This window comes from Centruroides vittatus, unplaced genomic scaffold (assembly GCF_030686945.1).
Source record: "Centruroides vittatus isolate TY-2023 unplaced genomic scaffold, ASM3068694v2 contig_545, whole genome shotgun sequence".
Classification (NCBI taxonomy): Eukaryota; Metazoa; Arthropoda; class Arachnida; order Scorpiones; family Buthidae; genus Centruroides; species Centruroides vittatus.
Genome location: NW_027122321.1, coordinates 854,484 through 926,572, shown reverse-complemented (window position 1 = coordinate 926,572; position 72,089 = coordinate 854,484). Strand labels below are relative to the sequence as shown.

Genomic DNA, 72,089 nt, shown 5'->3' with positions numbered 1-72,089 from the left:
CCGCTGCCTGAATGGAATGGAGGAAACTTCGTCCCTCCACCAAATTGGCGAGAGTGGAGAGCGAATCCTAACACTTCAGAATGGTGGATTCCAGTTACAAACAATCCATTTTTATCACGATATCGGGAACAAATGCCCTTCTATCAAGCGCAGTTCAGGTAAATGGAGCCGAGAGATAGTCACTACAAATTTATCTTTTCACCTATCAATGCTGGTTCGAAAACAGCCCTAATACCGAGCGAACATTAGACATTGCGACTGTTGCTCGATATTTGGCGTTGCCCATCCTTGAGGAATGTCCCACGCAAGCTAATAATTTACCGCAAAAGTTAAATAAAAATAGTGTAAGATTCAATCGTGATAAAAATAGAATAAGTTTGGTGAAAATAATATTGTGATTTAGAACAAATAATACACTATCCACGCAAACTACTTGCTTATCAGATTCGAAAAGTCTAAATTGATAAGTAGTGATTTACTCCCTTTCTCTTTTGTCTGCGAACTCGAGAATAAGAGGGCAAACCTAACGATGGACACAGGTGAGCAGTTTCCCTAATATCAAAACGTCTTCTTCCGAACTTATACAAAATGAACGAAGCTGAAACGAGAGATGTAGAATTAGATAGTGTTACTGAACACACAATAGAAATGATTGGAAAATTCAATTTAGCATTTAATTCAAGCGATTAAATTTTAGACACAATTGCTGTATTGTATATTCCCAAATAACAGAACCTAACGACAGAATCCTAAGTAGAGGTATAATCGAGAAATACGATCTTACGGTTTTGATTAAAAATGCAAAGCTAATTTTTCCTTCAGGCGACGATGTTACATTCTGGGGATTAGCAAACCTCCATAGTAATGTTAATAACCCAAACAAGCAAATGAAAACGATAATGAATCAATTATGGACAGGAGACAAATAGATTTAAAGAATAATTTTGTGCGATTGTGATTGACTCGAACTAGCGATAATATTGGTAATAATAAAACTAAGGATAAGAATTAAAAAAAAGAGTCTCACACGAGCAAATAAACAAAAAGAGAATAAGGAAAATATAGATCAACAGTTAAGAAATAGGAAAGATCAAGAGGGTGATAGTCAAAAGGAGGTGATGATGAAAGATGACTCCACCATTTCTCCTCGATCAGAGTTCATTGTAGAGGGAAGAGTATGTGGCAACCTGTCATTAATCAAGTCAGACTGGTTGAACCGTTTACCCTTGGAAAGGAAACGAAGACCTGACAGTCGCTAACGTCTTAGTAAAAGAGCAAAAACACGGGATTATCCCCATCAGGATTGTGAATATGGGAACACAGCCACTAAAACTAAAGAAGGGTAGTAAAGTAGGCACATACTTTCTAGCAGAAGAGGAACCGGAAGATAATGCAAAATTAAATAAGATATCCTGAGTTGTGGAAAATCAAGTGATTAGAGTCCAATTTACTAATTTATTCGATCTGAGAAAAGTGGGAAAAGACAAATTAAGTCTTTTGATAGGTTTATTGTTTAAATACAAACATGTATTTGCAAAGAACGATTTCGATCTGGGGTATTGTGATTTCATTCAACACAAGATAAAAATGAGGGGGAACAGTTTTCCGATCTATCATGCGAAGAGAGAATTAACAGAAAAGAAAAAAGGATGAACAGTCACCGGCGAAATCGGAAGAGGGAAATCCGCGATGTCGAACAAAGTTATGTCTGAGCAATGGGAACGGGTAAATCTTCGATATTGGAAAAGCCAAATCCGTTTTGTTTTTAAAATTCGGGATTTTAAAGATTTTGTCTTCGAATTCCATTCTTTGGTTCGTTCCGATCACTTCGTGATTGGCTCCCTCCTTTGTTTCCAGATGGAAATAAGATGAGATCTAGTCACAAGAAAGGTCGATCTTCGGTATTCAACTCGACATCGTAACTTGACTCTACCGGGAAATGTTGATAAAAATACGAAAGCTGCGTTCGTATTTTAGATTATTATGATTCCCGTTCAGAAATTTTAACTGCAACACATGACGTTATGTTTTTCTTTAAACTGTTCAGTTTCTCATTCAATTAAATTCTGCCATTTTTTTTATACGAGTGACAGAATTAAAGTTTGAACTCTCTGGTCTGACTTAGACTGATTTAGATACCAAGCGTGTTCGAGTAGTAAATTACTCGGGACTTACATTGTTTACGTTTTCGTCCATTTGTGCCGCGTTTATTTTATACAATTTCATTCCTGTTTAAAAGTATATTTTTAGCGCGATTAACAACAGGTTTGGGACCTCACACTATCCAACACAACAAGAAAAAAATGTTTGAAAGAAAATAAATTTTAAAACATTCTTAATAATCTGACGGGTATTTTATACTCCTGCATGCTTTTATCTTAATTGTTTAAAAATGCAGTGTTGAATTATAAACTATTATAGTAAATTAAACGCGTATCTGTTTACAATAAAAGTATCTCAGGAGCTATTCGAAGTCTAAATATGAAATCATTTGGAAATAGAATTTCCACTGTTCTTGTTGATGCCATTTTTCAAAGTAATATCATACTAACTTCCACTAGTTCTTCACTTGGTGCTCTATGGAGCGACACTACAACACACTGAAGTAGCAACGTAAGTGATGCAGTGCTATTATTTTTCCTGAATCTAAACGATTTCAGCTTCATGTATACTAGTATATCAATGTGAACATGCATTATGACATCAGATTTTAATTATTAATGAACATTACTGTCTATGTAGTTCAAAATTCATATTTTAAATTTACTAAGTGATATATATTTATGCATAAGTTCTTAATGCAATAAATATTACAGTGTTTTTTGTACAGTGCTTTTGTACAGTGAAAGCATTAAAAACAGTTAATTAATAAACCGGAAAATAAATTTATTAGAGAGAGTCTCTTCATGTTTCATGTATCCACTAATCTGAAAAAAATTGATAAATTTGGTTTTTGGGCTACAGTTTTCAAATTACAGACTTGTACAATTATCTCAGTCCTCCAGCTAACTGTTGGTCTGTCCATTCTACGTTAATCTGGAGAACGGAATTAGATGAAATTCAAGACTGAATATGGAAGGCTTATTTTTAAATTCAAATATGAATAAAATTGCAGCCTGGCATTATGATGATGTCATAGTAAGAAACTGCTCATTAAGTTTTACTATTTGCAAAAGCCCATCACAGATGGAAACCATTGAAGATATTGCACAAAATATCATATTCATATATTTATTTCTAAAAAATATTAGGAAACAGCTAATGATACAATGTTATTATAATGATATTTATCGATAAATAATTATTATAATAGGCAAAAATTGCCTAAAACAATCATAAATTCACATTACATTCATTATGATAAAAATTTCTTGTAATCTATATCTATATCTTATATATATATATAAATGGACGTGTGTGTGCCTATATCTCACTCTGCAGCCAAAACTACGCATCGCACATGAATGGTGTTTGTGTGGGTAGTAGCCCCAAGTCTCTCATCTTGCACTATGGTGGTTGCGTCTCGATAGCTATAAGGGTGTGAGAGATATGGGGATTGAAAGTGGTTGACTACAAAAATGTATGACGCTTCAATGAGAATGTTCCAGTTTTTTCTAGAAATTTCCAGAAGTGAAATTTGGTACACAGTTAGGGTACGTCATGAAAATGCACACTAAGAAGGGATTTTTCGAAATTCCCCCCGCAGGGGAGAGGGAGAGCATAGTCTTAACCTGAAGAACGGCTTTCTACTGTACTATTTTAGATGCGATTTGTTGTTTTTAATTACGTTTAGTCTTCATTGAGTACTTAGGGGTATTAAATTGATAACATTTCAGACATTGTTATAAATATTTTTTATATATTTCGATTTTTTTACCAAATGTTCGAACCGTTTTAAATTCGAATTTGTTATTGCATATTGGTTCGATTATAGAACGATTGTAAACGTTCCAGAAAATTTATCAAATTAAAAACAGTTGGTTTGATTCTCAGCAATTCTCAGCGGTAGGTGTTATATAACAACTACTATGGTTGTTGAAATATTGAACGTAAATAGGGTTTGCTTGCAAAATCCGCGCAAGCGAAGCCGCGGGTAACAGCTAGTATAATAATAATATCAAATTATTTTTTCAGATACTATCACATATAATTTTGCTTGATTACTATTACTTTAGTCTAAAGCATCTGCATCATTAATTGCTTTGATGAAGTGAATTAAACTATGAATGTATACAGATTCAAGTTTGATGACTTCATATTTTTTATTATTTAAATGCTACAATAAATTATTATCGGTACATAATTTTTTCGAACATTATTAAATTTATATTTTGTTCATTGAGAATCAGTTGCACTATCCATATATAAGTTATCATTTGCTGTTAGAAGTCATTTACTACATCCATAAAAGTTTTCCATTCAGTTTTATTAATGTGAAGTAATGTTGAAACGAATAGTATATTCGGCCAGGATCGTGGGCGAATAGCCGAATATTCGGCCAAACTATTCGGCTTGATTAACGCACGTACGAAAATTGGCGCGCAAACCGCACTATGGCAAGGACCCTGCTCTCTATTGGCCCGCTGTCACCACGCTTCGCCAATCGCGTTAATTCTTGACAGTTGAGACATTATGGCAGTATGTGATAAGTGATGATATCAAATGTGGATAACAATGAAATGACCTACACGTGTAAACAACGGAAAAAGAACAGAGAAGGACCGCGAAGTGAAAATGTGAAAATAAATATGAAGTTGAGTTGATAACATAATCGAACAAGTCGAAGCAGCTTATTGGCGCGAAATTCGCGGCCGTCAATGCCAAATAATTGTTCTCATAGACTTCGGAAAGCTAAATGCTTGTAATGAAAGTCACTTAGCGTGCACGGGCAAGACAGCTTGGTAGCCTGGGGCCGTTCAGGCTACCAAGCTGTCTCGAATCTGTGAAATCATAACTGTGACTTATACCGACGTCCTATCTGTCTCTTTTCTCCGTTATCACCAGGCTATGAGTCACGTAATTGTAAAATGGGAAATCTACGACGGAAAGGTGACGAATCGAAAGTATCGTGCGCGCACATTATGATGTATGCATAAACATACGTGGACTAGAGCGATAGAGGAAAGAGAAAGGGAAGAGCAAAGACGAGCGCTTAAAAAGAAGGATAGGCAGGGTCAAACCATCAGATGTGCGACGATTCTCGAACGAATAGGTGTGTACGTGTGTTGATCTTTGTAATTATAAATTGTGTACTAATATTAGTTTGTTTTTTATTTTGTGCAGGTTATAAAGTTATAAATAAATATAAACAAACAACACTAACCAAGTAACATTAAATCTAAATACCAAAATGATTAATTTACTGTGTGTTTTTGTTATTTCTTACTCCTGTTTTTAGGTATTCGGCCGAATAGCGAAAAATAGGCCGAATAGGCCGAATACCGAATAGTAACCGAATATTCGTTGCATCACTAATGTGAAGTTAGTAATTAATTGGTTTAATAGAATAAAAATTACTGGAATCAATTGCAAGTCGATCTAATTTCAGATATCTGTTTAAAGTCTCATTGTAACTAATTTGAGAACCCTCGATAATTACGCGAATTCCTATTAAAGCGAGGAAGTATTAAAGAGAGCATTAGCCATCTGAAAGAAAAAAAAAAGACATTTTCAAAATATTATAGAGTGCAAATACTAACATTACACTTTATCCTTTTATTTCAGCCATACAAAAACTGGATGCGGATCTTCTCGTCTAATTCTTGCTGCTGACACTGTTTTATAATGGCATACAACTATTCATCTAGGCCGGCTGGTCTATCACAGTTGCATTAGCAAGTGTTTGCAACCTGACCACAAACTTCTCGACCCTCTACACCTTCTTTTAAGTGCATGCATAAAATTTTTATACGTAAATCGAATATGGTTCGATCATTAACTGTTTAAAGTTAACATATTCGTTCACGCATTTCATATCTAGTCGTACGATGAAAAATTTTGTGCTATTCTTATAAGTTTGCATTTAGTGATATTTAGACACTGGAGCTGAGTTCTTCCAGCTAAGTTTGCAACCTGACACCAGTGTGAGGTCACCGACTCGCGCTTAAAGTCAGAACGGAAGAGAAATGCTGATTCGTATGCGGGTATGATAGATATCGAATCAGATGCAACAGTCACAAAAAATATTGTCCCAAATTATTTAAACATAAATATAAAGCTTGTAGCCATAATATTCTTGGATCTGCAGAGGAAGGCTAAATCTTTTCTAAACAGAGACCCAAGAGAAGAATACTTCAGAGTCCCCTTTAGAGTTGACTGTCCCGAGGCGTTGATGTGAGAAAATCTGTTTGGAAGGTGATGATCAGTTCAGTTTGAGTTGAGGATGAAGTGGAGAATTCAACCAAGGAAAATGCTGCATAGTGAAAAGTCGATGAGAAGCTATCTGTACCTTTGAACTCAAAGATATCATCAGTTTTGTCCCAGATCAACAACTTTGATTGGTTATCTTTCCTCATTCCCACTTTATAATCCGGTCGTTATTCGTTACTATATGTAACGAAATATGAACTCAGATTGCAGCAAGAGTGAAATCGACATCTAATTCGATTCCAACTAGAGATAGTTGATCTTGGGACTTACATTGTCTAATTTCTATGGAAAGATTTTATTTAGTATTAAATTTAATATTTTCTTTTTTTTTGGACATAAAAATTTATATATTAATATCAACAAATTTAGATTTTTTAAATTTTAGTGTGGGTGTGGGACATTTCCAAAGGTTCACATCAGGATCTACTCGAAATGCAAGTTATATCATTCGGAAGCAAAATATCCACTACGTTGATTGATGTCATTTTTTAAACTAATATCACCTATTGTTAATTGTCTACTTGGACTTTACTTATTAATAGGACTTTATACTGATGTTTAAAGATTTGCACAGTAATAAAAGTTAGTTCAGTTTTGTTTTGTTATTGTTACTTTTTTAGTGTTTGGTAGTAATACTGCTAATGAGGGGCATGCTAGCCCGAAACACGTATAATATGTGTACAGAAATTATTACTACAGGTGATATAATAAAGAAATTTTGTTTTTTCCTGAACTAACTTTCATTACTGTGCCAATCTTTTAAACACAAGTATAAAGTCCTATTAATAAGTAAAGTCCAAGTAGACAATTAACAATAATATTAGAATTAAGGACAGTAAGGCTTTTACAATTAATATCACACTAGTTTTTCGCTACATATTCTATGGGATAACACTATATTAAACACATTAAAGTAGAACATTAATAACGCACTTTCTAAAATTTTATCAACCTAAACGATTCGGTACATACATAGTGTCCAACCGCAGCACTAGTTATGTCATCGGATTTAAATAATAAATGAATATTACTACCCATTTAGTTTAAAATTTTTTCCTTAAGTTTATTAAGTGATATTTACATGTACTGTACATTTCTTATATGAGAAAAGTTACATTATTATTTATACAAATTGAAAAACATTAAAAATCTTTAATTAATATACCAGTAGATAAATTTATTACAGAAAGTCTGACTAAAGTGAAAAAATTGATAAATTTGCTTTTTAACTTTAGAACACTATTTGCTAAGCCTATCAGAACATGAAACCATTGAAGATATTAAAACACAAAATATCATATTAATAAATTTATAACGAATAATATTACGAGTGTATATCAAATCACAAAATATTCTTCATATTTCGTTACTCTGTTGTCATTGTTGAATCAAAAGTTTTCGTTTGAAATTAGAAGTATTGTAATTTACTGAATTGAAGTTTTCATACAATTTATTGACTTAAAGAACGATAAAAGTAATCAGTATACAACAAAATCACTAGGAATCAATTCCAAGTCGATCTAATTTTAGATATTTATTTAAAGTCTCATTGCAACTTATTTGAGAACCCTGGGTAATTTCTCGAATTCCTGTTAAAGCGTTGAAAGTATTGTAGAGAGCATTAGTCATCTGAAAGAAAAAATAAATTTACAGAATAATTTTTAATAATTTTATAGAATAGTGCAGAGAGTACAAATAATAATGAAATGTTTACTTAACAAAAAAGTTATAGATTAGAACAAAGGCCTACCTTACGTCGTAAAAGACGTAAGTTAGGCCTATGTTCTAATCTCATTCTACATCCCATAGCTCTTCATATGTAATTTCAGTTGAAGCGTTATTTTCAGCTCTGAGCACTAATGACCGATTTCATTATTAATCAGGTTTATCCGTAATAGTAAAAATCAAAGTGTACGATACGGTTGCTGGTCTTGCAAAAATAGTCATAATTAAATCTATGGGTACGTTCGTAAAGTCAAACGAGTTAAACGCGTTAGTAACGAATCGTTCGAAAAGTAGTAGTCTCGCTCAGTGCGCATGCTCTGCGGTGATGACGTTTCGCTCTAACTCTAACGAAGCTCACGAAGGAAAGAGTTAGTTTACTTCGTTAAGAAAATGGCGCCCGACGATATCGATGTTTCTAAATCTACTCGAGTGTTTAAATTGTGAATTAAAAGGTGAAACGATTGAAATAACTGTCCACCCGAAGCAATCTAAGAAAAATATTTCGGATAAGGCTGCACTAGCAACATTCGTATCTTCGATTTTAGAAACAGCCATTTAGTTATAAACGAATCGTTCGAAAAGTCTAACGAAATAAGAATAACGATGACGTCATTCTCGTTTAACTCGTTCGACTTTATGAACGTACCCTATGACATAGCAAACAGAGAACAACAGATACGAGTATATCTAGAGTAGAAGAAGGCAGATAATTTTTATTTATTATGTGTCATTTTAGGTAAAGTAAACAATACACGCTTTGTATTAGTATCGCTCAAATCACTGGTATACACAATGACTGATATGAAATGAACTAGCATTTCGAATATTATCAAGTATATGTGTAGCAAATAATATATCTGTAACAGTTCATTAAGGAAACAATAATTTTTATATGTTTTGAAATATATACACAAAGTGATTAATATTCATAAACGAAATTATTGACATTTATTTAGAAAAAAATGTAACATGAATAAAAGTAATAATACTGATCTCGTTATCTATGATTTAAGTGTGTGCAATTTCAAATCTATATAATTTTTCTGTTGCCCTGTGTCCCTCAGTTTCGTTCAATTCGTGAATTACATATTCGTATATATTGTTATGCAAAACACTGAAAACTGTCAGAACACTCTTATAGTAAAATTGATTTTTCTTTACTTTGTTTTTGGTTAGAACGCCTTTTTTAAAATCCATTAAACATGTTTTCCGTGTTTTGTGTAATACTTCATGTTTAACAGAAAAATAATTTCTTCTAAAAATCTCAATCATTATGTGCGACTGCTTGTATTATTCACTTGATTATCAATCGTGATATTTATAAATTCTTTTCTTTTATTTTTGTACGTTGGAAGTGACTGACCTTATAAATCATTATCAGTAGTTTTGTATTTTTCGTATATAATTCAGAATGTTTCTGCAATGCAAACACAAAAGGTTGGTTTTCAAATCACCGGAAATACACAAGAAAAACAAAACCTAAACGGAAAAGTTGATGACAAACTCCTGTCCAGAAGATTACCTTCACTTTAATGTGGTCAGATGTCTAAAATAGAAAATACTTCAACTTTTTTCCGTTGAGTTTTTGTTGTGGTTTGATTAATAGAAGACTATAGTGGTTATGAAGAATAGTAGCGACGTGTTCATATATGGAAAGATAATGACAGATATTGTAAAAAGAACGAAACGAAGCGAAAAATTAGAATTATTTTTAGAAAAAGCAAGGAAATAATATAAATATATCATTCTTAGAGATTACATTCTTTAATTAACTTATTCTGGTCGTGATATTTCTGGTATCTTTAAAATAGAAATAAGCCGAAAATATAGCGGGACTGGAATCTATTTACTTTGAAATTTGCGCTTTATTTTTCGTTTTTTGATAGTGTAGAAGCCAGCCTTCAGCCTGTAGCCTAATTTCCATATTTATGATGAATTAAACGACGTTCTCAACAAAAGCTGCAGGTGGGGAAGGACCAGACACATTCGGGATAATACCATGCATCGTTTTGATTCTATCCCATGTCTTTCGGGTCATCCCATCAACGATAATACAGGCTTTAAAATTATTTCGCCAATACCAATACCTATAAGCAGAATCTATATTTTTTTTAAAATTTTTTTTATTTTTTTTTCTATAGTCAAACAGCATCGTTTGAACAAAAGGCAATCTCAAATATTTGCAAATATTGGAATAGTTTAGTAAAATTAACAATACGAAAAAACGATAGCTTTTCTTTCTCGTTTTCACGGAACTGTTCTTTAATTTCTATTAAAATGTTTGATAATTGCATTGCAATTCACCTAGACGAACAGCAGACTTGTAAAAATCTTATTTTATTTAAACATGCTTTTATTAAACTTCTTTAAACCATACTGTTTCTCTTCGTGCATAAAGGATGTTTAACGAAAATTAGTTTATTATGTCTAGTGTTTATTTCATGAAATGCACTTCAGTACATTAGAAAAACAATGTAATGTCCTTTAACCGTTTTACTTCAAATTGATTAAATTTAATAAATTAAGATGCACGCTTATGGTACTGTATATCTTTAAAGTCGTAATGCGCAATAAAATTTAAATAAACAAACAACAAAAAGCCTTAGTTTATTGTTAATGTTTTGTTAACTTGTATGTTCTTAATAGAATAAGCATTAATATACTGTAATGTGCTTAATTAATATTTATTTCTCACGTGTAATTAGAAAAACTTTGTGTTTATGTAAAATAATTGGATATGGGGACGCCACACTTGGGCAATCTTTCAAATGAAATGCTTCTCGGAAGGATTTTTATACAAAACCATCCAATATTTAGATGTTAGACACGCGAAGAAAACACAGGAAAACCTTAACAGGCCGGCACGTTGGCCAAATCCCAACTTACCATCGTATTTGCAGAATCCAGAACCAATATTTAGCGGTTATATGCACTAGACTACTGGTAGGCGTTATAACAAAAACAATGTAGCACTATTATAATAGTTTTCTATGATATTCTTAATAACAATACAATTGCACTGCTAGATAAATAATTGTTACCTGAATAGGAAATTCTCTGGATAGGATAAAGAAATCTCCACAGTTGAATCCTATAGCATTCTCACGAAAGAACTTCATGAAGCATATTAGCTAAACGAAAAACAAAATTATAAGTATTTTCTGATAAATGAATTTAATTATTAATTTCAACGATAAAAGTACAAACCTTGAGTTTGTATACGGTACTTAATGAATTTGAATTGAACTTTCGCACCTCTTGGAAATTTCCATATATCTTCAAATGTTATAGAAAAAAAGTTACGTATTTAAATAAATTTTATTTACATTATATATATAAATAATGTGAGTGATTACATAAAACTTATTTGAGAGAGACAACAGATGTAAAAAAGTCAGCATATTCTAAAAAGCAATTCAAACAGTTTACATTTCACTTGTAAATCGAAGTATATTTTTTATTTTTTCTCTTTGTTCTACGAACAACCATAGAAATAATATCCGCTTAACGAGACAACGTTTATTTTATTATATTTATTATACTGTAATATGAATTTAAAATTTATAATAAACATTCTTAGTTAATTTAGAAGAAATTTGAAAAATATTAATCCGACTGAAATCATTAGATTCGAATAGGCTATAATATATTTATTAACAATTTATAGGAAAAAAACGGCATTATGAATATAATTTAGATAAAATTATCGAACAAAGAATTGAACAGTTAGTATTTTAGAGAACTATTATAATATATGGTAATAATATTCAATTATTCTAGACTAATTATTCGGAACGTATTTACCGTGTTATCCGTGGAATATCTGTATTTTATTACAAAAAACATCTTTCTAAAACCAAAAATTATCCAAAGTCACAACAGCAAGTGGTTATAGAATAAACTTAGACCATTCTGTAATCTCAACCATACTATTTGTGTTTATATTAATTATTACAAAAACCACCCCTCTTTGTTTCACAATAATAATTGTTATTGGTGACTATTACTTATCAGAAGAAATATATTTCTGTTTTACTTCTAATTATTTTGCATAAAATTATCATGTAAGATTATTCGTAACACATATAATATTCATGTTTCTTCTCATTCATTTGCTAACAGGTAAAAGATTTTCAGAAATCATAAAATGTTTTTAAAAGAACTAAATTCATCTCAACTCAAGCTCGAACTTTTATTTAAATTATCTTCAGAACGTTTCAAAAATCTTCTATTTAGAGTTAATATATATTATTTAAGGATAGGAGCAACTCAGACATCATCTCGTTCGCTTAAAATTTCCAAATGTTTAAATTACTTTTTAAATAAATATACGACACGGTCTATATTAACTGTTTTAATATAGAATTTTATTAATAATTTGCACATCATAAATTAAGTCATAAGATAAACAATTCCTTCATGATGTAAAGGAAAAGTTTGGTTTGTTATTTACGGTTCTGCTATTTCCGTATTATTTAAAAGCTTTAATATACACTTTATATTTTAACATGTGTTATATTCAGGGGCGGATCTTGGTTTTCGGGGCCTATGGCTTTTTGAAATCCAATGGGGCTCCATTTTTTGATAGATTAAGAATTTAAAAATTGGAGTTTAAATTTATGTTTAATAACATCAAAATCAGAGTTGAAATATATTTATTTATGAAATGGTGTTGAATGATAATCTTTATATCTTATATAATAAACATAAGAAATAAAGATATATTTGCATTGATTACAATAAAACAAATAATACTATAAATTATCATTAGCATTATATTATTAAAATTAACTATTTTTACTATACAACATGTGCTTATTCTTAATGCAAAACTATTAAAAGTTATGATGGTAATTGAATTTTCCTAAGCTTTTGACACAAGGTTTAAGCCGTATTAGTCCCTAAATAGATCCGCCCCTGGTTATATTTTAAAAAAATGACTTACCGAATTAGCAAAATTTGAAACAACCATAGTAAGAAAAATTGTCCAGAGTATCAAATTAATCGTTCCTATATTAAACATCCATTGTATATTTGGCATTAAAGTGCTGAAAACAGTATTATATATGAAGATACAAACTGTAAGAGTAAAACCACCATATACTACAGCGATTATTTCTTTCCAAGCATTATTCATTTTTGTTAAAAATAGACAGATTTTAATATGATCGGAGATAAGATTATTAATCGTGAATTCGTTACAATTAATTTTTGCCACATACAGTTGTTCGGAGAGAGTATCTAATCTCACCTTCGTTGCGAAAAAGCCTATAATTCCTATTATCATAATTGATAACAGGAGACTTAACTCATATACAGTACAAATATTATAAATAACCGCGCATCCAATACCTCTCAAAACGGTGGAATCGGCTTCAATTTCATTTGCTAAAAATATTGATATAAAGCACATTGCGATAATTACTAACATGAGAAAGAATAGCCCCAGAACGGCAAGCGTGAAGTCTTGAAAGCGTAACAATCTTCTTATTTCATCGCCATCACTTGATAATGCAAGATCAAAAGTAATTCTTCGCCTTTTGACTACAAAATATGTTACCATCGCACCAGATGAAAATAAAATGTATAATGATATAAACAAACGGATGATTATTACCTTTAGCTAGGGTTTTCTTGGGAAAACAACGGAAAATATTCTTATCTTTTTCGATTAATAAGTTACCAATTAGAATACAGAAATGAATAATATATATAAACTGAATAATTACCGAATATATTTTCATCATTATTATTTTCGATTTACTTATAGGATGGCATTTACAAGGAAGGAAAATAATTTCCTCCCATCATATCTAAGATTGCAAAAGTCGATTTGAAAAGACAATAAGCACAAATATACGCCATATTAAAAATAAAATGATTAAATTAATATCAATTTCCAGGAGATAGATTAAAACCTCTGCCAAAACACTTCAAGGAACGAATGAGATTCTGCTTCAATGTCAAACTGAAAGCAAACTTGATTATTGTATTACGAAAGAAAAGAAAACATATTTTCGTTATTTATTATCGCATTTCAAAATACCTAACATTTGTAGCGTACATTCTTTCAAATCATTTCAATTCAATTATTTCAAATTTTCCCTTTGAAAGCATTTAATACATGATTGGTATGACTATATTGCTAACGGAAAAGTATTATGTACAAGAGCAAGACAGTACAGTACTCTTTCGAGATGGAAAGCATATATTTTAAATTGAATAAATTAAAAATATGATTAAAAATTGCAGTCCAGCATTGTAACGATGTCACAATAAGTCATTTATATTTATGTTGTGTTGTGTCTACTATTTCTATACTACTTATGAATTAGCAGCCATGTAAGATGAAAATTTTATTGAATTCCGCATTAAAAATGTTTTTATCTGTTCTAATCGTCTCTCCTCAAGGGTAAATCCTGAGTGCGCCGACGGGTACACATGTGACGAAGTTGGCGTTTGTTTAATATGCGAAGTCGAAACGTGCAGTTTGAAAGTTTAACGATCTTCTAATTTCATCGCCATTACTTGATAATGCAAGATCAAAAGTAATCATTCCCTTTTGATTATAAAATATGTTTACAATTGAACCAGATGAAAATAAAATGTATATGATAAAAACAAATGGATGATTATTACATCAAGCGTTTTTTCAATGCCAGAGCTTCAGAGTTTATTCTATCCAGAATTTTCTTGAAAACACAATGAAAAAGATTCTTATCTTTTTCTATTAATAAATTACCAATTAGAATACAGAAATGAATAATAAATATTAGCACAATAATTATGGAATATATTTTCGTGATTATTGTTTTCATGGAATGGCATTTACAAAGAACGAAAACAATTCCTACCATCATATCTAAGATTGCAAAAGTCGATTTGAAAAGACAATAAGCACAGTTATTCGTCATTTTAAAAATAAAGTACTTAAATTAATATCAATTTCAAGGAGATAGATTTAAACCTCTGCCAAAATACTTCAGGGTAAGAACGACATTCTACTTCAATATCAAACTGAAAGCTAACGTGATTGTTGTATTGCGAAAGAAAAGGGAAGTAAGTTAATTATATTTATTATAGCATTTAAATATATTTCAAAATAACTAACATTTATATTGTACATTCTTTAAAAGCAAATAGTCTAAATATTAAATAAATTCGAACAAGAATTTCAATAATTTAATTATAGAGTAAGTAGTATTAGTGTTATAGAATGCGAATTGCGTTAAATTATGATGTAAGTTATAATATTCAGTGAAAATCAATACATAAATTTATCTGAAAATTGTAAATGTTTATTTAAAAATTGGAGAATATCGCATTTCTCAAATTCGAATATTAACCAGAAATATAATACTCGAATACCTCCAATATTTATTGAAGTTAATTTATTTCATATAGCTTGTTTAATTAATAATTTATTTATTGTTTATTATTTAATTATGATGGCAAATATGATTTATGGCCCATTCTAAATGCAGTCATCGTGCCCATGCTAATAAAAATTAATTCATATAATTAATGTTTGAGTTTGTCTCCTCTTTGATTAATTCTGGATTCACTACTGTGAGTTTTCGGATAAAATTCTATATTACTTCCTAGATAGAGTGTTAACGAGTGTTTGACGGGACAGTTAAACAACCTATCTTTTAAATGAAAAAGATCTGAAGTTAAACTACGACATAACTATGTGGTTTTTTACATTAAATAATATCTTGTGGAGACGATTATAAATCCCTGAAGTGAGAAAGGTAAACACAAGAGGCTTGAATTATGAGTAAAGGTTTTAAGGTTCGAAAATACTATCCGATCGTCATCAGGAAATTGCATCGGGTTGAACATCAATGTCGCCTCGCCCAAGGCCCGAAAAGACTGAAATTGCCACATAGAGACGAGGATGGTCCAATCGGAAAGTGAAGAAGGATATCGTCAATCAATCGGAATGTGGAATCAGGAAGAGTATCCTTTAAAAACTTGTGTTTGAAGTCTTTCTAGAGAATTTTAAATCTTACTTGTCAAAAGTTCTCATTTCGGTATCCGTCCTCTTTAGCTGATCTGTTTTCTGTTAACAGTTACGCTCTAGTCATATTAAAATTTTAAGTTTTCTGTTCTATGCATTTCTAGTGGCCCACTATTGGACGAACACCTCAGCCGATTTCAAGTTTCCATCTGAACCGATATTCAAGAGGACGAAGAGAACTCGCGGCCATCGATTCATTACCCAACAATCGTCGACTGGGACTAGCGACATTTTAACACTCTCCGGACTGTTTGGACTAATATTACGAACTGAATCTTTCATAGGAGGGAAATAAGCTGAATTTTGTAAACTTCTTTACTCAAGTAAACAGGAATTTTAAATAAGTATTACCAGTGGCGTAGCGTAGTGGGGGCTGCAGGAGCGGCCCGCCCCGGGCGGCACTTTTAGGGAACGGCATTTTTTCACAATAAATATTAATAATATCTTGTAAAAATTTGAACCATTTTATTTCATATTTTTGTCGCACCTACGATTCGGACCGATTCAAATGAGTACGGAATTTTTCATTACTTCTTCTGTGACGAACTGGGGAATCCCCTTTCATCAAATGAATGTATAATAATGACATCTTGCTCGTTGTAGCGACTGACAACACCGTCTGTACTGACTTGTAGGAATTCCCCGTATTTTATTTAAGGGGGTCGAAATTTTAAGGGCGCGACGAAATTTTTCTCCGCCCCTGGCGGCTGACACCCACGCTACACCACTGATCATTACCACTTACAAAAGAATCTTTTACTTGAGCTATTTTGGCTATTTTCGGGCTAAATCGACGACCTCACAACTCTGGCTTATACAGGTATACATCGAGTTACGTCGTTCTCGATTATACGTCGTTTGTCAAAAAATTATATGGAAAAATAAAAATCAAGTTTAAGCCATTTTATTCGATTTTACATTTGTCCGCCACAAATATTGAAGTCGTAATATCACTAGAAAAGCGTTAAAAGCACATAAAATCATATTAAAATATGTACATTTACAGTAAATGTTAATATAATCATCATAAATCCTAGAGAACGAAACACGAAAACATCTGTGTTTCTGTGTTGTCGTCTTATTAAGCGTTCTTTAAGTGCTCATTATTGGCGTTTTCCACCGTAGTTTCGACTTACGTCGTTTTTCGATATTCGAGGTATTCCTAATATTCGAAATTCTCGGAAAATTTTCGTTTACTGCTTTTAAAAGTACTTCTTATTCACCAATTGCTGACTGTATAAAATCAATGAACACTGGTTGTTAATCATGGGTTCGCGCCTCGCCAACAGACTGGACATGAGGAGTTTTTCGGGTTTTCTTCACGCTTGTAACATCTAATTAGGAAAAAGATTCCATAGAAAGTCCTTCCGGGATGCGTTTGTAACACCTAAATAGGGGTTAGTTTCATATAGAAAAATTTTCCCAAGGCATTCCCCTCCGCAGAATCGTTCGCGTGTAGCGTTGCACTATACAAATAAACCGAACCAAAAGTACTTTAAAATGAAGTAAAAATAACTGATTCATTGTCCATTGTATAATGGTCAATAAATTCATATTTAATAAAATTTAATTTGCATGCAGAATATAATGTTTCTCATTTATAAGGCATGCACTTTTCTAAACCAATATGTGGCGCTAGTATTGGGCTTATGGATTTGTAGCTTGCTGTTTCGTAAGCGATGCTGTGTTTACGTTGTTTAAAATTGCTTTTTTACTTATTTGGACATTATTGAAATGTCTGTTAATTGTTATGTGCCTCAGTGTAATGCCAATAAAAAGAAATGTTGGGTTTGAAATTTCACAAATTTCCGAATGACTCAATAAGAAAATAAGAACGGGAAGTAAAAACGATAGAAAATCAGTCAGTTCATTCGTATCTGTATCAGACATTTCGATGAAAATGATTATGGGCAAGTTTATAGGACGCTTTCTAATTTATGTTTTATGAAGTGTTACTTCGTGTAAGTATAATGACTTTTATTTGATAAAAACTCTATGATTTACTGTACACTTAGTAAATACATAGTATAATTAGTGTGAAAAGCACTAAGTGTGTAGTCAAATCTATGTGTAAAGATGTATATACGAGTATACTTTTTCCATAATTATGTGTAAGGCGATACGAGTACAGAGTAATAGTGTGGACTCAGTACTGGAAGTCTACGCTGTCCCTGGACATCCATCTCGCCGAAGGAAGAAAATCCCATAGATATCCGAACTTAGACATTTTTTGAAACAAAACAATAGATCCCACAAACTCGACTTAATGTTGACTGAGAAGCTGACGAGTTACCGAAAATGATGAGTTTTACGGCATAGCGATGATTCTAGTCTGAATAGCGGACTTTTCCTAAAGGTATTATAGGTATGTGCAGATTCATACAGTGTTAAATATGTAGCAATAGTGAATATTTCTATTTATCGTTAAATTTTAATTTTAAAAATATTGGCTATTTAGTGGCTACTTTCCAGTTAGTGACATTCTCGTCGTGGCATTTTATAAAAGGATTTTATTCTTCGTTAACATGTGGAATTGGCATATTTCTAAAATCCACTCGCTTGTTTCCCGACGAACTGTTAAGCTCCTCCCTGTGGAAGGAGCTTAACAGTTCGTCGGAGTATCGATAGATGGCATTTTTTTTTAAAACTCTTTCTGTCCTATAGGCACTAAGCGGGCCTCTTTTAGCAAGCCTATTGTGGGTTCGGCCAGGCCTACAGTGGAGCGACCGGGTGGAGAGAGCCAGGGCCCGACATATGAGGAAGGACCACCCCCGAAATATTCTTAAAAATTCGAATAATGCGGCAAAAATTTCGAGAAGGCTAGATTGGACACCAAGTAGAAACAACTCGGTATGCAATGTAAGTATTATACAATAAATTTTATGATTTTGTATTGATAGTAATATAGGTTTAAGTATTGATAACATGTCGTGCATATGAGATAAAATATTATTTTTATAATTATATTTGTCAGAATAAATTAAGTATTCTAGGTCTATTGAATTTATCGATCACATATGAGCAATAAAAGTTTTTGAAATATTGCAAATTCACGATAATAATAAATTAATATTTATATATTTACTTTAATTTATTTATTTAAACAATTTTGCTATTAATATTTGAGAAATTCGGTAACTTAGTTTTCACTTAAGTGCAGCAGAAGTAATAATTTCAATGTTGACATTTAAATTTTTCGAGCAATTACATAATTGATTTCGCCGCTAAAATTAATCAAGTTCGTAAAATAAAATTTTTCCTTAGACTTTTCATTTGTAAATGTAACTTATAAATATGTTTGTTATGTGCACAATGACAGAATTTTGACAGTTTGGAAAAATCTTAATTGTAAACCATATTATTAAAACCTAATAAAACTGGAACATTTTTCTATAATTGGGTTCTTGTAATTGTTAAGTTCTTTTACAAATTTGCATTTTAATTTGATAAATAATACAGGTTAAAATAAGTTATTAATGATTATAAAATGAGATCAATAAGAAGTATTTCAAAATAATTTTGTGAACATCATAACAGGTTCACTTGGAGGACAATTTGAACACATCAAACCGATTACATTAAAAAAAAAGCCAAATGCTATTCTAACATCTTTTGATGTACCTAATCTCCGAGAGCAAGGATGGCGAACCTATGGCACTCGTGCCCAAAGTGGCACATAAGATAAATCATCTGGCACGTAATGTATCATATGATTTCTGTCTTTTTCAATCATTCTTTCTGTTTATCACCCGATCATCTTTTTTTCAATCAGATTTTTTACATTTATTCGAATTAAAGCGTATTCATTTAATTTCTTTAAATATCTTTATTCGAAGTCTAAGACATTGGCAGGCATTAACATCTTTAAAGTTAAGTATGCTTATAATATGGCACGCTGACTCAAAAAGGTTCGCCATCCCTGTCCTAGAGTTGTGGAATGTAGAAGGGGAAATGTTTTATGAAAGAATAACTTCAACAACACAGAAATAGTAAAAGAGTAAGTAATTTTTTTATTTATACCTTAAAATATTGCTTCCATTTAATATTGTTATTCATCAACGCCAATCTACTGTACAGTACATTGTAGGCTAAATCGTACCTGTATGGTATTTCCTTTCAGTTAGTCCCTAACTATTTTTTGAATTTACAATTAAATTACATTCACTATATAAATATTTTAATTTTATATAAATAATTTAATCTATATAAATATTTTAATTTTTTATGTATTTAATTTTATTATATTTATTAACTTCATGATCTGTTACATAGAATATAATTAGAATACAACCACTATAATATGACCTAACTGAAGAAAATTCTTTTACCTTCAAAAGATATTTCTACGTAAAAAAAAGAAATAATTAATCTTAAAAAAGAAAATGAATTACTGGAGAAAAAAATTATAAAATTGAAAATGTCTGAATTTTTATTCGAAGAAAAAATTATTTATATTTGCACAAAAAAATTTTTTAAAGTGAACTTGAGAAGGAATTATGAAAGGACTGAAATAACGGTTTGTATCAGAAAGAAAGGCATATAATTTTTGTTCTACGAATTTTCCCATTTCATCATATCGCACACTTAATAACCATCTTCGTGGATTTAAAGTGAAGTTCGGAATACTCCAAGATGTTTTTGTAGTTTTGAAAACAAAAATTGAATTTATGACTGCTTTTGAAAAGATTGTGCATTGAGTATATATGAAAAGGAAATATCGGGAAATCAAGATTATGACACAACAAGAAAACTTCTTATTAGTGTCGCAATTATAGGAAATGCCTATGTAGGAAATCATTTGAGAGTTGTTGTTCTTTTACGTGGAATTAATACAAACTGAAACAGATTGTAGCTGTTCATATTACTTGTTCTAGTACAAATAGTTGTGAATTAAAAAAAAATTGATAATGAAAATTTTAGACGAAGTTAGTGAAGTTCGATTCTGTGTACATGCGAGGTTTTTCTTTTTATAAATTTTTATAAGTTAAATGAAAAGGACTTCGAAGTCTTTTGGAAATAGAAAAACTAAACGACAGAAAATATTTCATAGTCATGTCACATTATTTATAAATGATGTGTAAAAAATTTCATTAAAAAGTAACTTTAAAGTAAAAATTCTAAATCGTGGTTGTTATATAAATAAAGTTCTTTACACGAAATTGCGAATTTTTTATAATTTCATTCAGTGTAATTTCTAAATAAATAAGTAAACAAGTAAAAATTTACTGCATATTTAAAGATTAAAAATATATTATTTTAAAAATAAACAGTTTAAAAATAAATTTAAAGAAAATTGTTAATATTTTATGCAAACAAATAATCGCCAACAAGGATTATATAATGCTACTATTACATCCACTGTCATGTATTGTCACAGAGAAACAAGCGAATAGGTTTTAGAAATATTCGTGGAATTGATACTTTCGTGGTTATTGGATAAACTGGTTTGGAAGCAGAGCAGAATTTTCTGCTTAGAGCCTCTTTTTCTCACTAGGAGCGCTGCGGTTAGGATTCAGACAAAAGTTTTAAATAGTTTTTGTACCTGTATATACAAAAAGTATTTAAAACTGATAGATAACTCGACTTCTAAATATAAATGAAGACCTTTCCGAATATATGTAAATTCAGAAAAAGGAACTGTTGAGCCTTTTTCCAACGCTCCCTAATAAATGTCAAAAAATTATGTTTTAATACATCTAACATTCCAAGATTAATTTTTATTTTTTTAAAATAAAACTTAAAAGCATTAAAATTGTTTATGTTTGAAAGTGTTCATCACTTTAAAAATGCACGCATTTTATTCTTCCCCAAGAATAATCGCTTTTTTCATTAAAAAACATTCGTTAATGATTTTCTAAACACAAATTCAGAAGCTTTTGCAAAATGTATTCTCTTAATAAATTCATTTAAAATATCTTAAATTCTTCCAAAATAATGTCGATTCATTAATAATTAATACAAATAATTTATAAGAATAAATTTTCATATAAAATAGTTTATGAAAGCTTTGAGTTTGTTGTAAACTAATTATAGAGTATATTAAAAATTTACGTATTTTTTAATTTCAATTTTTATAGACATTTTAATATTCAATATGATGTAAGTTGAATGTATACAACAATAAAAACATCCAACACAACTACAAGTATCCTCGTATATATTATTTAGGCACTGCATTAAAAACATTATAAAACGTTTAACACACCACAGGCTTACTCAAAAACACTAAAATTCCTTCAAAGACTCATAGTTTCCATTGTTGAAATCTATATTGATGGCATAGAAATCGAAAGGGAGAAAAGTCCTTAAAGAGAAAAATGATATCTTTAATCGATAAAAATAGAAAATAAAGCGAGTTAGAAATAATCTTCTTAAATAAAATTGTTTGTTTTAGAACAGTAAAAGTCAAATTAATAAATATATAGCAAATATTTCAATATCCAGTTTATTAGCAATATTTACATAATATCATCTAAAATTTTATTACGATTACGAATTTAATGTAAGCGGAAGAACATTCTTGCCGATTCCTCCACCTTTCTTGCCAAATATCTTGTTTCTCCATCTTGCTGTTGTACATTTTTACATCACTTTCAGTCTGCAAATGATGTAAAAATGCATATTTGCTGTTATAGCAACCTGTGCCTGATATTTTCACATTTCACTTGTTACAAATCCATCGGTTCTAAATTCACGTGCCTCTTCGTAAAAACCGACTATTTCAGCTTCGTCTTTTTAAAAACATACGATCTGAAGCCGGATCGACAATTGTGTGTTAAATAACTCAAAAAATAAAATTGAAATAACTAAAAAGATATAAAAACTTCTTTAAAAATACACACATCCTAACGTGACTCTCTGGAATTTAGTCTACCGGACGACCGAAACACCGCCCTATCGGGAGCAGTTTTTCCTAGAACGAAAACGAAGGGTGAGAACACTAGGAGCATCATTGTTACCACATAAACTGATGTGGTAACAATGATGCTATTATCAAGTGTCGGCATTGAAGAATTATAAGTTATTTGATCCTAGTGTTAAGTTACAGAGGTAAAAATTAAATCACACAGATATAGCTCCTTTTCAATGTTTATAATAAACGGAGACTGGTTTCAGTGCCCACATTTCTACATACTTCTCACACCGCTCGTCCCTCCTGACTGGGAATAATTCTCTCCTCCGTCGGCATCCCACAGTATGAAGCTGAACGGCAATAAGGCAGAAAATCTGTTGTTTGCTAAGGCATTTGTTATGTTATATTGCGGGATTTTATTGTTATGTTACATCAGTTTAAGTAGATTTACTATTTTATTATTATTATACGAGGAAGAGGAAGATCAGGAGAATACAATTTTACAGTATTAGAATTACTTTCTAGAAACAGGACTAAGAAATGAAATTCCCTGTAGAAACTATTGGTCATGCAGCAGAAATTATTACAACAATGAATGATTTCTTTTTGGCTATCAAAAATGTAAAATTTAATTTAATTAGAAAGCAGTATCTAAAAAGGAAATGATTTAAGATGTTTATTATACTGTACATCAAACAGTGAAAGATAAAACGTTTAAAAGAAAATAAATTTTAAAAGATTTTTAAATAACCGATTGATATTGTATACTCATGCAAGTTTATATTTAATTTTTAAAAAATGCGGTGTTGAATCACACGCCTTTAATTTATTACAATAATTTATCTGTTGTTAGCAATAAATGTATGTCAGGATCTACTGAAAGTTATATCATTCGAAAGCAGAATATCCACTGTGTTGATTGATGTCATTTTTCAAACTAATATCACACTAGTTTTTCACTTGATTTTCTCTGGGGTAAGACTATAGTGAACGTACTAAAGTAGAAACACAAATAAGGCACTTTTAAAATTTTCTCAACCTAAACGGTTCGGTGCATACGTGGTGTCACAACCGCAGCACAAGTTATGTCATCGGATTGAAATAATAAATGAATACCACTACCCATTTTTGTTTAAAATTCTTTCCTTAAACTTGTTAAATGATATTTATGCATACATTTCTTATGCAAGAAAGGTTACATTATAGCTCGGCAATTTGAAAACAGGCAAGACCTAATATGGAAACCTTAGAGGTAGGAGGCCCCCATTACTATATACCAGGGGTGGCCAACAAGTCGATCGTGATCGACCGGTCAATCGCGATGCCAATTTTGGTCGATCGCTCGCGATGTCTTTGACTTAATGTGTTACACTTGTAACTGAACGCAACGTGTGAACGTAACGCGCAAAAGCAACAATATGCATGCAGTTATGACTGGACTCGTAGAAAACAGCCGTTTAGCTTGAATATTTGATACTGTCATGCGGTAGCTTCTTTTCTTTAGTATTAACAATATTATTATTATTAACCAATATTATTTATCCACGGTGACAACATTGAGTTTCAATTTTTCATTTGTTTAAAATGTAAGTACCTGTTCTTTATGTTTTAAATTAAATTATGGCTTTTCTTACCTATCTATTTACTTGATAAGTGAGCGTTTTTGGCAACAGACCTCTATATTTTTGGATTTTTGGAAATACGTCAACCGAGAAAAATATCCCAGTATCACCAAATGTAGCAAATATATTTATTCCTGTTTCGGAACTACATACCTGTGTGAATCGGCATTTTCATACTTAAAGTTAACGAAGACTAAACAACGTTCCGTCCTGACTGTTTCCCATACTGAAGACTCATTATTATTATCTTTGTCAGGATATACACCTAATTATGTTTCCTTGGTAAGAGACGTGCAAACTCAGTCCTCCCATTAATGTAACGTAATAAAATAAATTCTAAATCTGTTTTCATCAGTAGCTAATTTGAATTAATAAATATTGTTAATAATTACTCGTGTTGTTTTAATTCCCCTGGACGTGAGTTTTTTGGCCCGTTAAATAATTACGTTGTTTTTTACGTAGGTAGATATACAGGGTGTTTCAGTACAAAGAGCACTCCCGCGAGCTTTTGATAGATTAGCAAAAAATAAGTCTAAAAATCTTATATCATTCTTCCATGATAAATTTTCCTCGCCCAAAAAAAGTCGCGAAAGTAAAATCCTATAATCAAATTATCAGCGGTACTGTGCAGTTTTATAACAACTTTTTCAAGTTTACGAACTATAGTACCACAATTTATACATTGTAATTGATAAAAAAAATTAAATTATATTTTAAGTTAATAAAAATCTATCTTGAAAGTGTCGAAAAATCGATTTTTTTAGGTGCCGCCTGTACGGAATGAACTCGTAACTGCAAATATCAAAAGTTGGGTCTGGAAATTTATTTTCTTTATGAGCCTATATCTTGAAAATTTAATAAGTGACTTAAAAAATAAAAAATAGTTTTGAACATATATTTTCCTTATCTACCCATAGCTTGCGGGAGTGCACTTCGTACTGGAGCACAGTGTATAAACATAGTATGTATTTCACACCCCTCTTGCCACTTAGACTATGCCTACGACAACAAGTCGATCGCGACAAATTTTTAAGATAAAAAGTAGATCTTATGTACACAAAAGTTGGCCACCCCTGCTATATACGAATATCTAATGCCAGACGGAAGTCACGTTATTTGAATTCAAAAAGTTCTCCTAAAGATGTTAGACAGATGATCAGCATGACTCTATTGTTAAAGGAAAAGTTTGACGTACAGGACACGCCATTAATAATTTGAGGTAGACAGTAGGTCTATATATTTTACACTAAATAAATCAAAAAATATTATTAAAACTTGCAGGCCGGCATTGTATTAATTTCGCAATAAATAATTGTTCGTTTTTCATACAAATTGGAAATCGTTAAAAAAAAGATTTATTAATGTACTGGAAGATAAATTTATTAGAGAAAGTCTCTCTTGATGTCACCACCCAACCACTAAACTGAAAAAATTGATAAATTTGCTTTTTAGCTTTAAAACACCGTTTACAAAGCTTATCATACCCGGAAACCATTCAATATATTGCACAAAATATCATATTAATAAATTTATTTCTACAAAAAAGTACGAACAATCTAATGATACAATATTAGTATAATGATATGGTTCAGAAATATTATGTAACAAGCAAAAGGTTACTTTAAACACTCCTAAATTCACATTATATTTATTTTTAAAAAAATTTCTTTTAATATAATATATTATTTTCAACCACACGTAATGACCAAAATATATAATTGTGCTCAATTATTATTACTTGCATCTGAATCATTTATTGATTTTATAACGTGAATAAACAATTAATTTACTCAGATAAATTTTTCATACCTTGAAGTCTTTTACTATTTTAATATTAACATTATGACTAGGGATCAATTCCAAGTCGATCTATTTTTAGGTATCTATTTAAAGTCTCATTGCAACTTATTTGAGAACCGTGGGTAATTTCTCGAATTCCTGTTAAAGCGTTGAAAGTACTGTAGAGAGCATTAATCATCTGAAAGAAAAAATAAATTTACAGAATAATTTTTAATAATTTTATAGAATAGTGTAGAGAGTACAAATAATAATGAAATGTTTACTTAACAAAAAAGTGATAGATTAGAACATAGGCCTATCTTACTCGTAAAAGACGTAAGATAGACCTATGTTCTAATCTAACACAGTTCTAATCTAATTCTATACCCCATAGCTCTTCATATGTAATTCGAGCTGAAGCGTTATTTTCAGCTCTGAGCAATAATGACCGATTTCATTATTAATCAGGTTTATGCGTAATAGTCAAAATCAAAGTATACCACACAGCATTCTGCGCTCTATCTCATAAACTCAAGTTATAAGGCTGCTTGAGATGAGGCGAGATTGGAGTTTATGTCCGAAGAGCCGCAAACGTCTACGCAAAGAGCCGCATGCGGCTCGTGAGACGCACTTTCCGATACCTGCACTAGGCTACTGATAGGCGTTATAACAAAAACAATGTAGCACTATTATAATAGTTTTCTATGATGTTCTTAATAACAATACAATTGTACTGCTAGATAAATAATTGTTACCTGAATAGGAAATTCTCTGGATACGATAAAGAAATCTCCACAGTTGAATCCTATAGCATTCTCACGAAAGAACTTCATGAAGCATATTAGCTAAATGAAAAACAAAATTATAAGTAATTTCTGATAAGTAAATTTAAATATTAATTTCAACGATAAAAGTACGAACCTTGAGTTTGTATACGGTACGTAATGAATTTGAATTGAACTTTCGCACCTCTTGGAAATTTCCATATATCTTCAAATGTTATATAAAAAAAAATACACATTTATATAAATTTTATTTACGTTATATATATATATAAATAATGTGAGTAATTATGTAAAACTTATTTGAGAAAGGTGTATAAAAGTCAGTCTACTCTAAAAGAGCAATTGAAGCAGTTTATATTCCACGCGTAAACCGAAATGTATTTTTTATTTTTTCCTTTTATACTTAGAATGGTCAAAAAAATAATGTGTAGTTAAGAAGACGAAATTGATTTCATTATATTATACTATAATTTGAATTTATAATAAATTTTATAATATTCATAGTTAACTTTGTACTATTTGAGAAAATTTATATATTTTGAAAAATATAACTAAAATCCGAAATGTAAGTCATTCTATAATTTTTTTTAAAATGTTTATGTAAAAAACTAAATTAATAATTTAATTTTAATGTAGCCTAGTAAATTAAAGAACTGAAAACATTATTCATGAAAAAATGAAGAAAATAACAGAAATGTTTTATATATTTAATTATAGGTAATTATTTTAAAAAATTTATAAAAATATCCCCTAGAATAATTTATAAATTGTAACTTATGTACTTTATTCTTATGGTATAACTGAAAATGTCCAAATTAGTAATTTGGCCGAAATGCATATTGTAAAAGAAGTACAGGTATCGTTCTTACATCACGGTTTCGCTCTAACACGGTTTTGGAAATCCTCCTTACAAAATTTAACAACTTTTAAGTGTAAACTTCGTTGTTTGTTTTTTTTTTTTTTATTTATTCTGGTAAGTATGCGTGTTATCTGTAATTTACCCACGGACAATGAAATATTGGAATTTTCAATTTGTTTTGTGCCTTTCTTCAGGTTTAGTTTAATGAAAACGGACAATTCAAGTTTTTTCTTTCTTGTTCTAGCTTTCCTATCAAAGCAATCTGATTGATAGGAATTGCTGGGTACTTAACTGAATAAACGCGACTCGCTAGAGCATTCTTGATTAATTAATAACATATTTTTATTTTGTCATCTATAGAAAAATATGATAATAATTTAAAAAATGAAGCCATTGCTAATATTTTTCATCAAGGTATAAAAAGTTCAGATGATGACAATACTTTGTAAAAAAACGCTTTCGTTTAACTAAAATTCATATTAACAGTACTTTTTATTGTGCTTTTTAGTTGATAATTGAATGGAAATAAAGTATTTATTGCTTCAATAATCTTATTTCTCTTAGTAACGAAAAAGAATAATGTACTTTTGTTAACTTTTAGAACCTAACCCCATGTTTTTCATTAGTCCTTTGTTTTTCGTAAAGCACGGCTTCCATTAATACGACATTTTTTCGGAACGTATCTTTCGTGTTATACGAGGAATGCCTGTATGTTGTTAAATGAAACATCTTTCTACAAGCAATAATAAGCCACAAAGTCTCAATAGTGAGTGGTGATAGAACAAATTTAGTTCATTTCGTAATCTCAACCACACAATTTGTGTTTACATTACTTATTACAAAAACTACCTCTGTTTCACAATAATAATTGTTATTGATAAGTATCACTTATCAAAATAAATATATTTCTGTTTTACTTCTAATTATTTTGCATAAAATTATCGTGTAAGGTTATCCGTAATCTATATAATAATCATGTTTCTTCTCTTACATATTCGAACAGGTAAACGATTTTCAGAAATCAGAAAATGTTTTTAAAGAACTAAATTCATTTCAATTCAAACTCGAACTTTTATTTAAATTATCTTCACAACGTTTCAAAAGCCTTCCATTTAGGGTTAATTTAAATTATTTTAAAATAGGAGAAACTCAGATATCATCTTCTTCGCTTAAAATTTCCAAACGTTTAAATTAATTTTTTAAATAAATATACGACACGGTCTATATTAACTCTTTTGTTATACAATGTTATAAATATTTTACACATTATAAATTAAATCATGAAATAAATAATTTTTTCATAAGAAAAAAAAAAGTATGTTTCGGTATTTATGTGCGATTTTTATTTGTGCGATTTTTTTAATGCGAATTTTTAATTTGTGCGGTATAGTTGGCGACTAGTCTCGTGCGATTCGTCATGTCTCACGTTGACTTATTATAGCTAAATAAACTTATTATAGCATAAATGCACTTATTATAGTAATATTATTGCACGAATATGCGAAAAATGAAATAATTTACTTTTTAAGTCAACAAAACACCACCTGGACAAAAATATGTAAAACAGACGATAGACCAGACGATGCAGTCAAGTGCTGACATCTGTTGTCAATAAATTCTATTTCGTACGGTTTTGAGTTATTTTCTATGTGAGACTTTTTTTATGCGGTCCCTGTTGACCGCATAAAAAAATTATTTTTTAATTGTGTTGCGAAAACTATTATTTACAGCCATTCGTGAAGTTTCGTGAGATTTTTTTTAATGCGTTTTTTTTAATGCGGTCCCTATCCCCCGCATAAAAACAGGTTTGACTGTAAATAATTTTTTCATAAAGGAAAAAAAAAAGTATGTTTCGGTATTTATGGTTCTATTTCTATTTCTATTTCTGTATTCTTTAAAAGCTTTATTATAATTTTTATATTTTGAGAAGAATTATATTTTAGAAAATGACTTACCGAATTTACAAAATCTGAAACAAGCATAGTAACATAAATTGTCAAAGAAATCCAAATAATCGTTACTAAATTAAACATCCATTGTATATTTGGCATTAAAGTACTGAAGACAGTATTATATACGAAGATACAAACTGTAAGAGTAAAACCACCATATACTACAGCGAATATTTCTTTCCAAGCATTATTCATTTTTGCTAAAAATAAACAAATTCTGATATGTTCGGAGATAAGATTATTGATCAGGAATTCGTTGCAATTAATTTTTGCCACATACAATTGTACGGAAAGAGTATCTAATCTCGACTTCATTGCGAAAAAGCCTATAATTACTATTAGCATAATTGATAACAGGAGACTTATCTCATATACAATACAAATATTATAAATAACCGCACATCCAATAGCTCTCAAAACAGTAGAATCGGCTTCAATTTCATTTGCTAAAAATATCGATATAAAGCACATTGCGATAATTACTAACACGAGAAAGCATAGCCCCAGAATAGCAAGCGTGCAGTTTTGAAAGCGTAGCAATCTTCTTATTTCAGCGCCATCACTTGATAATGCAAGATCTAAAGTAATTCTTCGTCTTTTGACTACAAAATATGTTACAATCGCACCAGATGAAAATAAAATGTATATGATATAAACAAACGGATGATTAGTACCTTCAGTAAAGGTTTTCTTAGGAAAACAACGAAAAATATTCTTATCTTTTTCGATTAATAAGTTACCAATTAGAATACAGAAATGAATAATATATATAAACTGAATAATTACCGAATATATTTTCATCATTATTATTTTCGATTTACTTATAGGATGGCATTTACAAGGAAGGAAAATAATTCCTCCCATCATATCTAAGATTGCAAAAGTTGATTTGAAAAGACAATAAGCACAAATATACGCCATATTAAAATAAAATGATTAAATTAATTTCAATTTCAAGGAGATAGATTTAAACCTCTGCCAAAATACTTCAAGGTAAGAACGACATTCTACTTCAATATCAAACTGAAAGCTAACGTGATTGTTGTATTGCGAAAGATAAGGGAAGTAAGTTAGTTATATTTATTATAGCATTTAAATATATTTCAAAATAACTAACATTTATATTGTACATTCTTTAAAAGCAAATAGTCTAAATATTAAATAAATTCGAACAAGAATTTCAATAATTTAATTATAGAGTAAGTAGTATTAGTGTTATAGAATGCGAATTGCGTTAAATTATGATGTAAGTTATAATATTCAGTGAAAATCAATACATAAATTTATCTGAAAATTGTAAATGTTTATTTAAAAATTGGAGAATATCGCATTTCTCAAATTCGAATATTATTCAGATCTGGAATGTTTCAATACGCGGTATACTTTGCGAACTTATTAACTAAATAAGTAGTATAAGGTAATTAAGTTATTGAATATTTATTATTTAATTTGTTTTCTTTGTTTCAAAGTATTAATAAATTAATAAAATAAAATAAAAAGTGACAAGAAAAACAATTTACTAAATTTAAAAAAATGGAACTAAACATTCAATTTCCAGTTTACAGAAACTTTATTTAAGTACTATTATATCAATTACAGAGTATTCAAGATCGTTAATAGAGAATACTTTCTTGTATTCGAGTAAGAGAATATTCACGGATACCGTTCGATTATTTTGACAGCTGTTGGTCAAGTGGTTAAGGGGACGGCATACTGCTCTGGGACACGGGATAATTAGGACGGATCGAAATATCCCGGAATTTTTCTGGGTGGTCCGTCTGAATATGTTGGACCCTGACCTTCATCACTCGGCCACAGCCCCAGATACACTGCTGAATGCATAGTGGATTTGATAAAAAAAAAGTCCTCAATGGACAATAAATTCATATTTTAGAAAATTTAATTTTTATATTTTTGTATGCATACAGTATGCAGCGGTTCTCAACTATTTCTCGATAATGGCACAGTGATGCATCAAACATATTCTTACTTGCATAAACGAAAATGATTGAATTGTATTGATAGAGTAAGAGTTCTACGATCGGCCAAAGAGGAGTCATCTCTCAGGAAGGCTTTCTATGGAAAACGGACCCTTAATTAGGTGTTAGATACATGAGGAAAATCCGGAAATGCCACATGGTAAGCTAGTGTTCAATGTTTTAGGCCTAATACAGACGTGGGCAAATGCGACTCTTTCTGAGTTACATGCGGCTCTTGCTGAAAGTGTTAATTTCTGTTTTTTATTATTATTTTTACAATTTTATTTTTATAATTTTGTGAAAATATGTTTATTAAAAAATCAATATTTGTTTTATATTATATTTATATTATATAATAAAATCGCGCGCCTTACCATACTATCCGCCACGACAGTGCAGAACTGCGGCTCCCATGCATTTCGCAAAACCTACATTTCGGCTCCGACTGAACTCTTGCTTGCCCACCCCTAGCCTAATACACTCGGGCAGTGGTAAGCATAAACGAAAAATAATAATATATATCTGTATTTGTTAATATAAACAATATATAAATAATATTAAAAATTGAAGAAACAATCACCATATTTAAATTACATTTTGATACTTTGTCTCATCTTTACGAGAAGTTCTGGACACACTCGTTTCACGCAGCACGTTGAGAATCTTCATTGTGTTTAGAGCCCTTTATAAACAGAGTATGGTCAACTGGGGGGATCAAAATATGATTGGCTACTGCCGATCACGTGGTTTGTGGACGCCATTATGAGGCCAGCTTCCGACTCGCTTATGACAAGTGAATGTCAATCAGCTATTTATTACGATAAATAACAGGATTCGAAACTTTATATACCAGGTAGTTCCAATCTAAAATAGATTCTAAACATCAAGTTAGTTCTTTCTTTGCTATACTGACGTTAGAAATTATTATTTTAGCTTTTAGATCTATCGATACATCTATATCGCTCTTAAAGCTACCACATAAAAATAGATCATGCCGGGTTGATCAGCCATTAATTGCTCAAAATAGAGCTCCTAAATTCAAACTGCATCGATTTCCCAGTGATAAAGCTAGGAAAAAAAACATTGGCGATTAAAGTAAACAGGCTGGATGAAAATAAGAAATTATGGATTCCTGGAAAAGATGCATTACTTTGTCAGAATTTTTATGAAAAAGAATCAGAATTTTATAAGGTAAGAATCAGAATTTTTATGAGAAAAAACTTCTGCTTTGCCTACCTATTTAATTGTACATTGCACATTAATAAACTAAAGCTAAAGAGTATTAAGTCTGTTAATACATTTTAACCTTTATAAGTATATTGGCTTAGTGATGTAAATATTTACAACTAACTCTCATAGATTCATTTTGAGAAAGATCAGTGTGAAAATCACAGGAAGGATGGAAGAAGATTGCTGAAGCTTGATGCCGTCCTACACTTTTTTTCTCACAGACCTGCATCTAAGTGAAGATGCTCTGAATCAAAAACAGGGCATAGAAACAATTGTGAGCGTATAGATCCGACCTTGGACCACAGTTATGCTACAAATTATCTCCTATGACATCTATGCAGCCCAGTACAGGTATATTTATAATATAAATTTAAAGTATTCTTATTAAATATTCTATTTTTTTTATTGCATACTTTGATTCTTTTTGAAGAAAATGCTGAAGAATGTAAAAGCACGAACGAAGATGAAGACAATGAGACATCTGGTCCAGTATTTCAAGACTCCGGTAATCTTGTTAGCCAGCCACTGTCACCAAAATCAAAACAAATTAATGAATTGTAATCTTAATTGCATAATGCATTACATAGAATTAAAAGAGTGCAGAAAAGAATAAGGATCTCTATGAAGAGATAAGAAAATTAAAGTCTAGAGTCAACACACAGAGTACAAACATAAAATTAATTTTCAATCCTGATCAAATAACAGCCCTTGGAAACGTGTCAACACGGAAAATAAAATGGCAAAATAATACAATAAGAAAGGCTCTGCAGTTAAAATTTGCTTGTGGAAGATCAGGCTATGAAATGTTAATTGAACAAGGCTTGCCTCTTCCCTCTTTACGGACATTGTAAAGACGACTACAGAACACCCCTGTAACAGGGAAATTACCCTGTTTATTCATAAATGATTGATATTTAGTAATTATCTGCATTACTTGCAAAAAATGCAGAGAATCACTATTTGTTACTATGTTACACTATGTTACTTCAGTTTTTCTTGTTGAAAAATAAACTTTATTGATTTTTTTATAATTTTTGTCTTTAGTTATTATATTTTTAAATTTAAATACATATTTTTCAGATTATTTATATTGAAATAGTGCTGTAAATAAATGTGATCCACTAAATATAATTTTTTAATATTTTCACTTTTTTGTTTCAGGCCCTGTTATTGTTATATATTTTGTCCATCACTTATAAACTACAATTATTCCGAACATAATTAAAAAATTATTTCTAAAAATGTTTAACTTAATATGACTTCTTTCTGAATCTAATTTCTGTTTTTAACTAACATTGCTCATTTAAATGCTAAGCAGTACTATGACATTGCGACTTTGGCCTCAAAATGGCGTCCATACGTTAGAGTGGCCATACTCTGTTTATATAGGGCTCTATCGTGCGTTTACATATTACTGCCATCTAGTGATAATAATTTTAGTTTTAAGATAATTTCGAAATTTCGAGTCAGATTGATTAATTTCATTTTATTAATCTGTACCTAATATATTCTAATATATAATATAATTTAATATTCTAGGAAATTAATAAAACTTTCTATAAGTCAGAAAATGTTAAATATCTAATTAATTATAAAATTAATTAATTACTTTTTAAGATATTAATTAGTCTAGGGTCAATCTTTATTTACTCATTCATTAATTCAATTTAATTGTTAAACAACCAATATCAATTAAATTTAACTAAATTGGAAGTCGTGTAAGTATACAATATTGATTTGATAATATATTTTCTGTGGAATATTTTGAAAATTATTTTGCACTGTGCTGACGGTAGTATACGTTCTACCCTTTGAGTAACGTTGTTTTACTTATTTAAATTTGTTTTTATTTAGCAATATTATCTAATATTGTTAGTGTTTATTATGAATTTATTAAAGTATATCCACGTTTTTCATCGTTATTAAAAAGTACTAGTTCCTAATATGTTTGATCGTTTTAACATTTGTAGATCCTTTGACTTCTCAACCACTTAATTATAAAATTTATAAATAATATCTAATTTTGCAGAATAAATGTTCAACATTAGAATAAACAAGAAGTAATTATTACGCCTTTGTGTCCTGTATCGTAATTTAAAATTTATCTTGTATACTAGTACTTTTTTTTATCAATTAACATTTCTTTAATCAATTTTTATCAATTTATTTTATCAATTGATAAAAAAGTACTAGTATACAAGATAAATTTTAAATAAGAAGTAAATTTAAATCTCCAAATTCATATAATTTATTTCTAAAATTTACTTTTGGTTGCAAATTGTTTAAATAAAGTATTGATAATAACGAAAATCTACGAATATTATAGCATATGAAAGCAAATATTGCAAAATTTCCATAATTATGACCTGCAATTACTATTTTACAAGTTGTTTTTCTAACCATAAGTTTAATAAAATATAAAATCTTTTATTTGTTGAATTATCAAGAATTAGCATCAGTTGGAAATTAAATTAGCATTATATAAGTATGAATACTTTAGTAGTAAATAGAGAAGTATTTTAAAATCTTATGTACTTATTGAGCTATTAAATATCTTTTAATGATTTAAGGCAAATATATGTTTTATATATAATATGTTGTTAATAAAAATCCTTTTTGCCGTATAATTTTTATTTCTGACTAATTAATAGATTACATACAAACAACAATAAAGCCGTTGTAACTTATTTACTATTATTATAAGAATGTTCATAATCACAAATTCATTAATTAAATTAGAATAACATGACAATATAAATCAATACAGTACATACAAATATGTATATACAGTAAAGCATTGATTATCCGACTCAATTGGGGACTGGGGTTGGTCGGATAACTGAAAAAACGGATAACCGAAAAGTATGAAAAAATACATTATTAGTATAGTGTATTAGTATATTAGTATATCGCTATTAACCTACTTCGCGTTGAATTTTCATCGATGTTAAGCCTAACAATTTTTTTAAAAATAATAATCATCGTTAAATTATTTCTTTATTTTGCACGAAATAAATACAAAAATAAAGTCAAAAATAGAAAATCAAGCCTGGTTTAAATACTGGCCTCCCTTTCATGGTCGAGCCAGTGTTTCCTGCTAAAACACGCAAAAATTTAACAAAAATAATATTAAAGTAGCCAAGACAGCCAAATATTGTAGCGCCACATCACTAGCCGACATTTGAATTTGCCGACTAGAACGTGGTCGGTTAACCGATGTAACGGTTGATTGGGGACTTAGGGATCGGATAATTGATGCTCTACTGCATTGCAGAATACTAACAAATAATAATGAAATTTAAATAATTGGTAATATGGATGCATAATACATTCGTCAGTTATGTCACTCAAATGGATTTGTGTGCATTAAAATTCATTTTTTATAGAAAAATATTTAATTTTTTAACATAAAAATAAATAAATAAATTTTAATACTTTTTGTAAGGACTACAAAAAAAAAACCAGAATAAGATATATTGAAAATCGTTTAAAACTGAGGTATAGATAACAAGTTGCTGCTGTTTATTATTTACACTGTTTTAAATTTAAAATCAGTACAGAATGACGACCAGGAAGATACTCAGATTTTTAAAGCGACTGATATATTATATCGATTTTAATGTTTTTCTTTAAAAAACTTTAATTGCAATCAGCTTTTTATTCTTTAAAATTTAATGATGATATTAAATTAAAATTCAAAAGGATATAGGCCCTATATCTTCACTTTAATATTCTTAATTCAATAATAACAATTTTAATACGAATTCATTTAATGCTAATCATTCAAATAAACAAATATAATAACTAAGTAAATTCATTTTCAATTTATTATTAAATTCTGTAACAATACTCCAATACGAATGTATTCAATATTAACCACTCAAATTTAATTACATAAACATGTTATTTTCTTCTTGAAATACTCAATATATTCTCATTAAGAATAGCTTACATTTTATACAATATTGTGAGTTATTTGAGAAATTTTTGTATTTAAGAAACAAATTACCCGGAAATAACAAATTCAAGAGAAAATCCATTAGCATCCGAAAATGAGCAAATCCAGAAGGATTTAAATTGAAAATTCGTTAACGATATTTATAATTATTTAACCAAATGTTTCTATGGTTAGCCGTTAATGAATTTTCTTAATATGGTTTATCAAGGGTCGCATTTAAACACTGCACTAAGCTTTAACATATAAGATGCGCTTCCTCTCCATAAATGGAGATGAAGTTAAAAGCGTGAGGCACTTTACTGTAGATTCGTATTTTTAGTCTCCAAGATATAACTTGTCTAGATATAGTGATTATAGATTTCTCGTATTTTTTAATTGAATTACTTGATATATGTTTAAATGCTTTCGATGATGCGCTTGAACCACCTACGTAAACGATGCGCCGTTATAAGCGATTTAGGCCCATTACGCACTGCTGATCAGTCGACAAGAGAGACTAAGAACCGAGAGACCAAACAGATCAAATGACACAACTCGAAAGCTGCTATTGCATGGATGTCAAGAAGAATGACCTCAAAGTAACTGTCATAGTAATAAAGTGCTTTAAAAAATGAAAAAAAGAAGACGTATTGGGTGCATTCGTTATTGCAAAAACGCTGTAAGAAAGGAATATTTACTGTGTTTTCAAAAAAGCGAGAAAACACGAAGACACATTTCAGCTTTGTAAGAATGTCTGAAAGCATTCTGTGACCTGTTGGATGCTTTCAGATCATCAATAATTGGTACAAATATGAGATCTTCATTTCTCCAAAACACGTTTCTTGCTTATGTCTGGTCTCCATCAAAGTTGCTCTCAGCGTGCATTTGATTCGAGGCACTTCATTGGTTCTTTCGACCAGCCGGTTCTACGAGCGTTGCTCGTGTTTTCATAGTTGTCGGCGGCTCACTGATTGAAGCGGCCAAGTGTGTAAGAGCTTATATATTTCGTTGAGCAATGTGGTTTCCGACAACTTGGCCGACAGTACGTAACACTCGAGCTGGATATATATTTTTATCGCGCGAATCAGACGCAGCTAATCGGCAATGATCATCATTTTCTACAAAATGTTTAAGTAGATGAATGCAGCACTGACAAATTAATAGCATTAGTTCTAAATTTTCTTGAAATTATTCATAAAAAAGATGGAAAGTATAGAGATGAAAAATGATAATTACTATCACCATTAATTTTGCAAACTTTTGCTGTATTTAACCGAATTAAATTAAAAAGTTTCAGTTCTTTAGCTTATAGTTAAAGAACTGAAACTTTTTAATTTAATTCGGTTAAATACAGCAATATATATATGCATAAATAAAATTGCAAATACATGTTAATTTAATATTTCACTGTATTAAATTCCGTATAACACACTCTCTATAACGCGAGGAAAAAATTGCGACAAGTACTCATACAAAATTAGAATTTTGTCGTCGAGAGGTATATTTTTCCTTCAACTTCTAGGCCTAGGTTTGAACTTGTATAAAATCGGCTGATAACACAGGTCTTGATAACGCGATTTTTTGTAACGGGATTTTTTATCCCTCGCGTTGTACGGGATTCTGCATATCTCCAGGAATCCGGGCTCGAATCTTGACTAAAAGAAAAAAAAAACAGAGAAATTTTCCGGAGATGGTCCTTCGAGATGTGTTTATTCCAGTTTATCACCATTGGGCATACTCATTATGGGCCTGGAGAATAAGTAACGGGCTTGCTAAAAGACCCTCTGACTGACTACTGAGATGAAAGAGTTAAACTTCATGGGATTTTTTTCATATCTCAACGTTTTCACACTTAAGTAGCCCAAAAATGTAAAAAAATCTTTACAAAATTCTTTTTGTGTGGGTGTAGGAGTACGTTTGTATATGTCAGTGTCTGTTTCGCGTTCTATCTCAGGCCTAGAACCAAAAATCTTGATCCTTGGCAGGGTTGTTTCTATATATGAAGCATAGATGTTATTAAATTTTGGTGGTAAGATCAAGGGAGGGAGAGAGAGGAATCGTGTCATATCTCGAGTGGGGTCAGACTTACTGAAAATTTTACTCGTTATAGGCGTTTATAACTTTTTTAGAAACTTCTCTAGGCTCAAAATTAAACGTTTTTCCTTTTTATAATAAACAAACAACATGTATTAGTATTATAGCCGTCTTCTAGCCCGATGTCATACGGCATTGGTTGGCTTGTACTTTTCATAATAATAATAATAATATAAAAGTTATTTTTAAAATAAAATCTCATAACAGATGGCGCCACATACAATTTCGTTCCGATATATCATTGTCTTTTTTTAAATTAAAAAATTTTTTTCGATAGGGAAATTTTTCATAATTTATCAAAAATTGTTATTAAAAGTTTTTGTTATTATTTAAATTTTATATCATGGTTTAATTTAAAATGATCGGACTTTCTTCCTGATTCCCTTAACCTCTTGTTCCAGCGCCCAGAAAGTATTAAATCAAGAGCCCTTGTCAGCTGTTTTAGTAATGAAATTGTAATTTATTGTTGTCATCAAAATTGATTTATTTGAGACCCTTTACAAAAGAAAAATACTTTTTAAAAAAGAGATTGCATTTTATAAGCCTTTAAGTATATTCAATCAGGAAATCAGGACTAGAAAATTGCATCCTGCACATCTAGCCTTTTACATAAAGAGCTCTACTAGTGTGGAAATCACTTGATTATATGCTGGTTAGGGCGATGAAAAGGCTTATGTGGATGCCAGCTTTAAGCCTATGTAATTAAAGAACATCTTATCTAAACATCGTTGTAGTTTTGTCTAATTAATTTAACTAAACTTTTAAAAAAGTTATGTTTCTTTGGGTTAAATTTAAATAGCTAAAGCTACGTTCTCTTAAAATTTATATTAATTTATATTAAAAATAAGCCTTATATAATATATATATTTGTTTTCATGTTACTCGTTGTTTTGTACACCCTGTAATATCTCTGATATTGAATTTCTTATTTCATTGGATAAAATTCGATAACGTCACTTATGAAATAAAAGTTTATTGACAGTAAAAGATATATCTTTTTTCTTTTTCAAAAACAAGACTAAAAGTAATAACAATAAAAATTTCTTCGATTAGATTTTTAAAAGTAATTTATAACGTGTAACTTTTTCTCCACATTTTATCAAAAAACAAAAAATCGAATATCGAATTTTCATTAACTAGTGTAACAATTTAATTTATTTTTAAAGTTGTATCTAAGTTTTTGTTTGTGTGTAAACTAAAAAACTTTTAGATTTTTTTCCTTTTTTTCCTAGTAATTTTCCGGAACAAATCCAACTTTCTACCATTATTGATAACGTAACGAGTAAGTTACTAATGAATTTTTTTTTTTTGATCACAATCTAATCGAGTAAGCTTATTTTCCAATAAGACAGACTTAACACAGTCGAAACTTTTTAATTGAAGCATTAGGAGAAAAAGAGAATAGTTCTGTATTCATGACAAAGTAGAATATATATATATTAGAAAATGATAATGATATGTTTAAACTGTACAATTCATTTGAAAATTTCGGTATTTTTTTAAAAATTTTGAGACTATGGAAAAAGTCATTGAAATATCACGCAATATTTGAAACTTCCAAGTTTTTATTTTCTTCTGTTTTATTGTTTACTGTCACCATAGCTTCGTGGCTTGGCTATAGCAGCAGAATAATACGCATTTAAGATCCATCACATCTGTTAAAGTTTTATTTTAGGAAGTAGTACAGTTTTCTGAAGCTACATTTTAGTATTCCATATTCTTTGTCTTTGAAAATATCACGTTTTCTCATTAATTTCTTTTTTTCACTTCTTTAACTTTCTAAACCAAAGCTTACATATGTTCTATGCTTAGATATAATAAAAATATAGCCAAACATTTTCGTTATCTAGACGAAAAACCTAACAATTTTACCACTGTCCTGGAGTTTACAGAAAAATGTGCGTTTCTGGATTTTCCGGAGAACGTAAGCATTCTGAAAGCAATTAACCACATCAAAGCCGTACTTATACTTCTCAGACTTAAAAGCTCTAGCAAGGTTTTCTTTATTAAAGATACCGGATAAATCTATAAAATTCGTATCTTAAATAAATAAGGGATCCTGATTACTTCTTGAATCAAGTAATGTAGTGAAATTTGTTTTTTTATTTTTTAAACTTTTTCTTAGAATTAGCTTTATTAATAACCTTATATCTGCAGGACCCTAGGCTGATATTTAATGACAAAGTACGACATAATACTACATAATACTTTCTCTTAGACTACATAATACTTTCTCTTAGACTACATAATACTTTCTCTTTTCGACTTTATTTTTGGAATATGAGATATAGTATTGTACAGTAGCTTCGAATTATCTAAATTTACATTAAAAAAATTCGAATTAAATGTATTCTTAACGCTAAAATTTAACTATGAATTTCATTGCAATAATGGAGGATTCGAATTAAGACCCTATCAAATAATTCGAATCAATCAGATTTGATTATAGGCTACTTTTATTCGAATACTTTGAATTACTTTTACATTTATTTATTATACTTTCACTCGTTTACAATCATGTTTAATTGGAATGCTTTACTTTAAATAATAATGAAAGCTAAACTTTATACATAATTACATAAATGCAGAATTTTAACTATATACACCGAACTCTCGATTACATGTGCTAATTGCTGAGCGGGTGTAAACCGGAAAACACGGATAATCGGAATTTCGGTGAATTTTATATTAAAAACAATAAATTTACAAAAATTTTTTATCAATTTTATTTTAAATTTTCACATTAATTTCAGACGTTCTATTCATCATTTTTATTAAGAAAAAAAATTAATTTATTCAACTAATTTAAATAATATCATTTGGAAGGCATTAATAAATTTATTATGCATAAAATACAAATAAATCCATTATTTTTTAAATAAAAAGTTAATAAATTATGAATAAGTTAAAAGGTTTATTATGACACGTAATATTCTTATTATCATTTTATTACATAAAATTATAAGTTTGTATGAATAGCATCATATGTTTAAATTTTAATAATTTGTAATTTATTATTTAAAATAAATTTTAAAATTACTTACTTAAAATGTATATAAAAATTTAAAAATGTTAACGAGGTTGTTTCTCATCTTAATCAATTGAATCTGATTTTATATGCAACGATTTTGTGATATTTTCGAAAATTCCATCAAAAATGTGGAATAAGTACTTTATATATTGGATACTATAAAGAATAAAGAATTCTATTTATATGTAAAATAAGTTTCATAAAGAAAACCATGGACAATATCATAAACAAATAGACTATACACAATTCAATTTTTATTATACATGGATCAATAATCATTCTGTACAAGCCTTATTATTAGAAATAGAATCAGATGTATTTCGTACTGATTACATAAGATTGGAGCCGACTAACAAAAATAAAATAAAATAAATTTGTTTATTTTGATATATTGATTTCATATTCGGTCATAAATCATCTGTTCCATTAAGAATTTTCGTGTATCAGTTTTATAAAAGAGGCTTTAAATGCATAATAATTTGACTTTAATGATCTCAAAATACTTCATAAAATCGAAATTTATTTAATAATGAAACTTTAACCAAACAGTTAAGATAAAGGAAGTGATTAATAATAAAGCCTAGTCATCAGTTTAAGCTACTTAATTCTTAATCTGTTTACCTTAAGAAATTATTAAGAATTATAAAAAATAAATGTTTAGTTTTTATTTTAGTTGCTGTTTATTATGGCCAAAAATAGGTATTTGTGGAATTTTTTTATATTTAATATATCTTAAAATGATTAATATCCTGTTAAATATGCCTCGTACTACACGATATAAACTGATTGAAAAGGAAATTCAGTTCAAAGTATAGGCCCTATTATAAAACCTAGAAGGAGCATTTAATGGGACAAAACCTGATAAAAGCGGCCCAAATTTGTGTCAAGACACTAATTTCTTTAATAAAATCATTATATATAGATATACTATTTTCATCATTTTCTAAATATTATTTATAAGTTTGTTTTCCCCCTTTATTAAATTTGATATTATGAATGATTTATTAGGTAATTGTTTGATATTACTTCCTTATTTATTTCATTTATAAGGAAAACAATATAAAACAATGCGACACATGAGTGAATGAATTAGATAAAGCGGAAGTAATTATATGCTATTTTATAAGATGATACGAGAAGAATTTAAATGCAGTTCATATTTCAAGGAAAATATTTCATAATTTTTGACAAATTTGAGTTAAATTTGAAAGCAATTTGGAAAATTCTATCAAGATTTTTGAAGATAAGAAAACAAGAAATAGTGTAGAATAATGAGACTATTCTTAAACTTTTCTTATCTTAATTTAAAGTTTTAAAAACATAAATGTCATCATTTTTATATTCTAAGATTATAAATATTATTAAAACTATATTAAAATGATTATACTCAAAGAAACAAACTTTTACCGGAATCCAACGCTGGCTTAGATAAATTTAATTTAATATCACCTTTATTTACTAAACTTTCAAACAATCCTTATATTTTCCCCACATAAAAAATCCTAAATAAATCTATTATATAACTTGTTTACACTCGTGCTCCTGATTTACATTTTAAGTTCCTTTGATTTTTGCCAAGGACAAGTGGGTGGACTATGTCCTATTCAGCCTCTCTCGGTTCCTAAGCCCGTGATACAATAACTTTTAAATCATTTGTTTAACTGATAAGAAGCATCACATTAATATATGGACTGTTCCATCTTAAACGGATTCATTTACTTATATCTCTTAATTTATGTCCTAATATCCTTAATTATACCCCAAACTTCTCTAATTTTAAGAGATTATGGAGCAAATTAAGCAGATCATAGATGCAAATAATATTAAAATTAATTATATTAATATTTAACAACACATAAAATATATTTTTTTAGAATATAAATTCATCTTAAAATGTTATATAAACATTTTTAGAGAAAACACTTATTACAAAAATTACACTCCTGAAATTATTTTACAAAAAATAATAATAATTAATTGTTTTTTCATTATTACACAAATATTTTTCAAGCTATTTATATTTCAGAATATTTTTAATATTTAATGTTGAGTAATGTATGGTTCCATTAATCTTTGATTCTACATTACATTCATTTATATACAGTAGAATAAATTATCAAATAAATTATCTCTTGCTATTATATAGGATTGTGTTAATTACTTTGGTGTATACACAGCTATATTCACTTCATTATTCTATTTAGAAATTACTAAGAAAATACCATAAAAGTTTTAAAATGGTGTTTTTATAAGGATTTTAAATTATTAAATATTCTTAAAGACTTCTTTAATATTTTAAATGTTATTATTTTGATTTATATATACTGAACAATGTTTAGCATGTATATGAATATAGATGAATTTTGAAATAATTTACATATGTTAATTCATTCTTATATTTATTTATTATTTAAACCGTTTCTGATTTTTATATAAAGGAAGACAGTGATTAAAATAAAATTTATATTAAAATTTTGTAATGATAAAATTGATTACTGTTAAGTTTAAATAACACATTAAGTTACTACCCTTAAAATTTAAATGTTTCTTGCACAATAATACAATTCGACTGTTCCTTTAACTGTTAGGAATCATCACATTTACTTATGTATTATTTATTCTATTTTAAATTGTTTTATTGTCCCAAAATCCCATAAAATTAAGAGATTACCTACTGGGTGTAGTTAACGGCATAAATTAAGGGTCATAATTAAGGATTATTTTTTTCTTAATTATGCCCTTTAATTTATGCCTTTAACTATAGGCATAAATTAATATAGGCATAAACCCAATAGGCAATCTCTTAATTTTAAGGAATTTTGGGATACAGTGTGGATCATAGATCTTAATATATAAAATAGAATGTTATTTATTAAATTTATGAATTTAAAATTCATTAATTATTACACAATATTATAATAATTAAATTTATAATAAGTTAGATATTTGTCCTTTATAGAATTTCTAATATTTTAGATTAGAGTAAAAATTTGAATAAGATCTGAATTTCTTTTTTATGCAATATAAGACAATACAATACAATATATTTTATAATTTATTCTAGAATAAACCTTTAAAAAATTTATTGTAAAATAACAAGTTTTATTGTTCATTTAATTAGAATAATGAAAAATATAATTTTTTTTGATCCATTACATAAGATAGTTTTAAATAAATTAATTATATCTATATTTTTTAAAAAATAAACAATAAATATAAAAAAAAATTCAAGAAAAAAATAATAATTTTACTTAAAAATCATTCAAGTTAATTGGAATGTGAACAATCAATTTTATTTAATTCAGTTATTGATGAACTGTTACACCGTCTCATGCATTCTTCATATGATCCATTGATCCAATATAATATTGAATGCTTCAATAATTGATCACTAGCCTTTACAAGAAGAAATATCAATTTTTGTTCAGCTTTATATATAAAATTCTGTTTAATTTTTTAAAATATAATTCTGAATATTTATTGAGTGTGTTTATTAGTAATTCAGAATATAAATTAGATACTTTTAAAAAATCAGAATGAAAAATATATTCAGCACAGATTTTGATTATATATATAGATAGAAAATCTAAATAAATATTAATTAGAATGCTTTTATTTATTAAAAAAAAAAAAAAAAGTTGGCAAGCGCTCTTGCACGACTCGGAACTCGAACAAGAGGTTAAGAGAATCGAGAAGGAAGCCGAAAATATTCAATTATAATTTCTAAATATCAGGGGAAAAAAACAAAAGCCTTGTTTTCAGAAGTAGACGTGAGTTTAAAAAATTGTAAATTTCAATAAAATGCAAAATTTTCGTTAAGTCTGACCCTATTAGAAATATGACCTCTTATCCCTGAATTTCCACCTTGATTTAAAATCTTCAAAAGATAATGTCACCAATGCCCCGAATCTAAAAGTATTTCGGCCAAATTTCAAATGGTTTGGTCCATGGGAACCTTGGAGATATAAAGAAAACTACAGACCAACACACACACATATACATACAGAATTCTGTTTCTGTACTTTTGATGTTTTTGGAATCGAGAGAGAAAAATGCAGAAAAAAACATTATTTCGTGTAATATTTTTATTTTGATTTATATATACAGGATGGTTCAAACATTAACTAACGATTGAAAAAACTAAATTGCTGTCTCAAAATTCAAATGCAGTAAACAACAGCTAAGGGGGAATTCCCCAAATTCAGACAAATTTTTTCAAAAATTGTACAGTAATTTAAATTTTCTTGACAATAGAAAAATTATAATTAACGAGTGTTTTCACTATCAGGAAGTCTCTTCAATACTGCGCACTATTTACTTTAGTCAGTAAGTTACTGTACAGCACGTTGACATATACTGTACTTTCATGAAACTTTTTGAGCTCATATTAAGCTCAATAAAACTTCTTCATAGAACTGGTCGTAATAAATTATTGTACCTTAATATTTTCCTTCTCGTTTTCCAAGTCATCGAAGAAAACATCCCGCTATCTTAAACAACCTTCACTTCCTTTGTCTGAATTACTGAGGATTCTTTACAAACTTTGCAAAAAAACTTCAAAATGAATTCATGTTTGTTCAATATACAATTATAACCCTTTGATACAGTTTTACAAATTGTTGACTTTCTTGCAAGGAACACAGTTGTCAGACTTCTGGGCTACCATTACGTAAGAATTTTAGGTTATATATATAAGAATATAAATGAATGTTGAGAGGATTTAACACGTTATTTTATTTTTACATACGGAATGATGTGCTCAATGTGATGTTAGCATCAAATTTATATTCTATATGCAAGTTTTCATTAATATTAATACGTTAAGAAATATGATACACTTACAAATTGTTCTTCTATTTTCTTTAGATTTAGAAAAATCAGTATATAATTAAGTAAAATTAAACTTCTTATTAAATCTATAAAGTTTCCAGACATTAATCTCACGGAATTATGAGTATTAAATTTTAAATTCCTTCATTTCTGTAAAATGTTAATTATAGCATTGGCCTAATTTAATTTCAAATGCTTTAATTAATGATAAAACATTGAATACTTTTTGTTTTTTAACTTTGACCTATTAATATTGATGAAAGTAGTAATTTGAATGTAAAGTTTTTCGTCTACCTCATAATTTACTGTATTAATCATAGATTAAAAAAGAATTTATCTATCTAATTTTATATAAAATTAAAAGTAAATTATATAGAGTTACTCGTACATTAAATTTTGAATATTTTGTATATACAGGATATAGTTTTAAGTTTAAAATCTGTTTTGTATATATATATTATATATAAACATAAAATATATGCCCTATATATATATATATATATATATATAGGGCATATATTTTATGTTATTAATATAAAAATTATAAAAATATAGCAAACCAATTTTTAAATTTCTGTTTTAATTGTTTAATAAATAACTAAACATTTCCTATTTTAAATTATTATATACAATATCCTTATAATTTTTCATTAAATAAATAACAGGAGATGGTTTGAGAGCTTATACTCATATAAATGCCCTGTAAATCTTTTACATATTTGTTAAATTCTTGTAAACATTAATAGAAGTTCGCGAACTACAGATTGAATTTCAATTATGTAGAAAAAGCCATTGAATTTTATATATAAATTCAGTCTTTCAATCCCTAATCTTTTTAAATTTGTGAACTCTTTCAGTGCATGAGAGTCTCCAATTTGAATCGATATCACATTTTTTTTGAATCTTTTCACTATAATTGATTTCCATGAATAAAAAAAAGTATGAGGAAAGGGATGCTACATTCCAAGAAAGGCTCAGCCACATAATGTTTAGATAATTTCACTCAAAATATAATAATAATAAGTCAAATTAATATATAAAAATCATAATTACAGTAAATAAATTCATATTATGCATTAACAAGTTCATTAAATTTTATGTTATGGTAAGAGGTATGATAAATTGATAATTTAGCTAAAGTACAACGATTTAAGAATATGTTTAATCGCATATGTAACAAAATTATTATTGAGGTCATAAAGGAATTAATACTTGAATAGAGATGAGCTTCGATTTATGAAAATAAAAGGAGAAAAAAATTGAATCACAACACGCCATTTGTAGATCTAGCACTTGGTTCTTTCCATCATTCATAAATACAATAAATTACTTTTTAATGAGGTCAGGATCACATTAAAAGTTTCATTCTAGAAAGGGTGTTATCTAAAATTTCATCTCCGAAATAATTTTTTTTAAATCTGTGTAAAAAAATCTTTACATTTATATATAAATTTGTATATTTTAATAATAATTTATCATTTTTTTTTACATTTTTCTTTCCTTCTTATACTCAAAATTCTGAAAACTGAATTATTTGAAAACTGAAAATTGTAGTTTAGAAAATGTTTTTAAGATTTTTATGCTAAATTCTTCAAAAGTACTATAGGAAAGTTGTTTATTTAGCATTTGTAATTATCATTAAACACAATACATTTGTGTTATTATGTGTTATTGATTGGATGTACGCAGGTAGGATGTATAGGTATAGTACATTGTTTTCAGTACACAGATAAACAAACCATAGTTTAGGTCTCATGTTCCGGGCCGATGAGAGGGGAAGGAACCCTAAAATGCCCTGTGACTATGGCTAAAGGGATCGGGCCGGAATACGTATAATATGATATTAATTGTAAAATTTAGAAATTAATTTATATAATTTTAAGTATATAAAAAGGCTAAAAGCGCGATAAACCGGGGGGGGGTGTCGTGTCAGAAGAAAGCATAAATGAACCAGGAAGTCCTAATCTCAGGGGTTAAAATGGCTTCACCACGGCCTTGCTCGTGTTTCGAGACTACAATTTAGGGCCTCACAATATTAAATTTATTATTATTTTGTGGGGAAGGCCCCTCGTATGTTACCGTTTAGAACCGTAGCAAGTTTAAATCCGGCCTAGTTGTTGAATAGAAGCTGTCATTGATAGAAATACAACAAATAGTTGTTGATAAATGTGTATAAAAATGACATTTTAATAGATAATTTAATAATTAATAGCGAATTTTGTAATTTAAATATATATAATTAAGATCAGTCAATATTTTTACCTTTAAATTCGGTTTCTATTGATAATATATAACGTGTTTTCCAACCTTTTTATTGATTACTTTGTGTACTAAATAAATACTTTTATGATAAACTACTACACGCTCTGTTATTAAATCAACATTATCTAACCAAATAAACATATTAAAATTATTTAAATTGTTTACAGTGACTAAGTAACTTATGATTTCGTTCTGACTCATTTATAACATTAAATAAACATAATTAATTATTAAAAACAAGAAAATATTTAGGTCAAAAGTGACTAAGTTTCACGAAAAAGAATGAGGGAAAAAACAAAAAATTTTAATAAATAAAAAACTTTTTTATTAACAATTCATATTAAAATTTCTATTTTTAGTGATATTTTTAACAATACAGTGCAATAAATTACAATATAAAGTGTAATTTTATATTAAAAAGTTTTTATTTGGTTTCTATATCCGGATCATCTCCATATATTATAATACTGTAAAAATTACATTATAGGAGAATAATCCCTAAATTTTTATCAATAGTGCAATCGAATTTATATTATATATATAATAACGTGATTAACTGTAAATAAATTCAACATCTATAATTATTATTTTCATTTATACATTTATGTCTTGAGGATTTTCTTGAATTTTTCTCGATTATTCGGGACTATTTTTGGCATTAAATAAGACATGAACATTCCTTTCATTTCATTAAAATTAACTACAGATTTTTTTTCTTAAATACTCTACGGTGATGAGGTGAAAAATTTTATATATAGTTTTTTTTTATATCTACAAAAAATTAAATTCGGCAGTAAAGATCTATATAAGTCTATATGTATATATATATAATCATCGTTTGTTCGTTAGAATGTTCAACTATTAAACTGGATGTCCGGGTCATGGTTTAAAATATATTATCCCATTTAACAATAAAAATAAAATGGAATGAAATGAAGAAAAATCACAGATGATAAATCTTTTTTAGCACCCGTCATTGGGTATTATAATAATTAATACTCATAGAATATATAATTATAAATTCGTTTTTTTAAATCCTTGATCAGGATCGATCACAGGCTGTGGTATTGAGGATTGTTTGAAAATTCAAATCTTTCATTTCACCCTCCGTTGTAACAATTGCATAATTAGTTTTCTGCATAACTTTCTCGCAGTGCCTCTGAATAAATTTGACATTTCGAAATTTAAGTTCGTTCCTCCATGCGAATGCTGTTTTAAAGGAGTCGCGAACCGTAGTATACGACGATTCTAAATACTTTTCTTCGACTAAAGATGTATTATTTTGCATGATGGCCAAATTATGTGAATGTAAAAATTGCGTAGTCTCTTTAGGAACTTGGCCAAAACCTAAAAATTTAAAAATTCTTTCAGTTTCTCGATACATATCGCAACAAAGTTCCTCGTATCTTAATGGTAAATATCTGTTGGGATATTTCTGTAGTATTCGTTCAGCTTCCATTAAATCACTGTCCAGTTTAGCACAGAACACCCTAGACGAGTAGCAAGTTATATCAGTTTTACACCAAGATGCTATCGAAGGCTTGGAGCGCGAATTCATAATTCCTCTTGGATCCCTTAGTAAATGGATAATCTTCAAATTGAGATCTTTATAAGTGTCTAACATAGTATGAGCTTCACTTACGCTCATACGAATAGTTTTAGCTACTTGCATAGTAAAATTGCGGCATTTATTATGAAAATATTCAGCATTATAACATAAATTCGTACCGTTAACGTCACTACAAGATTTCCAATAACGTTCGTTTCTCTGTAAGATTTTCAAACTGTTATGATTCTTTGCCCAGTTTAAAAATGAATTTCTATATTTACACATAAATATATCGTGGGTAAATTCGTGCGGAGTGGGGTATTTAGAAGGATAAGCTCTGCTTCTTCCGCTGCTTCTCGATCTACTCCTTTTGCGATCGAAGAGATAATGTAGAGGTTCAAAGTGATAGAATGCTTGACTTGGACTCTGTAGGAGTTTCCCAACAAACGAAGAACCACTTCGTGGGTAAGTTAACACCAAAACATGAAGCATATCATAATTATTAATAGGAAGACTTGTTGTTGAAAGATTTTTAATGAAGAATGCTTCTGAAAATGTAAAAGAAAACTTAAATTTTATTCAAAAATAAATCATTTTTAATAAAAGAAAATCACTCTACCTTCTCGAGGTGACGTGAAAGTGTAATAGTAACCAGTTTCGTATACGAGGTAATTAATGCATAAAAGAAAGGCAATGAATATAACAACGTAAAATAATTTCATTATTAATCGTTTCCCATTAAATCTTTTAAAAAAATTCATATTTCTTCTGATTTTGTAACATATCCAAATACCTGTTAAGAAGAAGAAGAAAAAAACATAATTATAATTAATTTTATTTAATAATTATTTATAATTAAAGTTAAGTTATAAAATTACATTTTAAATAATTAAAAATAAGAAAATATATTTATTAACTTCTTAATTATAATAATAATTATTTAACAATAAATATAACTTTTTTAGAAAATTAGTTATAATTCTAAATTACAGATGGCGACACAAAACTATTAAAATTTTTTGTAACATTTTATTTTATTTGTACATGAAATTGATTTTTAGAAGATTAAAAAAAAATAAAGCAAAAATGTTGCACATAATTGCCAAGGATAAAAGATCACTTGGTTCATTTTTTTGTCTCTTCTCTATTGCTTTTATTTACCTAAGGCATCCATTCTCAGTAAACGGAGACTTGAATGGCATCCAAAGGTAATTCCTGCTTAACCGTCTGTGTGTCTGTTATCGTCAACAAAACAGGTTTTATTAGAAAAAAAATAGACAGATTGATTTATATAAAAATAAGGGCCATCATTATTATTTCGATATAATTTAACAGGAACAAAGTATAACAAAATATTACTTCAACAATAACCTGAAAAATGGCGATATTTGATTGATTAATTGGGTTAAAGTGGCCTAATATTTGGAACATATTCAAGAATTTATGTATTCGGTGTACATATTCCACAGAAAGTACGACCCAGACAGTTTACTTTAGGAAATTGAGGAAACTTTTACAATCAAATTCACATCAATCTTTAAAGCTATCAAATGATTTTATAAGTAACTCTGTTCGTTCAACTGATCTGAACTCGATACAGCAAATTTCAGATACATTTGAAATTGATGATCATCAAGCATTAATTCAAATCCTTGACATGATGCTTAATGATCCTAATCTTTAGACTTTTCTTTGGATTGGTATCGTAAAGTATTACTTCAGAGATCTGATATGTTACTTGATCTTAATCCTTACAGAAATTTGGAATATCCTTGAAAGCAATTTCAAGGATATTTCAAGGATATTGTATATTTCCGAATCGTTGGGTTGAATTAATTTTAAAATACCGGTATAATGTATTAATAATTTAAACATAGTTAAATCTTATTTAAAATTAAATTCGAATACAGCCCTAATGATGTATCACTAACATGTTGTAAGTATTGGCCGACAATATTAAAACTATAGGTTCTGTTATAAATTTCTGAATTAGTGAAACGGATCGTACAATCCATTCTTGAATCTTTGAAATCTTAGGATTTTGGATCCTATAATTTCAAGGATCCAGGGTTTTCGATTTTCTAGAAAAGTTTCCATTATAGAATTAAAGTTTAAGATTCAGAAGATTAAAGACCATTTCAAATTAGAAACATTAATCATTAGAAATATTTGAAATGGATCTTGATGATGGTAATCTTTCGATGGCATTTGATTAATATATTTTAGAAACGTTAGAAGAGATTTTGACAATTTTAATTTTACAAATTGAAAACATATCGCATTAAGATCTAAAATGATAGAGTGAACTGTGTAAATACATCCGAATCTGATCAAGTACCATCTCATTATCCTTCTTCAAATTCATTACAGAAGTTTAAAATTGATTTGGCTTATAAAAGAAAAGTTGTTCAAATTAGTCAGTGGAAAAGTTGAAAACATCATTTAGTATCATTACAATGACACATTACTATTAAAGACGATAAGAAAATATTCTTGGAATTATCTTAATTCATTTACATTTTAATTACATTAAATACTTTGCTAACAATTTGCTAATTTAAGAGAGATAATTTTCGAACTTTTTTCTTTTAATTTATGAGCTAAATAACACGAAATGGTGATGAAGAAACGTTTGAATAGTTGAATATATATGGTCTTGTAGAGGCGAGGTGAGTATATACAGAGTCTCATTTCATCTCTCGAGGGCTCTGTATTTATTCAACTCTACTTCCATTCATCTTCAAAACTATAAACATATACGAATAAAATCAATAAAACAAATAAAAACGCATTTTCACTACTTATGAAAAGAATCTTTAATTTTTTGCCACTTTTATTTCCTTATTTGACACACAAAACAAGTAAATTTTGGACTTCTGTATTCCTCTCTAGCTACAGTAGAGGCGCCCAAAATTTTGTTTCTTTTATATTATATTGCTTTTATATAATGTTTTTTACACACAAAATTAAATTTTGCCTTCTCTACTACGTATAGAGTGGAAAGAGAAACCTATATAGAAGAGAATTAACATAGCCCAGCTAAATGCATCTATTAGTTCTTTTATCTACTTAGATCTAAACACTTGGATATAGTCGAAACCACACTCAGCAGAAAGAATTGCTAAAATCATCTTTAAACACCTTTGGATGCTGAGACACATTTATTTGCTATACACTAATGTTTTCATCCTGATATATAGGCCATCCTCAGGTGACATATTTTTTGAACATCATTTACAAATTGTTCCAAAATAGAATACAATAAATATCAATTTTTCATGATAATTCTTTTGTTGGAATTATTCGAAACAGATGTTAAACTTTAAATATTTGAATATAAATGTATGTTCTAACATTCTATATTTATTGTATTCTATTCGGAACAGTTTGTAAATAATGTCCAGAAAATATGTTACCAGATGATGGCCTATATTTTAGGCTGAAAACGTTAGTGTATAGCAAATAAATATGTCTCTGCAGACAAAGGTATTTAGAGATGACTTTAGCAATTACTTGCATATAATTTAAACAATTTTATACTATTAATTTTTATACATTAAAATACATTCTCAAAATCAACAAAAGTATAATTTAAAACGTTCGATAAACAGTAACAACTTTTCCAAATCGAATTTTCTCTATGTGTTATTTACATTCACGCTATGAATAACCGAGAAAAGAAAGTTAAACCTTGCAACGCAATTTATATTAATGAATATTTAAAATGGGCACTGTTTATAAATAATAAAACATATAAAATAAAAAAGTATATAATTTTTCGAGTATTTTAGGCAATTTTATTTAATTCGAATCATTTTATAAATATAAGAATTAGCACCTTCGTGACATAATTTAAGTTGTATTTTTTTCTTATAATAATGGAAAAGTGTGTTTCAAATATACTGTAATATTAATTTTGATGTATTTTATATGTTTTTAATATATAATAATAGTGTAAATGTATTATGCATAAACGATTTTTTTAAGAAAAAAAAAATATATTTAAAATAGCATTAATTTTATATGTAATAATTTTATATGTAATTTTATATGTAAATTTTATATGTAATTTTATATGTAAATTTTATATGTATAATTTTATATGTAAATTTTATAGTGTAAATGTATTATAGCATAAACGATTTTTTTAAGAAAAAAAAAATATATTTAAAATAGCATTAATTTTATATGTAATAATTTTATATGTAATTTTATATGTAAATTTTATATGTAATTTTATATGTAAATTTTATATGTATAATTTTATATGTAAATTTTCAGCCACCCTACATATTTTTACATAATCTATATATTAATTAATTAATTAAAAATTAATATTTTCTAACATGAAGGGATGAAAAAATATCATTTATACTTGATTTAATTAATTTGTTTACCTAATCTGAAAGGGATATCCGAAATTAGAAATGAACTAATTTTGGAGGGATTTCCTTTTATATAAGAAAGAAAAAATAAAGAAGGAAATGAGTAATTAACTCTAAAAGTAAAAAAAAATTATAATAAAAATATATTTTTTAAATTAAAAAACATAAAAAGTTATTTATCAACTAATTTGTTTATGTTATTTTCTTACGTTGCTACTGTGTTGTTAATAATTAATGAACATTTTAAATTTGAAAAAAAAAATCATAATTCGTTTTGTTCGTGCATTTTAAATTAGTTTGTTATTTATATACTCTTTATTAAATTAAACTTTTATAATATTCAGTATAATATAATTAAAAATTGCATTAAAATTTTTCATAAATTATGTATAAACTTTATGTTTAAAATGAAAAATTGTTTATAAACATCCTTTAAATAATGCAAATTTTAAAAAATAAATAACTTATTTCTATTTATTTATTTTAATAACATATCTTTAATCAATAAATGAATAATAATATTATTATTAAATAACCTTTAAGAATAGCATTGCTTGTTTACTTTACATTTAATTATTTTTATGTTTCAATTTTTAAATAAGTAGATAAAAAATTTACATTAAATAAGATAAAAAATAAATTGTTATTAATAATTTAAAATCCTTTTTTTATAATAGAAACTTAATTTAAATTTAATTGATATAAATATAGGTTTAAAACTTAGTTTGAATCGTCAGTGATCGATAGTAAGACAATCAAATTTTCATTAAGTTTTCTATACGTAAAGAATTAACATTAATGTTAGGTATCAAGATTGAAAACTATTATAGAAAATGGGGTCTAAATGTTCTGTCTTCGAGATGTGATGCATTTCTGTGAATTGCTAGAAATCATTTATTTTTTAATCAATAACAATCTACTAGAGGTTCACCTTCAATAGCCGCTTCACTTCTCAACTAAAATGTTTTGAGGTAAAAATAGACTTATAGATTTTTTAAGAAGAAAATTTGCTTTCGACTTAAAATAAACTAAACATTATATTTATAATATACAAAATTTTCTTAATTATATCAGCGAATTTTAATATTTGTAGGCATTTTACTGTACTTAATAGGAGAACAATATATTTTTTTCTCTATTAAATACATTAAGATATATTTTAATGTATTTAATAGAAGAATGATATATAAAAATTTATAAAAGAATAATAGGAAAAACCTTCGTAAAATTTTCTCAAGAATAAAATTAGTACTTATCTAATAAAGTAATTTTGAATAGGATGTGATTATTGATAATAAGAAACGTCAAGAGGTTGTCTAGTAAAGTATTTACCGTAATTAAATAATTTACTTTTTTAAATAAAATAAATTTACAAACAATAAAGTAAAATATATATAACTAATTTAAAAATAACAAAAAAGATATTACTCAATTAGATAAATTCAAGGTCTTTAATACCAGTTCGTAATAATTTTTTAAACGTCTGTAAATTGCTTTATGTTGAAATAATATTGTTCTACTATCATTTATAAAAGGTTTCTTGCGATTAATGTAAAGTTTTTTTGTAAATTATACGTTTAATTTGGTTGAATTTTATTGTTTTGACGACAGTAGAATTGTTTTATAACTTTAATGGATAATTATTGATGTAGATTCCCCCTTTTCGCAAGAGTAAATATAATTGTTAACATGATGTTATTGATTTCAATAGCTGTTCCTATTGTTAGAGCTAAGGAATTAATCTATTTTCTACGTTTTTTGGCTTGTAAAGAATGTTTATACGTTTAAAATAGTGTAGAGGTATGATTTTAATTTATTTAGCATCCAATATTTGTTGCCCATACGCTATAATTTCCCTATATTTGATATTACGTGCATGCGTTTATACTATATTTTTATATATTCTCTACATGTTACATAATTTTCTTTTATAACTAGTAACATGCATGCCACATATATATACCATATTTTCGCTATATTTGTCACTCAATACATTGTTTACACAGTCTATACACGCTTGTTATACATTATTATTTTTCTTCACTCACAGTAATATAAAATTTCACTGTACTATGAGCAGGTGTATATGCTATGACTAAGCTTATGTTTTATGATATTTATCGCTCAAAATAAGTTATATTTTTATATACCGCAGTTTTACTTTATCACTCAACGCGTGTCGCATATTTACTATATGCATCACTTTATCATTCAATACATGCCTTCTATATAAAGTTCTACTACATTTTTCGCTCAATATAGGCTAGTTATATAGCATAGTATCATTTTTAGTTATCACTCGACACATATCACTTTTGTGCTATGAGATATGGCACTTACTTTCTATTTTGTTAGTATTAAATGAAGCAAAATTTATATTATTATAAGCATGATGTTGAAGAATTAAGTTATATTATCCTTTTCCTTGTTATCAGTAACATGATTTGTCGTACATTTAAACACCTGATTTACCATTATACAAAGAGAACTTATTGTTACAGTAGTATAGTTACGTTTCCTGGTTACTGAGAACAGTCAAAAAATAAAAAAAAAAAACGTAAAAATTTTACAGTCTATCGACAGACAATGGAATTCAAGGATAATGATTCAATACCACTGTTCTCATTTGTAGTATTTAAATAGTGAATCACTATTAAATCGTGAATTATTATTTTAAAAAATTAGTTTATGTTAATGATTCTGCGTTACGCCAATTGATGAATGGAGGTATATTATTGAAGATAGAAGAAGCAACTTGCATCTATGTGCAATATTACTCTTATCGTGTCATAAAAATATATACAACTCGAATTGTAAAGTAAGTAATTAAAGGAAGAATAACGAACTCGTAATTAAAATTCGAATGAAATGAAGGGAATCACGCGAATTGTTACCTGAAGACAGTTGTTCCTCTTGTCAGTTTGCAGTCGGTGAGATCAAGGCAAGTGCAGCGATCAATGATTCTGTCCTCCTCTTCCCAACGTCTTTCACTGCACAGCGTGACGTCACTCGTCACGTGCAGTAAGAAGAAAGGATTTCATGTGTTTCGGAAGAGTACTATGGGAAGTAATTTTCATGACGTCACTCGGTAGCGAAAGGTAATTGTTCAGTCACGTTATTTAAAAATGTGAATTCTTTTCGATATTGTTTTTAATATATTTATTATTCAGTGACATCTACTGACCGAATTATGTACTGACGCGATTTACAGATGTTAAATTACGAATTATACATCTTTATGGCCACTTGAGTGTTTAAGTACTTTAGCACGTTTACAGCTTAATATATCGATTTTCGTACTTAATTTTAAGCAAAATTTAAATATTATTTATGTCGATAACCGTTTTAAAATCAATTTTTAACTCTTACGTATTGATATGAGAAGAAAATAATGTAAAAAAAGATTTAAAAAAATAGAAATTAATTCAATTACATTCTTCTCATTTCTAAAACTTAAAAAAATATTTATTAATTTAAAAAATATATTATTTATAGAGAAATTTTTGATTTTAATTTAAGTGATAGATAGACTTTAATTGAGGATGTAGAGATTTATTTTAATACTTAAAAAATTGCTTCGGTAGTGTATTTGTAGGAGTATATAATTGAATCTTGTCTGAAAATACTTCTACATTTTTTCTTCTTTTTCCATTATGTTTTTGCATTGTGTTCTGTTATTTTAATTCAAATGGTTTAATTTTTAAAATATTAAACATAAAATGCCTTATTTCTTTTTATACAATAGACCGCATACAAGTCAAGGTTCTTTTATATTCTAGCAATTGTTGTTGCGTTACCATTGACGATAATAATGACCCGTATATATTTTTTGTTTACTATAAAAATCAAAATTTTGTATAAAACTTGTAAAAATGTTCACTTTCTCCTATTTAATAATTCTTTCTATTTAATGATTTACAAATGCGTACAGTTGAAAACAAAATTTAAACAATGTATTTTCAATACTGACATAAATAAATATATTTATAAAATTTCGAAATATATGTTATTTATTTTCTTAACATATGAATTAAAGAATAATAATTTCATCAAATTTATACTTTTATTTTTAACTATTTTCTTTCTCAGAAAAACCAATTCTAATTTGTCATTCAAAAATGGTGAAAGTTATCGATCATTTCTGTCAAAACAAAATGGATTTAAGCACATATTTTAATAAAATAATTAATCCTCTGTAAAAAAAAAGTTCTTAATGACATCGAAATTGGTAACGGATTAAGTGAATCTCTCCCTTATTTTTTTTATTTTGTTTTTTTTAATGTTGAGAACATTGCTTTCGATTTTCAATGTGTAAAATGCACATTAAAATGGATTTTTTTTTAATACGGAGAATCGATATTTTTCGAAGGTTTTATAATCGATTCTATCTATACAAAGGATTTATTTTTATATTAATTAAACTAGTGCAAATACAAATGGTAATGATGATCTGCAGCAATTGAGGATTGTGATTGTTCATCATCTAAATGATGAGTTTCATCAACACTTTCACGAAGAACGAAAGTTTAGAATAAGCAGATAAAGATTTCTATCATTAAATAAAATTTTTACTGGTAAAAATTCATATAAATGTTACTAAATTTAGTGAAAATCGTCCTTTGAAAAATTTTTATTGATCATCATTGTTATTTTTTAATGTTCTTCTCTAATTTAGATCCTTGAATTTTCATTATCTTTTTTTAGATGAAGATTTTCATCTAAAAAAAGATCATTCATTAATATTCAAAGATCGTAATTTTATATGAAAATGATAATGGTGGTAATTTTCATCATTTATATATTTTTGGATCCGTGTAAAGATGAAAATATTCATCTTTATTCCAGTTATAACTATCTAAATTTTATTTTTATGAATTTTACTTATTTGGAAACTATTAAAAACAATTTTTATGAATAAATTTTTAAAAACTTTAACATTAAAAGTACTGTATATACATATATAAAATCTAGAAGAATTTATTTTATTTTGCGATATTGACCTATAGTAAAGTAAGTGATACAAATTTAGGACTTTTAGTAATTAGAAGGCCTTCGTAGAATCAAGGTCGAATGGTAAAAAGTAGCCATTATTAATTGTAACGTATCTAATAGACTATGGTGCTTAACGAAGTGTGATAGGAACATTAGCTGAATAATAAGTTAGCAATTGTGTCATTTGGAAAAAAGGACAGATATTTTTAAGTATTTATCTTGGGACAAATTACAAATATTAAGCGCTTACTACTAACTTGAAAAATGATGAATCACCTCGAGTACTAAAGGATTTTCAAATAGGACACGCCCTTATCAGGCTTTAAAAATTAAAAATAAAAATTCTTCTAGCAAACATTATAAACCTTTAAAAATAAAGAATAATACATGTTTTATTTTAAATTTCTAAGTGTAGAAGCATTTATATTATTAAAAATTATACAAGTTTGATATATCAGCCTTTATATTTATAAAGTAAAATAATATTTTTAATTTAAAAAATAATAATAATAAAAAATTATAATTTAAATTAATGTGTTATATTTTCTAGCCAAAAACTTTTCTTTGTATAATATAAAACTTTTCTATCTGCTGAAATATTCAACACGAGAAAGTTTGGCAAGAAGCCATTTTAATGGAGTCATAAAATAGAAAATTTTGGGGAATAAATTGAGGAGGAGCAAATTACAAAAATGTGGAGATTTCTGACATTAGTATTTTTAGATCTTTCTTTTTCTTTTTTAAATCATTTATCAAAATTAAATCTCTTCTTAACCATTCAAAACCTTTAATTATCTACATGCATTTTAAGACAATTAATTAAATTCTGTCAAACTTTTCTCATTCAAAATTGAATTCAAAAATTATATTTTTAAAATATATTTCTTTAAAAAATATAATAAAAATTCATTTTAGTATATTATAAGAATGAAATACATTATTTTAAATAAATTCCGATTTATTATTCTTTATTACAACTAAAACGTATGTTGGTTTCCCACATTTTTACAATTTACATTTTTATTTTCGACTTTAAAAATTTATTAATATTTTTTTATTACTTTTTTTTCTTTTTAAAAAAATTAATTAAAATAATTTTTGTAATTTAAATTTATTTTATTTTCTATTTTAATTATATAAAATGATGTGGAAATTTTTTAAAATGACAAATTTTTTAAATGAATTTTATACTATTTCAAATAAATTCTTTAAAAAAATGTATAATAAATAGAAAATATGTTAAAACTATTCATTTTCTTTGTTTTTAATTCCGGTTTTTTGTATATTTTATCGATTGTTCTAGACAAAAATTTATACTTTCGGACTTTGTATTTATATATAAAAATCTATAATAAAATCCTTAAATATTTTATATTATTATAAATAAAAATATCATTGAGTTATTATTATTATTTTACTTAAAAAATGCAGAAATTTTGTTTATTCTCCACTTTGCTTATTACTCTTTGAAATAAGTTTTAGTACACTTTAAATTACCTCAGAGTGAAAGTCAACAACAGAATACAGAAAATCCTTTCCAATAAATAGGCTACTAAAGCACAACAGTATGAATTATTTATTATAGTCTACAACTAAGCTTTCTCTATGGAAATGGAATTCGATTCATATATTGAATGGACTACTGCTTGATAGAAATATTTCAAGTGATAGCTCATGTTGTCGCATTTATCTTTTGTAATTTCATTACAAAATTACAAATTTTATTTGTAATTTGTAACTTCATTCATCTTTTAAAATTTCGCCTGAAATTTCAGATGAGAAGTTTGAATTTATCTTTTATTCTAATTATTAATATAAAATGCTATTCATCTTCATTGTTGTTGCATTCCGTTATTCATACTTGAAATTTTCGAGTGACGGATTATATGTTCGAATGATTCGTTCTGATAAATCGCATTAGCAAATCAATGTATTTCTTCTTATTGAAACTGGCAAGTTCTTCTTCATCCTTCTACAACAATAAATAATATAATTTATGATTGCATCGTAAAATCGGGATGTTTAATACTCTTTATATTAAAGTCGTAAAATATATGATACTTGTTCTTGATATTGTACTCAGATTTAACTTACTATTTCTTCTGTAGTGCATTTAATGATGATTTTTTCAATCTTTCTTGATAGTAAAAATAAAGAAAAATGTTAACAAAGTTGAAAAAAATGAGTAAAATTTAAAAATTAATATAACTTTTGTTAATTTTTAATATTTAAAGAAACATTTTTATGTAGAAATTTTTACTTTTTGTGTTTATTTTATGGGAAAAACAGGATTACTACGGTATATTGACAATTTAATTTTTAGAAATAATTGAAAATGTTTTTAATTATTATTTTTTATATTTTTTGAATTAAAAACCCTTTCTTCACTATAGTTACACAGAATTAATGTTTTTTTTTCCATTGCACAACACTCAATTTGTACTCAATAGAGCCTTATAAAAGTATTATCACCCGTAAGAGGAGGAGGAGGAGGAGACACGTGTAGGGAGACGGTGATGAAAGGGACTGTTGTGAGAGCGCATAATGGAGTCTCCACTACATACTTTTGAATTAGCAATTCTTCCTCGTATACCATAAGATTAATTATTTTTCCTTTACAGAGCACTCAGTTTGTACTCAATTGTGCTTTCTAAAGGTTTGATGATCTAAAGAATGGGCATGGGACATGTTAAAGGTCCATGAGTTCGGTTTTCTCATAATTCTTATTAAACAGTCTTACTAAAACTGCATAAAATTACACAAGAAATATTTACTTTGTACATAAAATAGAAATCGCGTTTAAACGAGAAAAAATCTTAAAATAAAATATTAAAAATGGAATTAGAAATTTGTAACAACTTGTAACGTGAAAGTCGGAAATTATATATTTTTAAAGAGAGGGGAAAAAAGAACCTACTTTTATTTAAGTGTTAGAAAAATCTAATTTCCTGTTAATCACGTAGATCGACTATCTAAACATGGCTTCTTAGTCACGTGTTAACTTCATGTAATATTTACAAGAAGAAAGTCATCAATAATGGAGTCGATAAATATTTTATTCGTTAGAAATGTTCTTTTTTCTATCTATAACGAAATAGTTACCCCATGACTTACTTATAGATCATTTTATAAAAAGTTATAATAGTAAAATATCTAATTTTAGCTAAAAGATATTCAATTTTAAAAATGCATTTAGAATCTTAATAGTTTTCGTAATGAAAATCCTTAAAAAAGATTGTTATAATAAGATGCAGAAGAGTTAAAAGTATTTTCAGACTCTTAAGCTATCTACAGAATAACCACTTAAGACGATAAAAATTATAAATAAAAAAAATTAAGTACTTTGCTCTTAGGGTTGTTTGTAGAATGTTTATATATATATATTTATAATAAAAGTATTTAAGTAAATTATTTAAATGGGGGGAAATCCTTGTTTTGGTAGCATTCTTCTATAATCTATTTATTTTATTTCTAATTCATTAATTTAATAATCAAAGTTCTTGAATAAGCAGCTTAACGGGATCAAGTTAATACTTTTAAAAGTTTAGTGACATTATATATATTTTAATATGGATAAAATTAATGAAAACTTTTAATACATTAAATCCATTAACAGTTTGACTGATTTTTACTGTTAGAAAGATACTTTTTGAAGGATTTAGTAATAAATATCAAGAAATTAAATTTACTTAATTAATTTAAAAAAATTAATTTATTTTTGAAATTTTTACTAATTTAAGTTTATTTTTATTTTTTATTAAGAAAACTTAATTTTTTGCTATTTATTATTAATCTTTTAAAATTACTTTTTATTTTTACTGGTTTAAATTAATATTTTAAAGTTAAATTTACTATTAAAACTTAATAAACAGCAAAAAATAATCGACCATTCTTAGTAAACTTAATTTAAAAGATTAACTTAAATTAGTAAATAATTAAAAAGTAATTTAAAAAAAAATTAATCATAAATAGAACAAATTTATTATTATTACTATTATTTAATTAATTATTGATAAATAAATAGTAATAATTAATAAAATTTATTAATTAGGTTATAATACAATATAATAAATACTTTTAAAAATTATCTTTTAATTTATTTGCAGTATTTTTTACATAGAGCTTTTAGTAAACTTGGAGTCTCATAATATGGGTCATTACATTAATAAATTAAAATCACGTGTTACTATTGATTATATTTAATTCACCCACTCATTTATTTTATGTATAATTTAGTTAGAATTATAGGCATTTATTTGAATATTCTCCAATTTATTTTATTTTATTTACTTTTTTTATTTTTATCAATGTCACCTAGATTAACAGATCAATAATGATGATGATCTACTGGGAACTATATAACAAGCGTGAGTGATTTAGAGAGGGATAGTAATTATATATATAAAAATATATATATAATAAGTAAGTGAAAGTATAATTTAAAATAATTGGAAATGTAATATAAAGGGAATTATAGCTCACCAGACATTTTCGTTCTTTTAATTCCAGATGAGTTTTTGGCTTTTGGTCCTGTATATAAATAGTAACTATTCTCTCTAAAATACGTTTTAGTGCGATCAACTTTCACTAGAGTGCGTTAATTTTTTAAAATGAATAATAAAATAGAACACTATATTTAAATTAGTCACAAATAACTTAATTTGTTACTAATTTCTGTAATTTTTTTGTAGTTTAAATTTTAATTAAAATTGATTGAGTAATTAATTAATTTTTTAAAAAAATATTTGTTTTTTGAATAGAAAATAATATAAAAATTTAAATTTAGATATTAAAGTAATCGATATTAATTATCTATTAAAATGGATAGTTATTACATTAAATTTTATATAAAATTCCCTTATAGTTCAGTTATTTTATAGATAAATAAATAAATAATTTTATAAATACATAACTAAATAAATTTCTCTTTTTGTTTATTTTAGAAATAAAATAAACTTATTAGAAAATTTTATTAAATAATTTAACTTAAATAAATAATTAATTTAGATTATTTTCATTTAAATTTAATGTGTATATTATAATAAGAAAATAATTATTTTTTAAAATTTTTCTGAAATAAAAATTATAAGTAATTTCTCTTTTAGATTAAAAAATAATAATAATGTTAATTAAATTCTTGAAGAAATTCATAATAATTTATGTTTATTATATTATGTATATTATAATAAAAATTTGTTAAATGTAAAAATAATTTTGTTTGTTAATAATTCAAAAGATATATCTATTTTTAAGTAATTAGCAAAATTATTTTGCAGTTTAAAATAGTCTACTAGTAGTTATAAGACGTTATTTTAAATTTCAAAATAATGTTTACTAATTACTTAAAAACTCTATTTATTACTTTAGTTAATTTATTATTAATTAATTAATTTTTAAAGAATTTATTACATAAATTTTTATATTAAATTTTAAATAAAATTAAGAATTATAAAATGTTTTTTAAGCTAAAAGCTTTTTATAAAGTAATATAAATATTTATTCGTATTCTTAAAATTTTTTATTTAATTTTCAGTTTTTAAATTACATTTAAGACTTTTATAGTTTATAAAATGTAATTATTTAAATTGTTTCATATTTATATTGGTTTATAAGTTATGCATATTTTATGAAATTGTTTATCAATATTATTAATTAACATGTTTAAAATCAAAGATTAACATCGACTTATCCATGTTAAAAAATCACTAAAAATGTATAAAGTTTATTACATACGTTTACCTTAAAAATGTATGTAAAATAAACTTTATATATTTTATATTAACTCTATAAAAATTAATAAATATTTTAAAAAGAATTAGCGCTTATAAAATGCTTTAAATATATATAGGCATGTGTAAATTTTAGGGTCTTTTCCTATTGGTTGTTTTTAACAAAATATTTTAAAAATAACCAATTAACATAACGGCTTGATTAAATAAGTATATTTTATGAAAAGCTTTACTTAGAAGCCTTAGTTATAAGAATTTACAAGCAATAAATGTTCTTACCCATTTATACTTGTACATTACTTTCACAGTACATGAACCAGATCCAGAGTAATTACCAACGATATAAAGTTCATCCGTTAATTATAGTAGGGTGACAGGATGTTTAGTATAAAACAACAAAGTTTTGCCTTCATAAAATAATAATATACTTATATTTATATATTTTATCACGTAAACGTTACGATAAAATAAAATTTTCAATGATTATATTTTAAATTAATTATAATTCATTTATAAAATTTAGTTATAAGAAACTCTATTGGTTATTTAAATTAATGTATTTAAATTTTGACCAGTGAACATTCACATAATTCGTTCAATTAAAATACTTATTAATTTATAAAATTCGGCTGCAGGCAATCTGTTGGTTACTGGAAACAGAATAGTTAAATTTCGACCAATAGAATTGCACATTATTTAGTGTACTAACAGTTAATTAATTTCTAGAATTTAAATGATGGAAAATATTTAAGTTTTCTTATAAAATTGATTGTAATTAAATCTAATTTTAAAAAATTTAGTTACAAAATATGCTATTGGTTATTGAAAATAAAAGATTCAAAATTCTCCAATAAAATGACACATAATTAAATTTAATTTATAAAAAATTTACTGACTAGAAAGTTTATTGGTTACTGAAAATAAAATATTTAAATTCTGCCAATAGAAATTCTTGTAATTAAATTTAATTTACAAAATTCAATTACCGGAAAGACCATTGGTTATTGGAAATAAAATATTTACATTTTGACCAATAGGAGCGCACGAAATTTAATTTAAACGCAAAATGATTTTATTTATTATTTAACACAAATAGATTTTTAAAATATTAAAAATTATATATGCACATTGTTTTTATTTTCCATAATCATCGAATAAAAATTTAGAAAAGTATTAAAATAATTTATAATAAATATTAAAGTTTTAAAAGTATAAATCGATTTCCGAATAAATTAGAGTTTTTATCTTTGTAGAGATACTTAAAAATTTTATTAGGATCGATATAAAAAAAGAGAAAAATGTAGTTTAAACTGCCAAGATAATATATATATATATATATATATATATATATTATTGATTCAAAAAATTGTGTTGAAAAGTTTTCCAACTTCAATAATGGTTTCTCGTTATAAATAACTGTTTGAAATAGTTTTCGAACATCGATAAACCTGTGTAATCGTATGGAAATCCCAAGATTTTATTCAATTTCCATTGATAAAAAAGCTAAGTTATAACAGTTATTGATCGAAAATTTAGGTTTGAATATATTAAATTAATCTATTTTTGGCATTTTTCATAATGAAATAATAGTAGAAAATACTGTTTTCAATTTTATCAATTCTTTTTCGGCTACAGCATGATGTGGATACGTTGATCAACCTATAGATCGCGATCTATCCGTTGAAAAATGCTGGAATTTATACATATATATACATTTTGAATATAATTAGCTTTGTATAATGCTGAATAAAATATTAAAGAAAATAAATCTTTCTATTAGAAAACAGGAGACAATTTCTAATGATTTATACAGAATTTTTAACAACAGAGCTTACCCAATAGATCAAGCGACTTTAATATTTTTATTTTATTTAAATTAGAGATTTTCAATATTTTATACATGCATTTCTAACAGGAAGAATTTCTAATATTTAAATAAAAAAATTTCCAATTTAGGAAAAGATTCCAACATTTTATGGTATACAGAACAGGAAGAGATTTCCAGTATTTAAGGAAGAGATTTGTAACATTTTATACAGAATTTTCAATAAGAGAGATTTCCAATATTTAAATAAGAAAAGATTTCCAATATTTTATACAATACAGGAAGTTAGTTCTAAAATTTTATACACTATTTCCAATAGAAGTTTCCAATAAAAAAATAAAGTATAGGGAAAGGATTTCGTTTATTCTATACAATATTTTTACTAATAAATCAATAATATAGAATAGTATTTTCTTGGCTTTTTTTATGGCTGAACACTTTAAATAAATATTGGTTTTAATCTAAATATCGCGATCTACCGATTGGGAAATAATATAAAATTATTGCAATATAATTTACAAGTACTATTCACAGCACTATGAGAGTTATTAGTATAGAATAAGTTCGGCGACGATATTTATTAAAAGGATATGTTTATAAGGTACTTTTTAATTTTTAAATAATAACTTAGATAATATTTCCTAAACATTGTTTTAAGCCTAGAGAACGTAGTAAGTATTTTATTTTCCCAATTCCCAAAACATGCAAATTTCTTAATTTTTTTTAATCTTTTCATAAAAGAAACATATATTCAAGTATCACCTGAAAATATTTTACAATTGACTCAAAATAATTAAACATTTCTTTATCTCTCCTGTTCAAAATATCAATACGTAATTAATTATTTTTATTTTTAGATTATATCACTTATTCAATTACTATTGTTTAAATATTTAAACACGTTCCTTCATTTGAAAAAAATAATTAATTACTTGCTTAAACATCATTAAAAAATAGGAGATATTAAGGTAAAGCAGTAAAATTGTTAATAATTAATGAGTGCAGCTGCATTTCTTGTATGTAAATTGACTCTTTCAATAAAGATATCTCTGTTATGTCTGCTTATAATTTATATAACAGATGTGCTCTGTATTTGCATAGAAGTTATGAGATGTACTGTACGTAAATAGTTTCATTTTAAAAATTTATAAAATTGCCGTAAGTAGTAGTAGCAGCAGCACTGTTATCAATGGCTGTGCTACAGAAAATTGCAGTTAATGGAAGACATAACATGCGATAAAATATTTTAACGTAATCTCTTAAATCAGTCCCTATTGAATCATTTAGATTCATGTCTTTATGGTCTGCATTTTGAAGTATTTTAACTAAACTCGCGACATTATCTAAACGAATAGCTTACAATATTTTGTCCATTAAAAATTTATTTATCATGAGAGTTCTCCGAGTTGGATTTAAAGATAGCTCTAGAGAAGATAAAATACTTTTTTTATGATATAGTTTAAATTATTATAAAGTTGTATAAAAAATCGAAATAAACAATTCTTTATTTTTAAAGGTTTTAGTAAATTTTTTAATTAAATTTAATTATTTAAGATACGGGTAAGTATACTGTACGATATAGTTAAGTATAACTTTTTATACTTAACTATATCGTACAGTATTTTTCTGTAATTTCTGTTATAATTATTTAGATTGAATTATTATTAGCTTTATTCATATGGCCTTGTTCGGGGAAAGACCCATAAGGCGTCAGCCTGGTATCGCGAAATATAAAGGCTTCCAATAAAGTCAATTTTGCATAAAATTTGAAAAATAATATGAATTTTACTACGTAAAACTATAATGATAAATATCAGGATCATGTAAAGATACTTGATGCCCGGGGGCAAGAAACAATTGGGTCCTTTCACTTGTTTGAGATATATTCAATATCTCAATATCCCTAAAGGAATCACTACAAGAGCTTAGCATCTAGATTGTAAGTACAGCTCTACTTATTTATTTTCCTTTTATGGAAAATTCTTATATAAAAATATAAATTGTAGTACTTTCAGATATTACAAACAGCTACTGAGAGACAAAACGAGTTTCAAATCAACATTCTGCTAGGTCACAGTACAACATTTTCTCGAGTCTCTTTACTGCATAACATCAAGCTAACAAAAATGTAGATGTATTTTATTTAAAACTTTGTTAAAATTATGAAATGTATAAAAATTTTGGTAATTTATTAAGTTTTTTACGAGTTTTCAGGGGCCCTTCTAATTCAGACAATGCATATTCGCTGTTGTTCTTAACTAAAGTCGTAGAGATATAAACCATCAAATCTTAAGATAAATCCAGTGACGATTTTAACATATATATATATGCTTCTATCTAGAATTTGCACAAAAATTTTAAGGACCTTAGACAAGCATAAATGTATACTTATCAATGTTTGTTTTGACCCAGGTACTAGCTAGAATGAAAAACCATGTGTAGTATTAAATATCATATGATATATGCTTTATATTATATACATTAATATAAAAGATATCTCACAAATTTAAGCTTGCATAGGTCCTCGTATAATCCTTAAAACTGCCGCTAAATAAATTATAATAAATAAATTATACCTCTTAAATCTCTAAAAGAGCGTGAATCAGGTTTGATAATGAGGATGATGATGAAATATTATCAATTGACACGTACTTGATGTCAATAGATTATTCATAAAATTTTCAATTTCATTATAAGATATAATAATAAAATAGGCATGACCTTTCTCTTTATAAGGACCTGTAGTATGTATGTATGCATGTATATTACGTATATATATATTAATAAAATGCATTTTATATATAAATATCTTAATTATTTCGTAAGAATTAGACTATTTAAAATAGATATTATCCCCATTTTAAGCTAGGCTATTAATATTTTCTTGTTATCAATTGCCTTGCATCAATGCCACATTCCTATTATAATGAAGTCATGAATTATTTAAACAATCTATGGCCTATAAATAAATCATAAATAATCATAATGATGTTGCTATTTTTAAATTAAAAATTATTTAAATATTTATCAAATTAGAAGGTTATTTTATTGAAAACCACAGAAAAAAAAATTATATATAAAGCAGATTCTCGATATAGTGAACTTTCAAGACACAGTAAGTCATTGATTATATCAAGCGTTTATTATATACACAGAGAATAGCAAGAACAACACAATTTTCACTACATCGGGGTCATTATATCAAGCGTTAACACGATTCGAAACTTATTGTTTTAAAGTGGTTTTTATTAATTTATTAATAAAATAAAAAAAAATTATTACTTAAATACAAAGATTTTAAAAATAAACAAACTCATTTTCCTTGTTACAGGGAAGGCCGAATAACCGAATGGTTAAGTGGAAGCCTACCGTTCTGGTAGAACCCGGATAAAATCAGGACGGGTCGAAAAGGAACCCCCAGGAACTTTTCGTGGGTGATCCGGACGGTTTATATATATGTCGGGCCTCATTCTTCAACACCCAATGCCCCATTTTGGGCTTACTAAAAAGAGGCCTTAGTGCCTGCAGGACGGAAACAGTTTTTAAAAAACCTCCTATTATAGGATACGATTAAATAGCAGTCTAATAATACTTGCAATTAGAATACGTTAAACATGGATTCACTCTTAATTTACATTCGTATTTATGATCTTACTTAAATGTACAAAATAATAATGAAACTGAACATACTTATTTTTGTTAAATAAATTATACAATTTATAAAATCTTATTAATTTTGTTACGAAAAGTTTTATTTATTCCAAAATATTCTCATTTCGTTGATAATGGCTTACATTCCTGTAATAAATGACTAATGTTACTTGAAGAGCTACCTACCAAATTAAAGTGGTAGGTAGCTCTTCAAGTGACGTCAGTCATTTATTACAATTTATATATATACTATTTATGTAAATCGAAAATTTATTTAGTCTAATTTGCATTATTAACCGTTTAATTAGAATGTTAATATTCGTTCTTATACAAGATAGCACTGACGGGATATTTAATATTTGCCGATAAGGTCGAGTTACGTAAGATCTTTTGGTCTCGATTAATAGAGAAAGCAAACGCATTATCCAGCAGTAACACAACTATACTCCCAGTCCTGCTCAAGTCTATCAAATAAGGCTCGGGATACCCCAAAACTGCAAATCAGGCAGGATAGGTATACGTAAAATCTATTGAAGATTTCCCTGTATTACTTATACATGTTATTTCAAATAAAAGTTCTGTGTTAAATCGTCCATTCAAAATATATCCTGAGTGCTGACCTGCTTTG

General features: G+C 27.4%; 1 protein-coding gene across 2 annotated transcripts; it reads right to left on the bottom strand.

Moving 5' to 3' along the window:
* Positions 1-49,965: 49,965 nt before the first annotated feature.
* On the bottom strand, positions 49,966-66,386 carry LOC136978530 (carbohydrate sulfotransferase 5-like). 2 transcript variants are annotated; one of them, XM_067274251.1, is made up of 3 exons: positions 66,265-66,386; positions 51,499-51,672; positions 49,966-51,427 (listed from the first exon to the last, which is right to left on the bottom strand). In XM_067274251.1, the coding sequence occupies exons 1-3, from the start codon at positions 66,266-66,268 to the stop codon at positions 50,373-50,375; spliced, it is 1,233 nt and encodes a 410-aa protein (XP_067130352.1). In that variant the 5' UTR covers positions 66,269-66,386; the 3' UTR covers positions 49,966-50,372. The 2 variants fall into 2 exon arrangements, with proteins under 2 accessions (XP_067130352.1, XP_067130353.1); XM_067274252.1 differs by lacking the exon at positions 66,265-66,386 and adding an exon at positions 58,159-58,601.
* Positions 66,387-72,089: the final 5,703 nt, after the last annotated feature.

Bases quoted from the DNA above. Each gene is read 5' to 3' on its own strand.
- LOC136978530 (XM_067274251.1), bottom strand. The intron at 51,428-51,498 runs GTAGAGTGATTT...TTACATTTTCAG, and splicing joins TTTCACGTCACCTCGAGAAG to AAGCATTCTTCATTAAAAAT.